At 37.9% G+C, this 72089-nt stretch overlaps 1 protein-coding gene across 2 annotated transcripts; it reads right to left on the bottom strand.

The window, feature by feature from the left end:
• Positions 1 to 34566: 34566 nt before the first annotated feature.
• LOC149256680 (putative BOI-related E3 ubiquitin-protein ligase 3) lies at positions 34567 to 40365 on the bottom strand. 2 transcript variants are annotated; one of them, XM_089460821.1, is made up of 4 exons: positions 39377 to 40365; positions 39189 to 39286; positions 36043 to 36404; positions 34567 to 35830 (listed from the first exon to the last, which is right to left on the bottom strand). In XM_089460821.1, the coding sequence occupies exons 1-4, from the start codon at positions 39430 to 39432 to the stop codon at positions 35291 to 35293; spliced, it is 1056 nt and encodes a 351-aa protein (XP_089316947.1). In that variant the 5' UTR covers positions 39433 to 40365; the 3' UTR covers positions 34567 to 35290. The 2 variants fall into 2 exon arrangements, with proteins under 2 accessions (XP_089316947.1, XP_089316948.1); XM_089460822.1 differs by lacking the exons at positions 39189 to 39286; positions 39377 to 40365 and adding an exon at positions 38460 to 39156.
• Between the last annotated feature and the right edge of the window lie 31724 nt (positions 40366 to 72089).

Genomic DNA, 72089 nt, shown 5'->3' with positions numbered 1-72089 from the left:
TGATTCCTCACAGACCACATTCATGAAGTCAATTTCGGTTGAAGATGGGTCGGTAAACGATTGCACGGCCTCATACGCAATTTCATGTGGACTCAAAGGCATGACATCACCAAATGAGTCTATCTCAGATTCAGAAGGAATGATCCAAGGATCATCATAAACAATGGTGTCTGACATAATCATATGAATGGTTGCAAATGAAGACGATACGTTGATCGGAGGAAAAGGAAAAGTTCCCCAGCGGAGTCGCCACCAGCATCTTTAACTAGTCTTACTCCAACATCCTTATACGGGATAGTCGTTTTACCGACATGCTGAATACTTTCAGAAGAGGCTGGGTTAGATGAAAAGTAAGCCAGCTGGTCTATTGTTACGATCTTTCCATTATGAGGAAACTTTATAACACGAAAGAACGATGAAACGACCGCTGTCATAGCGTAAGACCAACTTCGACCCAAGAGAAGGTTGTAATCTAGAAGGGCATCAACCACCTCCACATCTAGATTAACGGTTTTTCCTTCAACCTCTATAGGCAAATCCTGTAGAATGCCAAAAGGATGAAACCCACGGCCATCAAAGGCCTTTAGAATCATCGGGGATTGATTTAGCGAAGGAGAACCAAGCGATATCCAACACTGTATCGACATAATACACGTTGAGGCTCCCTCATCAATCCCAGTCCGATGAATAGGCCTATTTTTTACTATCATTGGAATCTGGAAAGCCATTTGATGAGGTAAGTGCGGTGTACTATTTTCTAGATCGAAAATTATTAGGTTCGAGTCCTGAACGTCAACAACTCCTATAGCCGACAAAAGTAATTTACGTTGTGCTGGACATGATTGCAGCACTTCCAAAGCCAACATTGCTGAGGGTGAAACAGCTAAATCCTCAACAATGTTATAGTTATGAGCCGCTCTCACATGTGGATTAAAAGCTGACTTTCGAAGTATACCCTTAGCGGGCGGTTTGATTACCAATTCTGGATTAGGTTTCTCAATCTGTGGTGGATCGGAACTGGGAGCTGAGGTTGATGGATTAGAATGAGAAGATTCTGCTTCTTTACCATCAACAAGACTTTTACTACCATAATCATGCGATCGAGTCGCAATCCTAACATGGGACATCATCAATATGGGTTCTTCATTGGCACTCGAGGAAGAACCTATCATCTTACTGTCTTGAGCTGGAAAAGGATCCTTCAAAACAGCAGGCGCTTGGGAACCTTTGACAATCTTCGCAACCTCTACACGATGAGGGCAGTCTCTTGTAAAATGTTCATCGTCACAAATGAGACAAGGATAACGAGGTTTGCGTTTTTCATCATTGGATTCCGATTTTTCAGTTTCTCCTTTGAATTTTTGTCCGTTTTATTCTTCTTCTTCCCTTTCTTCTTCCCACCGGATTTTGACTTAGCTGTAGATGACTCTACAACGTGAATATTGGTAGAAATCTCCGCGGAAGAATCTCCTGTCGGGGAATCAGGCAAGGTTATGATAGGAGAAGAATTATTGGAAGACTTCTTCTTACTTTTAGTGTTAACCATACCAATCATACCATCGGCGGCATGAGATCCCGAAGGAGCTGCAGCGATTTGATTTTGCTTGGGAAGATCGGGGATTTTCTCGTGTAACGTACCTGACTGAGTATAGACCAAGTCAAGGTACTGTGCTTGAGCAATTACTTGCTCCTTAGTAACAACTCCAGCTTTAGCTACATCTTCAGTGATCTTTGGCAACAAAGACTTTACAAACCACTCAGCCAAAATCTGATCCGGAATAAAAACCTTCACTAAACGTCATCGACGTCTCCACTCATGAATATGATCTGAAATGTAAGTGGACGTCGATTGCTTTAACGAAGTTAATAATTCTGTGCCATTGTCATATCTGACTGGCAACTGAAAATGAGTTAAAAACGAGGTAGCTAACTGACTAAAATTATAAAAAGTGCCTTGCGGTAACTCAATGTACCACTTGGCCGTGATACCAATTAGAGTGCGCTGGAAAAGTCTTAGACGGATTGAATCATCTGAAATGGAGTTAGACGCACACCAGAGGTGATAAGTCATCACATGGTTCGATGGGTCCTCTCCTAATTTACCTTCAAACTTAGGAATATCACTAGGCAACTTATTCGGCATTGGCGGCCAAAACGGAAGATAATTAATGGGATCGTTCGTTAGGCACGACAAGTCAGGCAAGTCCAAAGTTGCGATAAACGGTAACTGACGATTAGGGTCCCTAAAACTCTGGGTCATGAGACCAGCCCCAGGAGGAGGATATCCAGGATAACTAGGAATAGGAATTGCATTTGGGATATTGTATCCTCTCGGAAAACCAGGATTAACCGGACCGTACTGGGGTTGCTGAGGTTGTTGATATGTGTAGCCAGGGTACGGTTGATACTGATAGACTAGTTGCTGCATAGCAGGACCGAATTGGTATTGTCCCTGGTACGGTTGATAAGTAAATTGTGGCTGACTTGTGACAACCGTACTTGAACCAGGTTGTCCTACAGGCATCTGAACCGAAGTTTGAATCATAGATCCAAACGGTGGTAAAGATGTCTGAGGAGTAGATACAGGAACAGTAGAAACCGGAGCTGTCGATACTCCAGAAGTAGGTGGGGTAGATTGAACAGATGTTGCAACAGTCGTTTGAGGCAGAGTACGAGGCGTACTAGGCCCAAGCTGAGAAACTACCGAAGGTACAGAAGTTTGAATATTAGACTGGACTGTTTGCTGGGGTGAACCAGAAACTAAGGGTTGTCCAGTTTGAGATGACAACTGTACATTTGGCTGCAACACCTGTTGAGTTTGTGATGGATCCCACACTAAATTCATTCCAGGGTATGGACCCATAACAGGTTGAGAATATTGAGAACCATAACCGGTTTGAGGGTAGGATTGATAATTCAAAGGTACATTTCCCGTTCCTTGAACATATGATTGACCGGAGGGTGGTTGGAAACCTTGGTTCGAGTACTGACCTTGGGGTTGATACCCTTGAGGCACGTACTGATACTGGGGTTGACCTTGAGGTATAAATTGATACTGGGGTTGACCTTGAGGTACATATTGAGTCTGGGGTTGACCTTGAGGAACATACTGCCCCGTAGGTATGTACTGTCCTTGAGGTTTCCCCCCAGGTGCAAATTGGGTACCTTGAGGTTGCCCCCCAGGCGATAATTGAGGCTGCCCCCCAGGCGGTAACTGGCCACCTTGAGGTTGAGGATTGGGAATAGAACCTGACATCATGAGAATATATTCTACGCTCAACGGCTCAGTACCATTGCTTCCAATTAATAACCCTTGCTCAATGGGTTGAGGAGATGCTCCCGAAAAAGTACCAGAAAGTGACTGATACCTAGAGGAAACAGAAGGACCATCGTACAAAAAGGATTCGGGCGATTGAGTAAACATGGACGACTATCTTGACATATTTAACGGATGATAATAACCTCTAGGTGTTGGGTGATAAGAAACACGAGGTGGTGAAAAACTTAACTCTGGGTTTTCTAAGAAATTAGTCAAAGAAAGATACCAAGTACTGCTCCTAGGTGGACTGTAAAAAATTGATTCACGCTCCCTTAGCTCAATAACAGGTTGATTTTCAGGGATAGGGATGCCTACTTCTTCTTCCGGAGTAGCAAGTTCTTTAATAGCTATGAGTCCAGAAGGAAGATCTTGGGTGATTACTCTTTCTACCCTAGGTGAACCAGGACCACTAGAAGCTGGAGAAGCAAACCCCGATGTCGGAGTAGCAGCAAATTCACTTTCAGGTTCAGAGATTTCAGGTTCCTCACCTATATCACTAGTAGATGAAAAGCTACCAGTAACTTCGGAAACAAGCACTGATTGCGGATTATAATCTGCTACTAAAACTTGAAAATCAGGATGCACCACCAAAGAAGACTCTCCTTCTTCAGGTGACCCAACTCTACTGTCTCTAGGAGTTACGAGGACTTTCAAACCTTCAAGCTGGCTCGGTGAAAACTCAGGAGGTTGGCCCCGAAGTCTACGGGACTTCCTTGGTAATTCAGCCACGGTTAAAAACTTTTAACTACTTCACACGCAAACAAAGTAAAATCTCAATGAAAACCACCTAAAGCCTCTAAAGAACCAAAAAAATTCGAATCACACGCCTAAAGAATCTAGGAGATCAAACACATACAAACAGTAACTTTCCGTACTGAAAACACTAGTTGGTGATGAAATCCAACGTCGCAGAGTTCAATACAGAAATGGCGGTTGGAATAGTTACCCCGGAAACCTGCTTAATGAATAAACTTGCACAAGTTCCTCCACTTAACCGTCTCGAGTGAAGAGAACCCCCCAGAAAATCCAAGTGATTCTAGCCGACGTCTGCTCCAGGTACAGTGGGATCTTCCCACCACTGTCACCTCAGGAAGAATCCTAAAGAATATGGCCACTAAGGTTACCAACTGAAACAAATATACCTGGGGGAACAGTCTACGATCCGATACGCACGCAAGGGCATAGTAGCAAGCTCAATCCCCTTGAAGGCTCCTTGACATAATCCAAGGTTTACCAACAAGTGACCCTAGGCTCCTCGACAATGGTTAATCTGAGGTTTATCGTTTTTAATACGTGAATATCTGGCGTCGTTCCCAATGAGGAAGGATTGATTCCCACACTGGTTCGGACACGATCTCGTGCTTCTCCTTTAAGAGGAGCTTTCCAAGAGCATAAATGCAACAATTGGATTTCTTCCCTACCACAATATACAGCTACTTGTTTGTTTTTACTGTCTTGGAGAGTTAATTACTCTCCTACTCCAAGACACTAGGCTAAGCTATGTTGGTGTATCAGAGCCCTAGAAATAAAAATGTTACTAGTTGAATTTTACTTTAAGCGTTATTTTTATTGGTTTTTGTTTAAGTCAAAAGGTGCGGAGTTGAAAGTCATGGTATGAAGACTCGACTCAAAATCACTAAAAATGCACCTAAGATGATTTAAACAATCTTTTCTCTTCGATGAACTTCTAGCTAAGAAAGAGTTCGAAAATGCAAATACTTTGTAAACAAAAATCTTTCTTAACAAACAAATTAAAAGAAGAGCTCTTGTCTTTTCCAATGCACTCAAAACGAGACAACTAGTTATTTCACAAAAATTTCCCTTTTCTTTTCAAAGCACTCAACCACTACAAAAACAAACTTTTTTCCAAAAGAGATTTTTTTTTATTTTTTTATAAAACACTCAAAACTATGGAAATGACTAACTTTGAGATCTATAAATTATAAAAAAACCTATTTGAATTCAAAGCCTACAAGATGTCTTTTTTAAGGATGTTTTACTTAGCGAGATGCAAACTAAGGACCAATTCATGCAGAATCACAAATCAGTCAAAAACAACCAAATTTGTTTTCTTTTTAAAAATGAAAATCCAAACTTTTAAACACAAGTTTTTCGAAGTTTTGTAAAGAGAAAACACAAAGCGGATTCCTCAACAAGGGTAGATTTCATAAATGGTCAGACTCATAAGAAGGCTGGTAGACACCAAGGTGATCTGAGGTCCCTACAGCTTCTAAGCTCAGAGCTACTACAAGACAAAAATGAAAAACAAGCCCAACAAGCAAAACTCCTAGGAATTTCACCTAAAACCCTAACACTAATGAAATCAACCTAAGGAAAGCTTCTGACAGGTTATATGCAGGTCTGGGCAGTGGATAATAACTTCTAAAGAAAGACTAAGCTGACTAACAGAGGAAATCTTAGGTTTTTCAAAATTTTGATAGGGTCCGCAGGCCCACAGTTAACACAGGTGCGGTACCGCTCTGTGCTAAAAGCAAAAGTGCGGATAAGTACGCACTGTGTCAAAAGGCTAGGGTGCGGTCCTCTCCCAAAGCTATGAAGAACGAAAAATAACCCTGGATCTACAATTTCCACCCAATTCCACACACAACAGGCCAAAAACAGAAACAAAAACACAGTTTCTCAGGTCAAAGTAAAAACAAGGAAAAAATCAAGTCCCCAGCGGAGTTGCCATTTTGTCACACAGAAATGAGACGATCTTGCGGACAAGATAGACCTTCCTAGAATCTAAAGAAAACCTAATGACAAGCAAACCAATCACACACTATCTTTCTCTAAATATGCTTTTATAAGCAAAGGCAAACAAGTGTTTTAGGCCTACCTTAGGTCCAACGCAAGTTTGTGGAAGCCTTCGCTCCTTCGATTCCAAATGAGCTCCTTTGTCTCGAATCTGCAAACACAAACAAGCAAACAAATTAAATAGCACCTGAAAAGCCAATATCATAAAACATATTTAACATGAAAGTCAAGGAATTCATGAAACAAATGACATGAGACAATTTGTTGAGAAAAATGAGTTTGATTGTATTAATTCAAATCAAGAAGAACTTTACAACCTGTGCCTTGACGTTGTACAAGCTCCTCCCAGGGTCTAGCAAGAAGTCTCCTCTACTTTAACAAGTTTCACTCTCTTCCCAATGAAGCCAAAAAGGTATGTGATCTCTCCTCTTAAGCTCAACTAGGAAGTCTTAATTTCACCAGCATTTACCCTAAAAAATGTTCAGCTTCTAACCTCCTTAGCAACCAGCCCAATGCCTGAATTTATAGTGCAATGGAGGGAAGTTTCTAGGTCCTCCTTCAAAGGGATAAAGCCCTCCTTCAAAGGGATAGCTCCTCTCATCAAGGGATTAGCTCCTTCTCTTTTGGGATGCATGAACCACCTAAGAGCGGCCAATCCACGTCAAAATTCCTTCTAGAATCATCTAGAATTAACCCAAAGTGAGTTTTTTAGAATAAACTTGCGCCTTTTTAACTTTCACAGGGGTCTGCACCCACACCTTTAGGGACAGAGCGGGCAGGTCCGCAGTTTTTGTAAACAGAAGGTGCGGGACCGCAGGCAATAGTGAGAGAAAGTGCGGAACCAGAGTTTTATTGATTTTCAATGTCTTTCTCTCATTTTCAAAGCTTGACTTGAAGAGCTGAGGTCTGAGACTTGCTTAGGAGGACAGTACAAGTGATGATAGACCCATACTGACTGCAAATAATCATGGTGACGATATTTTTTTGTAACACTTTTCAACAAAATATCTTTAGTAGATTGCACTAAGCCTCATCATCTGCACATAAACAATTCTCTGTTTCAACCCTTTGTTCTATCTGTCACGGTAAGTGCTTCAGGAGTGACTACTTCTCATTGTTCTTGGTGTCGCAATATCTTAATTCCAAGGAACATACTCACAAATACTTCAATACTGGTGTAGTCTGTTTCTCCCTTCAAACGATGGCAAATCAAACCTTATTTCTCTTTAGTGAAATTTTCTTCGAGTTACGATCTATACTTCTTCCATTAATTCATCACAAGTTCAAGCCTTTCAAATATTAACCCAATCAGCAAAGTCGCTCAACCTTCGGCTTCCTTCTTTCCCGTTGTTCAACCTGCGTCTTTCTTCTTTCCATTCTTCAGCCTTCGGCTTTGTTCTTTTCTCTATCTCACTCAACCTTCATCTTACTTTCACGTTCACGAGTTGTGAACTCTCCGTGTTCCCTTTTTTTTATGCACGAGCTCAATTCATAAGGTGAGGTGTTTTAACTCGTATTTATACAAGTCTCACCAATAACCAAGAGACACGTTCATTGGAGGGAGGCCGATTTATATATTAAAAATACATCAGAGAGCCCTTTATGTTAATTTTCTCATAAACTTGTTTATTCTCGAAAATTGCATATCAATATAGTTAAAGCCATATAATGGGTGGCCCCACCTGCCACATCATCTTAATCGCAATCGCAACTTCTAGAGGTCCCTCAATTGCAACCTTCAATATCATTGATGTAACATTGTTGATACTCATACTACCGATGAAGCGGGCGGATATTATATCAAACGGTTTTTGATAAGCCTGTCGGGTCCACCACTTTATCGCAATCGGCGGTCCGATGGTGACAACCCTTTATGATTTGTGTAACTTCCGATAGTCAAATGCGATGTTATAATAGGGTTGTTACTATAACTTGTTCGGGTCATCATATTATATCGCAATCATTGTTTTTAGTGTGACATACCTTTAAGACTTTGCGATACCTTCCGATGTGGCAAACGCGATGTTTCATTAAGGAGTATTGTAATGGTCCAGGGGATCCGCAATACACATATCACAATCAGGGAATTCAAGTGGTAGCACATAATAAAGCCCGCTGATATAATATTGTCGATATGTTAAATTGCGATGTGCTGTGGATTTTTAAAGCGTTTCCATGATTTATTCCTTTCTTAAATATGGCTCTTCTTCACTTTAGCTCTTTCTCCGCAGCATGTTCCTCTTTGCTTCTTAGTTATTCCCTTTAGTTCTCTCTCTGTTGTGTGTTCCTCTTTGCTCCTTCCGATGAACTTCTTCCTCTTACTCTTTGGCTTTCGATATCTTTCCTCCTAGACTTTCATTCTTGGGTCTACTACTCCTATTGTTTCACGAATCTACTCTGCTTGGCTTCACATCATCATTTAGTATCCCATAATATTTTCATATTGACATCAATAACAATCTAAATCAAAAATCTCCCCCTTTTTCATTGATGGAAATATTATTTCCCTTTCAACATTATCTCCCCCTTTGAAATCAATGGAAAATGGGGTGCCCAAGTACTCCCTATCGAACTACTCTTATTTTTACTCAAGATAGAAGGATTGTTGCTTCATAATGGCTTCAACAATGCTGCTCCAAGAATGTCCCAAACAAATCTTTAAATTTTTCTTTTAACAATGCTCAAGTGTGGGCAACGATGCCTGCTCCAACATGGTTTTGAATGTTACTCCAAAAGTAAGAATTCTCTCAAGATGTTTCAAGTATCAACCTTAAAGATGCTCCACTTTAATGCTTCCAAACATACTCCAAATAGCCACACATCAAGTGCCCAAGTCCAAGTTTTTATGCTTCTGCAATTCGTATCTGTTGTCTCCATAGTCAAAATTAAGAGGTCTTCATAGTTCGAATCAAGAGAAAATGCCACTCAAATTGTCTTTCTCGCTATCTTTCTTCATATTTGAGTTCCTCTGTATCTCTTTGCTTCTCCTTAAGTCACAGAGATATATTTGACTGCACAACATTCTCCTTTCTATAGTCCTTTTGATGAGCCATAGTTTCCTTGTGTTCTTGCAAAAAAAAATCTCTACAAGTTATTTCCACTAGAAGAGTTTGATATCCAATCTGTGATTGTCTTTTGAATTCTTTTTACTGATTGGCAGCTTTTTGCAATGCTTAAATTTTGTTAGATGCTGCCAACTGCTCTTACTTCAAGCTCCATTCTCAGATGTATCTGTTTGTTTGAAGGTTTCCTCTATTTGTGTCCATAATCTACCTGTTCTCACATCAAATCCCTGAGTCTAGACATTCAACTTCTAAAATGACAGCAACATAGTTATTATTAGCATTAGATGGCCTTCTCTGTTGCTCCGATTTCTTCTTAGTGGTCAAGTGGAAAACATCTTTAACAACAGTCCATTGGATAGATAAGAGATCATGTTCTTCATTGGAGTGTTTCTGAGAAATGATCTATCAAAGAATTATTGTCAATATATCTCATCAAGGATTTCATAAGGCCTATTCATAGATAGCTTCTGCAATAAAGATCAAGAATCACATGCTCCCCCTAATTATATGCATGGTCTATTTTTGGCAAAATCACTAGGAATATCAAGGATATCTTCATCAAGTCAACAACATGTATTGTTTGTTGGAGAGTTCAGGAGATTTTCGGATTGTATTTTCTTTCTTCTCCATACTTGTGTAACTTTCTTCTCTGGCATAGTTCTAGCTTGAGTAGGTGCCCAAGTCAAGTTACAATCACGTGCCATATGACCAATGCTATGACACTTGAAGCACTTTATGTTGTTCATGAATAAGAATTCATGACTTCTTCTTGCAACACTGCTTCTCGGAGATTGTTGAGGAACATAATATTTATCTTTGTGATATGCCCTACAATCTTTTGCCATGTGTCCAAAGTTTGTACAAGCATAACAATAACCAAGAAATAAACTTTGGTACCTGGGAGATGGAGATTTCCTTGATGTACTTCTGAAGTCTTTCTACCTTGAGGTCCTTTGATGATATTCATTGCTTCTTGCATCCTTGACACCATCTGCATTTTTTCTCGGAATGGGATTTCCTTTATTGTTTCCTTGACTCTTATCCTTGCCTTTGCTGAAACTGGGAGCATCAAAATTTCTTTATGGCTTCCTCACATCCTTTTTGTTTGAAGCATTATCATTCTTGCTTGAGGATTCTCCTTCATAGCCAAGGCCTGATTTATCAAATGGGGATATTTGATGGATGAGCATGTCATCCAAGGCTTTAGATCTCTTCAAAAATGTGTCCATCCCTTCAACCTTTTTTCCTAAGGGAGACAATCTCTTCTTCCAATCTTTCACAATCATTATTATTCTTAGCAAGTTGTTTCTCAAACTCTTCCTTGATATGTATTGCTTCATTTGCTTCTATTTTAAGGGAGATGATATCTGACTTCATTTTGAAGATTTCTTCATTTTCTTTTGCTAGATTGCTCTCCATTTCTTCCTTGATCCTTGTAGCTTTACAGGTTTGGGCTTTGAGAAGGTTGATGTTAGATTTTAGTTTGAAGATTTATTCATCCTTTGCTTTCAGTTGACATATCATGGCATTTCTCTCCTTTTATGCTTCATCAACTTGTCCTTCTATGATTACCAATGCTTCCATTGTCTTCTCAAATCCTTGTGCTTGTTTCCTTGCTTCTTCTAGTTGAGATATAAGAGAGAAGACCTCTTCCTTGTATTGACCAATCTCTACTTCAAGTTTGTTCAAGTTTTTGTGCCTTTGTTCAAGATGGCTTGACAAGGTATCTTCATGTTTCTTTGCCTTATCCAATTGATTTGTCATGGATATGACTTCTTCATGATGCTTTCTTTTACTTTGATGAAATTCCTCCTTAAGCTTGGAAATCTCTTCATCCCTTCCTTGTACTTGAAGTTTGATAAGTTCAACTTCCTTCCTTGTTTGATCTTGGTCACCAGCTAGTGCTTTCTTCTTAAATTCCTCGTTTTCCTTTTACAAATTGATAATCTCTCCCATGCCAACCATAATTGTAGTGAGGAGATATTCTTCAAAATCTTTTTCATTCTCTTCATCTTCTAGGTCTTTTTTAGCCTTGATGTCATCTGTTAGGACCTCATATTGTCCCTTTTTGACCATATATTTTGCTATGATACCATCCCTTTCAAACTTATATTTAAAAGCCTTTGTTAAGTATTTTGACCCAATTATCTCTAAGGTATGTAATGATTCTTCTCATCACTATACGTTTAATTATTTAGCATATAATCACGACATCTTCATAGTTAATATTTGAATTATTAAGTGCTAAACAGTTAAAGGATGATGTGCAGTCTGTGATGCTGAAACAGCCGGAAGACTATTTTTGTAGTTGCTAAAACAGCAGGAACGGCATGCGGATCACGATGCTGAAATAATTGAGATCCGCATTCTAAATATGATAGCAACAAAGGAATCGGCACTGATCACCAAAGAAGCTATTACATGGGATGTAACGCTTATATCTAAAGACAGCATTACTGTAACAGCATTTCATTGACAGGGAATTGACTTCCCTATTTTTGTATAATGGGTTAGAACAATGTAAATCTTTTGTAATAGATGTCTCCTCTATATAAAGAGGAGACATCTACATTAGAGGGGGGGAACAGACTGTGGAAAAAGGCTTAGCTGAAGGAACAGGACTGGAACTCTTTTATGTAATATGACATATTGATGGATGAATAAAGTTTTGTTCTGAGCATCTTTTTCTAGTTCTTGTTTCCTGGGGAATCTTGTGAGAAGGACAGGGCCCACCTTCATCACAAGATTCACCCATTACATTTCTGCAGTGTGTTAAGTGTGCCTTTTATTCATGCCTTGTTAACAGTACTGTTTGTTGAACATTGTTTATAATACCTTTGCTGAAACTCTGTTTCTGTTAATTGTTATATGAGTGTTTCACCGGTGATTAAGTTACAGAGTGAATTGGCAAGCTAAATTAATCAGAGGCAGGTGCTGGAGATTCCCGCTCTGGGGGATAGGGTCCTGACTCTCTGTTACAGCACAGCCATTGTTTTCTTTTGCAGATTGATTCTTTCCATTTCTTTATTAGAATTAAGCATTTTTCTGATAGCCATCTGCAACAGAGTGTAATTGTTGTAATGCATAGTGGAGCTTCAGTTTGTTAATTTAAGGCGTGATTTGTTTATGCTATAACTTCTGTTACTTTTAAAATTGAGTACATACAGTACGCAGTTGCCTTTGAAATAACAAGACTTCCCTGGGTTGACAATTAATGTCGTACTTTGTTGTTTAATTCAATAAGTAATTAAAGTGACCAACATCATCATTCTTATTTTCATCTTCCATGATGGGTTCTGGATTTCCTTCTTGGTTTCCATCATCTTCTTGACTAGTGGTCATGGTCAATGCTCCTTTTGAGTGAAGGTCATGAAGTTTGTCCCATATACCCTTTGTTGACGAACATTTTACTAAATTGTTCTTTATAGAATCCGGTACCCCATTCAAGATTGTCTTAATTGATTTTTCATTGTACTCCTTGGATTCTCCATCCATCATGCTATCAGCGATCAATTATTTCCAAACTTCAATGCCTTGAGTCTTTAAGAAATTCATCATTCTTGCTTCCCATATATAAAAGTTTCCATTGAACCATGGAGCCTTTACAAATTGACAACTTCGGTGGTTGAGGGAGACACATCTTTAGGAGGATAGGAGACTTTTTTCCTTGGCTTTTACATTTGTATTCTAATTGATCAGCGTTCAAGCTATTAGGATTTGGGTGAAGGTATTGGCTCTGATACCAATTATTGGAAATACTGAGAGGGGGGTGAATCAGTGTTTCTTTTCAATTGTTACTTTTACCAGTTAAATCAATTATATTTAGAACAAAATGAGCAATAGGAATAAATTCTTTTATTAATATAATCTTTATAATGAATCAAGTACAATAAAATAGGGCTCCAACCCTTGACAAAGACACCGATCTTGAATCTCCCAGGCTCCAACCTGTTTCCAAGCACCAACTTGGTCTTTTGTGAGGCTCCAACCTCTAAGGCACCAACCATGTCTTCTCAAGGCACCAACCTTGTGTTTAGAGGCTCCAACCCCTAGGGCTCCAACCCTTCTCTGGTACAGGATTCAACCTAGTTTTTTTAGGACATCGATCCTCTAGGGCTCCAACCCTATCCTTCAAGGCACCTACCTTGTATGTTAGAGGCTCCAACCTTCAGGGCACCAACCCTCTGGACTCCAACCCACTACTATACTTTGTCTAGATATGTTTGATAGTAATTCTCAGCTGCAAAAATATTATCCACTGAGTTCTTTCAATATACAGCCTCACTGTAGTCTCCACGCTACATCATCAATGACAACATGTCTTCATATGAAGGAGTATTCACAACTCTTCATATTGTCCAATAGAGTCTGCAAAGTTTACCTCATGATGATTTTAACAATGCATCGTGATCTTCAATAAAGTCTCTAAGATCTGGAAGATTTTCAACAAAATATCTTTAGTAGATTGCACTAAGCCTCATCATCTGCACATAAACAATTCTCTGTTTCAACCCTCTGTTCTATCTGTCGTGGTAAGTGCTTCAAGAGTGACTGCTTCTCATTGTTCTTAGTGTTGTGATATCTTACTTCCAAGGAACATACTCACAAATACTTCAATACTGGTGTAGTCTATTTCTCCCTTCAAACGATGGCAAATCAAACCTTATTTCGCTTCACTGAACTATTCTTCGAGTTACGATATGTACTTCTTCCATTAATTCATCACAGGTTCAAGCCTTTCAAATATTAAACCAATCAGCAGAGTCGCTTGACCTTTGGCTTCCTTCTTTCTCGTTGTTCGACTTGCAATTTTCTTCTTTCCATTGTTCGGCCTTCGGCTTTGTTCTTTTCTCTGTCTCACTCAACCTTCATCTTACTTTCACATTCACAAGTTGTGAACTCTCCTTGTTCCTTGTTTTTTTATGCACGATCTCAATTCATAGGGTGAGGTGTTTTAACTCGTATTTATATGAGTCTCACCAATAACCAAGAGACACGTTCAATGGAGGGAGGCCGACTTATATATTAAAAATACATCGGAGAACCCTTTATGTTAATTTTATCATAAACTTGTTTATTCTCAAAAATCACATATCAATATAGCTAAAGCCATATAATGGGTGGTCCCACCTGCCACATCATCTTAATCGCAATCACAACTTTTGGAGGTCCTGCAATCACAACCTTCAATATCACCGATGTAACATTGTCGATACTCATACTACCGATGAAGCGGATGCAATATTATATCAAACAGTTTTTGATAAGCCCGTCGAGTCCACCACTTTATCGCAATCGGCGGTCCGCGAAACTATCGCAATCGGCGATTCGTTGGGTCTATCGCAATCGGCAATGTGACGGTGACAGCCCTTTATGATTTGCGTAACTTCCGATAGTCGGACGCGATGTTATATTTGGGTTGTTACTATAACATGTTCGGGCCCGCATATTATATCGCAATCGTTGTTTTTAGTGTGACATACCTTTAAGACTTTGCGATACCTTCCGATGTGGCAGATGCGATGTTTCATTAAGGAGTATTGTAATGGTCAAGCGGGTCCGCAATACACATATCGCAATCGGGGAATTCGAGTGGTAGCACATAATAAAGCCCACCGATATAATAATGTCGATATGTTAAACTCCGATGCGCTATGGATTTTTAAAGGGTTTCCACGGTTTATTCCTTTCTTCAATATGGCTCTTCTTCACTTTAGCTCTTTCTCCGCAACATGTTCCTTTTTGCTTCTTAGTTCTTCCCTTTAGCTCTTTCTCCGCTACGTGTTCCTCTTTGCTCCTTCCGATGAACTTCTTCCTCTTACTCTTTGGCTTTCTCTTTTGATGGCTTCCGATATCTTTCCTTCTTAGATCTATTACTCCTATTGCTCCACATATCTGCTCTGTTTGCTTTCACATCATCATTTAGAATCCCAGAATATTGCCATATTGTCATCAATGACAATCTAGATCAACAACTCAAAATCTAAATAAAAAAAACTAAATTAATTTAATATAAATACGTTTACTATTTTGCATTACGTATTTCAAATATGTGCCCACACACGTATTTTGTAATGAATGACATTCAAATCGAACCTAAACTTTTTGTTTCGATGATGAGCGTGCTTAATTCCCTAAAGGGTACGTCACTGTGCCATGCGTGTGTTCCTTTTACTACTAACTTCGCTTTAAATTGATGCTTCTATTATTTAAGGGGAGGGGTGTTGTGTGGGGCACGACATGTAGGTATCATTAATTTCTCTTTTTAAATATAAGTTGCGTGGACATTTCATTTCGTTTGTTTTGTTTTGTTGTGCATACTCCAGTGGGGTTTCATGTTCACAATGACATGCATTTTTAATATTATTTAGTTTTTTAATATAATGTGATATATTGTAGAATTAAATAATTATATTTTTAAAAGTATCTAGTTTAATATATTTTCAAAATTTATATTATTTTTGTAAAAGCAAAATTAAATATTTAATTATGATGATGATTAACATTTATTAAGATTAATATTGTCTATTAAATTTTAAGAAAGTAAAAGATTAATTGAGAGTCTTTAATACTTATTTTTATTATTAGAAAAATGTGTTTTTAGATCATTATAGTTTTGTTGATTTAAGAAGTTAAGAAGGTTGGTAATGTGGCAAATGTTTTGGAAATGAGAACGAATGCGAGTAAGAGTCAAGCAATCTAAGAAAAAGTGTTTTTTATCTTCAACCTTCTTAGTATCGCAAAGGTCGCAGATTCTTTTGTCCCAAAGTGTTTTGGGAATGGACCAATGCTCGATTTCACTTTGAAGCTCATGAAAATTAGTTCTTATCTTTGTAATGCCCATCTTCTTCTCAACACTAGTCAAGACAAAAAGACAATTCTGGTTAGCAAGAGTGGGGTTGATCACCTCCTTCTAATACCTTAGCTTTTTCCCCCTAGCTCCTTATAATCCCACAACTTATCCTTAAATTTGGAAAAATAATATTTTTAATGTTATCCTTCTTCTCCAAGATGGTCTCCTACATTATCCCCCAATGGTCGAGCCAAGACTAGGCATCCTTGTGCCACCCCCACTTGAGCCGAAGGTGGGGGTTTTGACTAGAGTTAGAAACAATTTTAGGGAGTCTCTTGGCTTCCATGTTGTAAGGCTTCTTCTTATACATCAGATACCTAAACATAATCATGTTTTCAATGGGGGAAGGCTAGCTTCAATCAAGAGGATAGGGTAGGGAGTATTTCCTTTAATCTTGAGGTTGTAGGTTATAAATTTCTTTTGGATCAACTCAATCTTTTTCCAAAAATCTCTAGATATACTACAACATCAAACCTCACAGCCATATAAAATAACAACGGTGATGAGAATCTCAAAGAGGAACTTCTTTTTACTCCAAACCCAAAAATCGATCGACATACAACTGTTTCCAAACCAATAATACGTTTTTTGTCCTCCAATAATCATTTTCACGAAGTTATAATTCCAATTGAGCTGATGGTGAATGTCAATACCTAAATATTTGTATGAAGAAACCTTCTCCAAGTAATTGTTATCATAGATAAAATTATCATGATTGATATTTTTGGAATTAACTATCATGATTTTAGTCTTGTCAGTATTAATAGCCATACCCATTTTGGAGCAATAATCATGGAGGATTTTAAGCTTCTTGTCGAGATCATCATGTCTTCTGGCTAGCGAGCTTGGGGCCATTGCATCCTGCAGCTTCCAAACACTCTTCTAGCTTATCGAAGTAAATGCAAAAAAGGGTAGGGGAAGGGGGACACCCTTGCTAAACGTCGGTATTGCATTTAATATCTTTAGACCAACCCTCGGTGGTCTTAAGCTTGGCGACAACGTTCTTGTATAATCAAATTGCAGTAACCCTCAACTCGAGAGGAACCATCATCTCTACAAGTCTTTGCCATATCTTATCTCAAGGAAGGGTGTCAAAAGCTTTTCTAAATTCAACAAAACAACATAAGGGATTAGTTTTACTATTGCTACATTCCTCAGCAATGATTCTAAGAGTGATAAGATGGTCAGTAGTTGGGTGATGTCTCCCAAATCCATCTTTCCCTTTAGCTCTTTTACCACAACTCTCAAGCCAAAAGCTAATCTTCTTTTCCAAAATGAGCCTATACAAATTGGTTAAAATGTTGCTAATCATAATGGTCCTATAGTTAGAGGGAACGTTTTTATCCCCACTTTTAAAGATAAGCACAATAATGTTGAAGAATCTAGGACATGCATAGTTTATTCTTCGATACATGATAACAATTTGTGAAGTGTTAATGCAATTTTTATCTTAGCTTGATTGTTTACTTCATTATTAGCATGTGTGAGTTAACTTCATCAAATTGCTACCAAACAAAAGAGACAAGAACACAAATGGTTGGCTATCTATCAGGGCCAAAACCTCTCCCTCTTGGAGAGGAAAACCAATGCGTAAATTCTTCTTATAGAGATTGCCAGGGCCAAAACCTCTCCCTCTTGGAGAGGAAAACCCATGCATAAATTCTTCTTATAGAGATTCCATTTACGAATACCAAGACCATGACCCTTGACACAATCTACCTCTCCAAGACCAAGATATCAATCCTCTTCTTCCTCGCTTCTGGAATCATCGTCCTAGCTGCACCTCTGATATCATCACTGCGTCATTTCCAAGAACTTCATTAACAAGATTCCTTTCAACAGAGTCTATGTATGCCAAGTTCATAAATAGAATGGTATATACATAAGCCGAGGTTGATCCATCCATAGATGTCTGCACTTCTAGAATAGACTTTGAGTTGGTAAGTTGTTGAAGGGTTACTGAGATACACAAGTCTATACACCAAGGTTGCTCCTTGTAATGTGAGGTCCTTTTTGAGCACTTTCATTCATCCGAGTTCTTCCTCACACCCATCCGAGATCCTTATAGAAGTTTGTGTGCACCTTATACCCATCTGAGGTGCAGTCAGACTCTTTACCCTAATGCCATGCGGATCTGTTTCTCTTTTTCTCCATGCAAAATCTCAGAGAAAAGCGAGTTCTGTTCATTCACCTTTTTGGATCCTCTGCACCCATGAAATTTCAGAGAAAATGTGGATTTCTTGTTGTATATTTGTGCTGACCCTTCATGGGTATTTATAGTAGTTTTCCCACATATGTAAGCCGACATGAATGGATGAAATGACATGTCTATTTTTCCAAGCCGACATGACTTCCATTTATTCATTAAATTCATTTTTGGAGCCGACATTAATATTCCTTTGATATTTTTGCTTGCAGACTTTGGTAGGCTTGCTTTTGAGGTATTGATCTTGGTCTTGGAGGGTTGTTACACAACTTTGAGGACTTGTATACATTTACATAGGCTCATGAAGAACTTTCATTGCATGACATGACTCTTTGACCTAATTACATTTCTTGCTCATGAAACCCATGTAGCAAGATACATGTCATTATGAAGGCCGAACCTAGTTACACTTTCTTCAACAAATAAGGCTTTGCGTCCAAGGCTTAGGGAAGTAGTGTTTTAATACCAAATTGAGCATTTTATGAATATGAGGGATGAAAATAGATCTTCCCATCTCGAAAATTTCATTTTAGTAGCCTTCAATATCGCTAGCTTTCCCATTAGCGAGCTTCTTAATCCCGAACTCCGCATCTTCCAATGAGAAGATATCCTCTTCTATAGGAGTATTTAAGATATTGTCCATGGTGTTTGGGGAGTCATACAAGTTCTTAAGATAAATATCCTAGTTTTTTAAGGGGATCGAATTATTATCTTTAGTTTTGCGAACAAGTATATTCCTCCAAAACTTTCGAAGGTCAACTTTAGAGAGGTGAAGAAGATGTTCTTGACTCTTATTAATATAGGCCATTTTCTTCCTTTTCATAAGAGTTGTGTATACACTTATTTTTTCAAGCTTTACAGTTTCGTTAAGAGCATCTCTAATCGTTTTCCTGGCAAAATATACGAAAATGTACATGGTTTACCCCTCTCCGAATTTGAACATGTAACCTCTTAGAAGGAAACACATGTTTTATTGGACTATTGGACTTTTTTATATTTTTTACATATTAACAATTAAATTAATTATTTTAAAGTGAGAATCTTTTTTTTTTATTGAATTTTTGCAAATTGATATCTTTTTCTCTTCATTTAATAAATTGATTAGAAGTTACTAAAATCTCTAACAATACTATTTTTTTAAATGAATCTCGAACAATATTAATTGCATTGCTTTGTTGAACTTGATGAAGGGCACTTGTTCCTTTTCATATTCTTAATTATCTTAATCATGCCTTATCTTCATCTCCCCTAAGGGGATAGAGAAATGGAAAAAAGAACATTGAATGGATGAGGTGGATCTTTGGTCATGATGCCTTCAAAGAGCATGATGAACTCATCTATCAAATTTATAGCCTTAAGTACATTTTCATTCTTCTTTTGTGCCTCCAAGAGAGTTTCCTTATCTAGTCCTTCCACTTGAATTGGTTATTCTTACAATTTTTTGTTTTAGTAAAACTTTTCATTCGGTCAAACTTGTTGGACACCTAATCCTAATGGGTTAGCGTGGAAGTTGAATGGACAAAGCAGTCCAAGAGACCTTGGGATCTGAATCCCAAGAGTCACAATATGTACTATAAATGTAAATGAGTTGTTAATAAAAATCGTACTGAATGATTTATCTTTCATATCTTTTGTGCTGTCCATGTGTGTTTAACATGGTATCAGAGCCATGATGTGTGGCCTGTATAGTTTTTTCATGGTTTATTTTAGCTGAGCGCCTCTGTCCTGCGTGCCTCTGTCCTGACACTGAGCACTGTCCTGAGACTGCTTGCCTCTGTCCTGAGCACCTCTGTGAGACTGCGCATTGTCCATAGTTATGCGCTACTGAATGGGCGTTTTTGATATTGAATGCACCTGAGAAGCATAAGCGTTCATGCAGAAAATATACCCTTGATAATCTGCCTCTGACATACCTGTCTCTGCGCCTCTAAGCCTGAGCGTTTATCTGACACACCAGCGCTGCATATGCTCTCTGCGCCCTCTGCCATTACGTACGTTGCTGCCAGTACGTTGAATTGAGGTATCGTTTTGTTAATGGAGGTATGAGTATACTAAATGCTGTGGACTGTGTTGTTTATTTGATGGACTGCGTTTTTCTGTAAAACGTTTGGGCTACCCTGCGTTGAATGGAACGTTGGACTACTACTCTACGCTTGACTGTGTTATTGGTGTGCGTTGGCTTTAAACTCCATTGTATGTAAGATATAAAGAGAGGAGGCATTTTATGGTATGAACGCGTATTATTGGTGTGATGCATTTCTTTATGTTCATGTGTGAAATTCGATAGTCTGGGTGAAACATTTGAAAGCGTTCTGTGCATTCAAATCTGGGCTGGTTGTTCATTGAAAATGGTATCGCTGCGTTTTTTAATGCTGGCTGCGTGCGTCCTTATGACCACTGCGTTAATGGTGCCTTCTTCATGACTGCGTTTCAATGATATATATTGAGACCTGCGTTAATGGTGTGTTATTGAGACCTGCGTTTAATGCTATTGAAAACGTATGGAAGACCTGGCTATGTTATATTGAGACTGCGTATATTGAAACCTGTTATGTTATTGAAGCCTGAGTTTATGGTGGATCAGTGACTGCGTTTTGTAATGGTCATGTTGATAAGACTGCGTTGTATTAATTAAAGATTGCTTATTGTAATGGTCACTGCCTTTTGTAATGGTCATCGAAGACTGGGTTAATGGTATTGTTGCGTCCTTATAGCTGGTTGCTGCGTTTTCTCATTGATAAGATTGGTATTGCTGCGTTTTCTCCTTTACCGTCTGTCGAGCTTCCACATATGCTTGTTCATTTATATGCTGCTCAAGAAGCCACTGTAGTTATTTTGGTAAACCGTCATAGAACTTAATATATGTATGAAGTTCAGACCACAGTATGAGCATCAGAGTGACTGCGTTTTTTAAAAGGACTATTCTCGGCAAAGAAATCGTGTTGGTATCGTTTTTATTATAAAGAACAGTGGTATAACAGTGGTATCGTTTTTATAAAGAACTGTGGTATAACAGTGGTATCGTTTTTATTATAAAGAACTGTGGCTGACATTGATGTAATTGATATACATTAGCACCGAGCGAAGGGCGCACAGTGGTATAGCCGTTAAAGTGCAGCGATATCCCGTCCCGGCGATATGCCATTGTGGTACTAACACGCTCTGGGCATTTAGAATCCAAATTCAGTTTCTGATTCACTAATTCCAAAATTATATGTTTATGTTGGATTTTTCAAGTTTTCATTCATCACTCAGCAAGAGAGCAGAGCGCCTCACCAAACTCAGAGAACAACGCACAGTAATCTGACTTGTTCCAGAAACAGATACCAAAAATTCTTGATCGTTGTGTGATTTTTCTCAAAAAAAAAAAAAAAATCTCATTAATGGCAAGTACGTGAAGGGATTTCTTTTTGTAACAATGCTTATTCTTCAAACGTGCACAAGGGTGGGAAAATCCTCATTCATCGCATGGAAGGTAACTATGAGCGGCAACATGTAATAAAGAGTGCAGTGCATAAATAAATTCAAAAGTCATGAGAAGAATTCAAAGGAAAGTTAATGTAATCCAAAGAGACTATGTTTCTAGTGTTTCATTGAATTTCTCGTTCGAGTAGGTTTTCCATAATTTAGTAACCACTCTTTCACTAATTACCTTCACAGTATTCATCTGAATTTGTTTGGATATATGCACTAGAGTGAAATGGCTATCAATGGAGACTGAGAATATTAGTGAGAATGTTGTGAAGCAAATACATAACTTAGCAAGGGGTGTATTGAGGAATTTTGTGAATCGGTCCAAGGTTGGCCAAAAGTTTTTCAGAATGCTACTGGGGAAACGCTTCTGGTTTCATTCGACTCTTTTGTTTGACACCCACATGCAGATAGGATTCTCAAGTTTGTTTCGAATCTGTTTTCTGGATGCCCGTCTGCTCATTTGGCTATAAGGTTATATAAGGCCTGCAAACATCAAGTGTGATGCAAACAACTTGTTGGCTCACTTAGATGAGATGAGGGATGTTAGCTGGATTGATGAAGCTGGTTACATTGTTTCATTAAATTTTGGTCATATATGAATGATATTTATTTGGTTGATGAGCATCTGAATGATTTGAGTCATTGGGTTTAAGAAGTTATGAATTTTCCTATTGATGAGTAGATATTGGAATTGAGATAATTCCATATATGATGGCTTTTAATGAAAGTAAGAAATCAATGGTGAATGATTTTGAATCACATGAAAGATAAGCTTCCGCATGCAATGGTACAGTTGTGAAATTGCCAGCTATTGAGTTTTTTGATTTGTTGCTGACACTGATTTGAAAGTGAAGGATCCAAACAAGTTTGCAGTTGCTGCTGCCCCAGTTGTTGTATTTAAAACTCATTATAGTGCATTGATTTCTTGATTCCACTGCTGCATAAAGTTTTTGGTGAGCTGATTGTAATCCTTTATATTTCACACTGATCATTTGCTGACATTTATAAAGAATATTGCTGTGTACTGTGAGTGGGTACTACTTTTCTGCATTAAGTAGTAGTTTTGATCAGTTTTTAACGCATAAATGGCCAGAATCAGTGAAGTATTAGAGTTCATGAAAACTCTTATACAATCTACTGTTGATGACACATTACAAATCAGCAAAAGATCTCTCTCAGAAATTCAGAGATGCTTATATAGTGCACAGGAAAAGATTGATTTTTTACAGATTGAATCACAGCTACAGCAAGAAGAGCTACATCAAAATAGACACCATTCTGAACCTGTTTTTGTTCAGAACATTGATACAACCACCCATCAGCAGCAAGTCATTAATGTTACTGTTCATTCCAATAAAGCAGCAGTCGTACATGCAGATGCAGAAACTCATTCTGCACTTCCCAAGCCCATCATCAGACCTTGGGAACAGCTTGTCCACAACAAGCACAGAACTGGTCTTGGATATGACAAGGACTTGTCCTTTCATATTCCAGACTATGCCAAGCCCATTCAGTTTCAGAGTGCTGGATTCATTTATGACAGTTCAACTGCTCCTCATGACAGTTCAGCTTCAGCTGTTCCAGACTCTGCCTCTCTTCCACAGCAGCAACAACAGCAACAACAACAGATCGTGAAATGCCAACACTGTGATCGAGTTGGCCATTTGAAAGATCATTGTTTTGATCTTCATCCATGTAAGCACTGTCATAAAACCAGTCATTCTTCACACAGATGCTTCAAAAACAAACGTCCTGCAAGAACAAAGATTCATCTTGGATGGATCGCTTCTTGGCAATGGGCATCAACAGCCAAGAAGATATTCCAAACACATGTCAGAACTTGTTCCAGAATATTGAACAGTCTTGCAGTTGAGTTTTCTCCATCTTCTCACCTTGTACCTGACAGGGGGGGAAATGATGGTCATCTACAAGCTTCAAAGTCACATCAAGCGAGCCTGAGCCACAACCTGCCACACCAGTTTCAGAGTTGCAGCCAGAGACAAAGATGCCTGAACATGCCTTCAGTTGGCAATCTGGGACACTTCCTCTAGCAGAAGACTCCAGCTTCTTGCCAGTTTTGGAAGAGTTCCAGGAATTACAGAGTTGTTGGTCATCCTTAAACCATCACAGATTGAGAACACTTCCTCTAGCAGAAGACGCCAGCTTCTTGCCAGTATTGGAAGAGTTCCAGGAATTGCATTAAGCATTCCAGAGTTGTTGGTCATCCTTAAACCATCACAGATTGAGAACACTTCCTCTAGCAGAAAACTTCAGTTTCTTGCCAGTATTGGAAGAGTTCCGGGAACTGCACTAAGCGTTCCAGTGTTGGTGGTCATCCTTAAACCACCGCCCTTTATACCAACATTTCATAGAGCACATTCAGCCTAGTGCTGCCATGTATTTTTTGCACATGTTGTATTACAGCTCTCTTCTTGGACTCATACATAACCCTTCGGATTAAGGGGGGGAATGTTGGACACCTAATCCTAATGGGTTAGCGTGGAAGTTGAATGGACAAAGCAGTCCAAGAGACCTTGGGATCTGAATCCCAAGAGTCACAATATGTACTATAAATGTAAATGAGTTGTTAATAAAAATCGTACTGAATGATTTATCTTTCATATCTTTTGTGCTGTCCATGTGTGTTTAACAAAACTTCCTTCAAATAGTCAGGCTCCAAAGAAACTTTGCCTTTAATCTAGGTCTATTTAAAATATTCACAATTTCATATTAAAGAGTAGTCTAGTTTTATGCTTGTCTTAGTGTAAGTGAAAATAGTCTTAATAAATATAAAAGAGATTTAATTTTTTCGAAAATTGTCCTTTTCCATAAATAGAGAGTAATTTGACAATATCACTAGGGTTTGGGTTGAAGAAATAGGTTAAATTTGGAGAAACATTAGTGTTGACACCTAATCATCAGGATTGGGTGAATAAATATAATTGATGTAAATAAATAATAAGAGATATGAACAGTCATCGGAAGATGAAGTGAACAGTCTCCCTCATGTATATAATAAAGACCAACCTGAAGGAATAAAATGAATTGAATTTTGTGGAGTTACTACCTGGCCTGACATGGTATCAGAGCTAGCTCTTGAAATTAGTCTTTATGTAACCCCTAGTGTCTGAGTGTCAGTTTTTTGCCTATATTTTGCCTGGTTGCCTGAAGTCTGCTCGAGGCAGTGTCATATATGTTTTTCTAATATTGTATGCGTTTTTTAAAAGTCTGCGCCCTCTATCAAGCCTGTGCCCTCAAGTCTGCGCCCTCTGTCATATGTGTTTTTAAGTGAACGCTAAGCGCTGATGTGTATGGTATCATTTTCAAATGAACGTTGGGTCTGGTGTGTGAAACGTTGTCTTATACGCTGATGCTCTTGGTATTATTTTCATTTTCCGCGTTGGTTATGGGTATGCGTTACCTACAAATTTTTTGGAGAATATGGTTATGTGTATTGCATTGTTCTCAATTGCATTCTTCAAGGTCGAACTGATCTCGTCCCCTTTCTCCAATTTCTTGTTGTCCAGAAACGCGTTAACACTGGGATTCTCGAGCGAATTGTAGAGGTGATCTACAAATGTTTTCCTGGCCTCCCCTCGAAAAACTGAGAAACAAATCATACTTCCTCATTTCGGAGGACACGGTCCTTTCCAAAGGATTGTCTCTCGCGAAAGACAGGATGACAATCTGATCGTAGCGTGTCAATTGTCTGAATTCTGGTCGGCTTCAAGCTTTATAATTGACAATATTGTCAGATGTTTGCAAGGGAACATAGCTGTTATACAAGTAAATCGAATTAATTAAAAATTACTGCTTTGTTGCTTTGTTTCATTGCCTTATGAATGGCTTAATGTGGTTTAAATGTAATATTACTTTATTTAAATTGTGGGAGACTCTGACACTAGCAGGGTGTCTACCGATAGATCCCATATCTCGTGGGTTACAGAAGTGAAAACCCCTGAAATATCTTCTGTACCAAAAGCCGAAACCGACTCTGATCAATATACTTTTGCTGATATATCATGTTGTTGGTTAACGTTGTTGTAGAAGAAGAAATGATGGGTTTCTGCAGTTAATCACAATAGGAGAGATTCTATACATTTATGTTGGTTCTTAAGCATGGAATTCCGTGTAAGACTTTCTTGAACGCTATCTTGCACAGGAGCAATTTCGGAGAAGTTAAGGTTATGCTGAAGATTTCCAATTGACTTTTGTAGACTAACTCATTTGTGGAATTGCTTATACAAGTCTCAATAGCTTTCTGTAGATTCCTTTGATAGCAAAGACAATAATTGCGAAGATGCCATGAAGATGAAAATAATTTGTTCACATATATCTTTGATATTTTTTGGTGAATTTGGATTGAGATAGCTTTGAAGATAAATTATTCTGCATACCTCTATCTCCATATATCATTTATCATAATCAATTTTTTAGTAGCAGAAGTATTTTTACAGCGCTTAGATTTTACAATGCATTCAATCATATCCATTGTGGGAATAGTTCTCACTGGCAAGAAGAACTATCTTGAGTGGTCCAGGATGATAAAACACACCCTCATTTTCAATGAGTTGTGGAAAGGAGTGTGTATTGGAGACGGAGACAAAGAACCAGAATAGCCTACCTCAAACAAAGAGTTCGCCATCTGGGAAAATAAGAACAGCAAAGCCTATGCATTAATTGCAACATCTGTAAGTGAAGAGGTGAGTCACCATATTTCTCCATTTTCAACTGCTTTTGAAGCCTTACAAACGCTGAAAGAACTCTATGACTCACATTCTGCACTTGAAGTTGTTCAACTCATGATTAAACTCTTCACTCTTGAATTGCAAAATAATGATCCTCTTTCTCTTGCATCCGAAGTAAAATCTATAATGCATGATATCAAAGCCACTAAGGTTGAATTGGATATTCCTCTTATCGCTTTTCTCAAGGCACTTTATCCTACTTACTCCAATTATCTTGAGTCATTGCAAGCAAATGGAAATCTCAAAGATATTACCTTTGACTCTCTTGTGAAAAAATTTGTTGAAAGAGAGAAAGCTTTTGGAAAGAAGACAGCCCCTGAATCTTCTGAAGAGGTTGTGTGCCTTGCTCATAAAGAAAATAATCCTGCTCAAGATTCTTCCAGAGGAAGAGGTAGTCGAAGAGGAAGAGGAAGATATTTCAGAGGCAGGGGGCCAGACGCTCTCAAGGAGAAAAGTAAGACTTGCACTGCATACTCTGCAAAAGAAATGGATCACATGACGCCTCTACATGCAAGTTACCATGGGACAAAATTGAGCAGCAAAGAAACCAACAGAAAGGTAAAACTAATGACACAGAAAAAGGTAAAGCACCTGAATTTGCTCATTATGTTGTGGCACAATGTAATATCGGAGTAAATGAAGACTTATTTAATGCTTCACTTGCTTCTTGGAAAAATGATCGGTTGCTTGATTCAGGAGCAACTTGCCACATGACTCGTAGAAAAGATTTTTTTGAAGAATTTACTAACAATGTTGATGGAGCAGCATACTTTGCAGACCAATCATAAATCAAGCCATCAGGGCTTGGCACAATCGGGCTTAAATTGTCTGGTCTTCCAGACTTTCTTCTGCATCATGTTCTATATCTCCCACAGCTGAAGAGAAACTTGTTGTCCTTGGTCCACATCCGCCAGCAAGGTCACTCCATTCATATGTTTGATGGCAAGCTTGAGGTGAGAAAAGCATCTGACCACTCACTTGTCATGAGGGGAATAGAAAAAGAAAGGCTTCTCAAGCTGCAAGGTACCTCTGCTCGTGCACAACATTTCTCATACAATTCTCATTATGAAGAAGGTACACTTCCATCAAGTTTATTATGGCATGCTAGATTTGGACATTTTAACTATGACAACGTCCGCTTGCTGAAGAAAAATGGTGTTGCTGGTTTGCCTACAATTCCTAGGAAACTTAAGCAATGTGATGTTTGCATTCTAGAAAAGCATAGCAAACAGTGTTTTCATGATTCACATTCAAGAGAACATAGAAAACTTGAACTCATTCATTCAGATTTATGTGGTCCAATGCCTGTTCCCTGCAAATGGAAATAAATATATGATGACATTTATTGATGACTACACCAGAATGTGTTGGGTTTATTTATTAAAGAACAAATCTGATGATTTTCAAACATTCAAGAGCTTACATACATGGATTGAAAATGATGCACAATCTCATATTGGCTCTATTCGCACTGATAATGGAAAATAATACACTTCAAATGACTTTGAAAACTATCTTCGCCAACATGGGATCAAACATCAAACCACTGTGCCTTATAATCCCCAACAGAACGGTGTAGCTGAAAGAATGAATAGGACAATCTTAAATATGGTGTGCTCCATGACGTTTTTCAAAAATGTAAAGTTGATGTTTTGGGCTGATGCAGTTCTATGTGTTGCATATATAAAGAATAGATGTCCATCTAATGCTATTAGAAACAAGACTCCATATGAAATGTGGTATGGGCACGTTCCTTCGGTAAAGCATCTCAGGGTCTTTGGTTCCACCTATTATGCCTTAATACCAAAAGTACATAGAAACAAACTTGGTGCAAGAAGTCGTAAGTGTATCTTCCTGGAGTATTCAAACCCCTCCAAAGCATACCGTCTCTATGATGAAGTCAACAAAAAGTTTGTTGTATCTAGAGATGTAATTTTTCTTAAATCATCCAAAACTGACAATGTTGTTGAGTGGCAACTTGATTGCTTGGATAGATTCGCAAATGCAAAATCATTTCAAGAATTTGATAATCAGATTCCACATCTTGAAGGGAGGATTCCTATACTAGATCAACATGTGGAATCTTCTTCTAAAGAACTCTCTCCCCCACATGAAACTCCAACAACGTATGATGCTTTAAGTGATGTGATTGATAGAATTGGGAAACTCAATCTTGGTTCAGTCCCAACTCAATCAACAGAGCAGCGTGGATCATCTGAGAAAGGTCCCCCAAAGTGGCTGACAAAGACACTTGAAAGTGTTCATCCTGATAAGGTTGGAAGACAGGAACTAGAAATTCAAACCGGCAAAATGGAGGTGATATAGATGACTCTAATTCCCCTGTTGATATGGATGTTTCTTATGATTGTGATTTGAACTTGTATACAGATTTTGAACCAACTTCCTTCAAAGAAGCTACTTCTAATGATGAATGGAAAGAAGCGATGCAAAAAGAGTATGATGCCCTCATAAATAATGGCACTTGGACGCTGATTGATCCTCCATTAGGAACGAAACCAATTGGCTGCAAGTGGGTCTACAAGAACAAGTATAAAGCTAATGGCTCACTTGACAAACACAAAGCCAGGCTTGTGGCAAAAGGTTTTGCACAGAAAGAAGGGGTCGATTATGAAAAGACTTTTGCCCCCACAGCAAAATGGACTACCATCCGGACACTCTTTGCCTTAGCAGCTCAGAACGGTTGGAAAGTCCATCAAATGGATGTAAAAACTGCTTTCTTGAATGGAGATCTAAAAGATAATGTTTTTATGTCCCAGCCTAAAGGATTTGTTGTGAAAGGACATGAACATAAAGTATGCAAACTTGTGAAATCCTTGTATGGCTTCAAACAATCACCGCGAGCCTGGTATGAAAAACTAACTGAGCATCTTCTGAAACTCAATTTCAAACATTATGATCTTGATGATGCAACTTTATTTGTCAAGAAAGTTGGCAAAACAATTGTATATCTTGTGGTATATGTAGATGATCTTTTGATGACACGGAACAATGAAAGCTACATTGCATCCATAAAGAAGGAATTAGAGAAAAGTTTTGAAATGACTGATTTGGGCTATGTTCATTACTATCTTGGTATTGAAGTAACTCAACATCCGAAGTCCATATTTCTTTCTCAAAAGAAATACATTGGAGATCTGTTGAATAGGTTTGGCATCACAGAATGCAATCCTCTTACTACTCCAATGGAACAAAACTTAAAGCTCACATCTATTGAAGGAAAATAATTTGAGGATGCAACAAAGTATAGACAGCTTGTAGGAAATCTCAACTACCTAACTACTACCAGACCAGACATTTCGTTTGTTGTTGGAATCCTCTCCAAGTTTATGCAAAAGCCTTGTGAAGGACATTCGTCTGCTGCAAAAAGAGTTCTAGGGTACTTGAAGGGAACTCAAGACTTTGGAATCAAGTATACACAGGTGGATGACTTCAGTTTGATTGGATACTCTGATTCAGACTTCGATGGAGACAAAGAAGCTGGGGTATCTACTTCAAGATATGCTATGAGTCTTGGATCAGGAGCTGTCTCTTGGAGATCACACAAACAATCAATTCCAACAAATTCCACAACAGAAGCAAAATACGTGGCCGCCAAAGTTGGCCAACAACCCAAAGTTCCATGATCGAACGAAGCACATCAATACTAAATATCATCTGATTCGACATCATGTTGAGGCCAAAACAATCCATCTCCATCATTATTCCACTAATGAGCAAATTGCAGACATCTTCACCAAAGCGCTTGGAAGAGAAAAGCTTGAACGATTCAAAATGACGCTTGGACTCACCAACATCCCTTCAGATTTATCATAGATATATTGTGTTATTATATTTTTGTTGTTTGTTATTATAGTTATAAACTTTCAAAGTTGAAACTTTTGGTTTTGAGGTTTAAATAGATGTTCAGAAATCCAAACACTGAGTAAAAAGCAATTTTTCTCCTCTCTTTGAACAATGAACAATTTCCATTTTTAGCTCATACTAATATGAAGAATTGTCAATAAATCCATTGTGACTTGTAGGATGGATACACTAATGTCAAGATCTATCAATGAAATCATTGTGAACAATGGACAATTTCCCTTTTTAGCTCATACTAATATGAAGAATTGTCAATAAATCCATTGTGACTTGTAGGATGGATACACTAATCTCAAGATCTGTCAATGAAATCATTGTGACTTATAAGGTAGAAAAATAAGAGGCTTGAAACTAAGCAACATATAATAAAGTTCAACAGTTCTAAGCGCCATAGGGATCAATAAAGTAGAGATCAATAAAGAAGAATCACCGAGGGTGAAAATATCAAAGACTGACAATACTAATACTCTTAGACCACTCACTTGGTGCTGCTGAAATTTATCAACATGAGAAAACCAAGGATGAAAGCACTCTCAAGGCACCAAAACCAAGAAGGAAAGCTGTACCTGCTGAGCCTAACTTGAAATCGAAACAGTTCTCCCTATGCAAACTGATGAGGATCCTACTTCAGCTTGGGAAGCATTCAAAATCACTTGGAGGCAACAGGAGTTGCACATCGCCTCCCTACATAGCACTCTGGAAAGATAGATAGTAGAATGTGAGTAGAAAGCATAACTGATCGAGTAGGAAAAACATAAACATGCATTGCTGAAAATGGTGAAAGAACAAACTCAAGCTACTCAAAAACATGGAGCTTGTGGGGGCACAAGAACTTGTCAGTAAGACGCTGAAATTGAAGATAATTGAACGAGTAAATCACCTCTTAGACTTGGAAATGGCAAAAGCATGGGAAAGAGCAAAGTTGACCGTAATGAAGCTATTAATATCTTGGTGGGCTATCTGAATATAATATAAGGTAAGTACCAAGAGCTCCTAAAAAAACACTCTTCATCAGAGAAACTTCTAAAGAAGGATGAGCCAAGTATCCTCTAACCATCATTTGAACCAAAGGAAGGAATATCTCCAATTTTAAGCAGTTTTCAATACCATTGCAGCATGAAGGTATCAAATACACTTTCATTGTTCATTTTCCTTCATTTCCATGAAACATTCTCAAGGTGGGAACCTTAAAGTAAGGTAGATGATGGGACCCAGAAAGGCCCATTATTGAACATCATTCCAATGATGGTTTTGCATCTTCACGCGGGTTGTAGATCCCATTTTGATACAGAAGGAAGACTATTTCTATTTTGACTTGCATTGGTCAGCATGTAAATCACTTGAACACTGCTCAGTGATCTTTTGATGATTTTGAAGGTGTTGGCCCCTTAACTTTTATGTTCGTTAAAGCCGATCTTACTATTCACTTTCAGTTTCTCGACTTTCACTTTTTTCTAAAAGGTCACGGTGGAGGGGAATAGTAATTATTATGACTTGTACTTGATAATCGTATAATAATAGCAGTTAAATATGTTTAGCAAGTGGGTATCACAACAAGAGAGAATTTGAATCTTCAAACCTCAGTAGTAATTTTTCCTTTAAGAGCCTCTTCCCTTCCACGTTGGAAGGGAAAGATGGCAAGATTTTCTGCACATCATATTCTCTGTTAATTGTTGTATAGATGTGAAAATGCATTCGTTGTGATTGACAATTGGAAAGGGCTCTTATTCTGACACTGGACAAGCCACCAGCTTTCTTTCATGTTGTTTTGGGTTTGTTTTATTTTTATTTCAACATTTCCGTTCCTTGAGTAGTTGCAACAATATGAAATTTTGATTTCTTTATTACAGCAAACAAATGTTAGATAAGAGGGTAAAATGTTAATTTAAACAACAATTTTCGCTGTAGTGGATGGATAGTTTTCCTTTTTAACACATGTACAGGAAAAAAAAAAACATAACATTAACAATTATAAGTGATTGGAGACTTCACAGTTATCCATATTGTTGATGGATATTTCCAGAGTAGAACTGTGTAATTTGGAGTTCTTTGGTCTTTGATGATGGATGGAGTCACAATCCAAAACATTGGACGATTCTCATAGATTACACAGCTCTACTCCAGAAATCTCCATCCATAAGTAACAATTATTTTACAATGGGCAAATTGGAATTGTACATCCTTACATTGGCGAGATTACTGAAAGTGGTTTAAGTACAGTGTTTTAAATCCCTTGATTTTACCCAACATAAATGATTGGGCATGGGAATTGTACTTAACAAATTGAATAATGTTCTTGGTCTAAGTCACAAGCTCACTTGATTGAGAATACGTTATGGCTATATTAGCATTATTAACTAGGTTTTTTTCTCCAGCTAGGTTGAGCCTAGGGCAGGGTCAGTCCCAATGTTGGATGGAAGAACAATCTGTCTGCCTACAAGATGCTTTATTAACTAGGTTAATAAAATAAACATTTCTTCAAAACCTTCCAAATCAAAGTACTTTTGTGGTTGATAAATCTATATCTGCACTATTTGTACAGTAACTTGGTAATTCAAGCTCCAAAAAATTCTTCCTCGGTATCAGAGTTTTAAGTCTTCAAATCAACTTTCCAATGCTCTTGAATCAATGTTGTCATCCTAAAAATTGATCCGCACTCTCAATGCCACTCAAAATCAAAAATTCTTTTGGTGGTTGGTTCTAATTCAAGCCTGTTTATGGACTTAACAGGAATTACATATGAACATTTTGAGTTGTAACGCTTGGAAGGAAAAATAAAACTAACTAAAACAACATTTTAAGCTATCACAAGGTAGTCATGGAATGAGTAATAGATTTGTTTACTGAAACCTCAAAGGATTTCGCATCTACTTCCTAGGTTCACTTATAGCTACATTCTTAAGGGTGTACATCTCAATCTTTAGCGAAGTCTCATTTCCATTCTCCAAGTCTCCAAAATGTCCTTTTCAACGAGGCCGAGATTGGCAAGCATATCTGCCACCACCATAATGATTGAAATATTTTGTTACAGTCCATTACTATCGACTTTCTTAAGTCGTATGGATATAATCAACATCTACACCCCCCACACAAGCTTGGACAGAATCACAAGAGCTATGAGTGTCCAAGGTTTTGTTGCGTCTCTAACCAAGTTTTTCTAGGATTTAATCTAACATATAATGCAGCCTCGATAATAAGGATTTGTTTGTTTTGCACTTTTTTCTATAATATGAATGTTGATAGGACCTTGGTTCACTGATGAGGTTGACATAGTACTAATCTGCCCACAAAGGCTCCATTCTTGCTGTGATTTGCCCCACTTGAATAATATGTCAAAAAGGGTTGATGTTGAGTGCAAGCTCTGGACAAATTGAAAAAAAAAAAAAAAAAAAATTGTTATAGCCTCATTTATTGTCTTGGATAACCACTCTATCATATCTTGTTACAGTCCATTACCATCAACTTCCTTAAGTCATATAAATTTAATCAACATCTACACCCCTAACACAAGCTTGGACAGAATCACAAGTTCTACGATTTTCCAAGGCTTTGCTGCATCTCTTACAAAGTGCTTCTAGGATTTAATCTAAAATATAATTGAGCCTCGAGAATCGAAGTAGAGGCAAAGGCTAGACAAGAGGAGAGGAATCTAGAATTTAGATGGTTTATGCTCGAATAATTAATCATTAATGTACTATGGATGCCATTTTTATCTTGATTTGTGTACAATGCATGCTTTGATATATTCTGCAACTAAGTTGGCACTCTGGATGTTTTTTTCAATATAAATGCAATGATATATATATATATATATATATAATGGATGCTTCCGGGACACTTCACTTCCAAAAACATGTCCCTGTTTCGTGCAACATTGGTTTGAACAGGTATGCAGCTGCCATTAATAATGAAACTTTATACCCTGATTAAAGGATTATCCAGATACCTTTTATACATCTACTAAAAAGAACACACTCAAATATCAACATTAAAGCTGACAAAAGTGTTGTATCCCAATTATCAGCCCTCTCATACAATATACAGGGCAAGCATTCACCAAGTATAGATAAGGTTGCTTAGGAAAATAGAATGACAGAATCACAAGAGCCAAAAAACTATAAACACCATAGATTTGATAGTGATCTCCAATTTGACTCATGGATGGAACCTTGCATATCTTCTATCTCAACTATTCTAACTATCAACACTTTCACAGAATCCAACCAATTAGCTCATATCAGAAAAGCCAATCAATCAAGAACTGTCTGCAACCCAAATAAACATTCATCTCAGAAATGTAATACATACAAATGAACATGATTAGAGAAAATTTTTACAGACTAGACAAAAGAATCAAGTCATTTTCTAGCATGATTAGAGCTTGTTACTACGAATGACTGGGCCATGTTTCTAGATGCAGAAACCTGTCCACGCACTCATATACCCTATTCATACTTCACCATCTAGGGATGCCTTCAATTGGTCTCTAGGAACCACAAAAGCAGCAGAGAGATGAGCGAACTGATTTTTTCATCCAAAGAATCAAAAAATAAAGAAAGAATTAGCAGGGTGGGAAATGCAGCTCTTTCTCCTTTACTATTTTCCCTAGTTTATATGGATCTGGTTTTTGACTTTCAGCAGCCAAATATGATCATCTATCGATGTGGATACAGTATTCCCTGATAAAAAGCCATATATGTCTCTTCAAGAGGTGTTGCAGAAAGACAATGCTCTCTTCCCTTGCAGCATCCTGGCATCCTACTGGAACACCTTACCATCTTCTTCACTTTCTTAACTGAATATTACAACCAGTATAAACTTGCTGCTAATTCAGGTTCTGAAGCTATGTTAGTAAGCAATGGGATGATTAATAATCTGCATTCTTCCAAAGGCATTAGTAGAACGTTTTGCACACCAGGGATAGCAGAGCTATGTAATGCAGATATCCATAGCTTCCACAAATAAATGCCACATTTGCAACATAGTTTATGACATGTAGACTTCCACACTTGCGTTCTTCATAGAATAGCACAGAGGGCAAGAATCCACTGCATTGTCACATTCTCTGCAGAGGCAGAGATGTCGACAAGGGAGGAGGAGAATGGAAACACTGTTCTTCTGACAGACCTTGCAAGTTCTCTGATCCCTTGTGTTCTTACTACCTCTCAAGGATCTTGCACGATGGGCCTCTGCATTTGGATCTATGTGTGATGATTCTGCATCATCTGCTTCACTATCACCACATCCTTCTTTGCTTTGTTCCCTGCCCTGTACCACAGCCTGTTGGAGGCTTTTTCTCAAGGATTTCACCATGGCTTCCTGATGCTTAGCTTTGCTCTGCCATATGCAAGCTTCCAGTTTCAGCTGTTTCACCTGTTCCTCTAGTTCCCTGTTTCTAAGATTGATCTTCTCCATCTCCAAGTCTTTTTCCCTTATTTTCCTCAAGACGCTTTCCTCAATCATAGAAAGCATAGATTGTGAATGCCTCTGCCTCTTCTCTTCAATGGATTGCCTCAACTGATCCGCCTATAAATCAATACATGCAAAAGAATTTAGAAAAACTCTCAGGGATTCAACAAACAAGTCATACAGTTTTGTAGTATGTTTATGAAGCCTATTTTACAAGAAAAAACAGTTTTGCAGTTTTATAGGCATATCGTAGAGTTGAAAGCAATGAACCCTTCTATTACTTCAAATCATTAAAAGCAAAATGCGTAGAAAATGAATAAAATATCCACCTGTGCCCTCACAAATTGATCAAGCTCTTCTTTCTGTTTTTGCAACTGTGATGCTATATCCTCTGTTAAAAAATGAAGGGTAGAAGCCGCATCGCCTCTCGTTGCAGATGGTCTTGAAGCATTGACTTGTTCATCCTCAAATGCCAGACGCAGACCAGTTGACACAGTCCCCACTGAGTGTGGTACATTCCCTGGTCCTGCAGCTGGGGCTTGCTGATGAAGGTCGCACAAATTTATTAACAAGGGCCTCTGATGTTGCAAAGCAATAAGATCCACAGCCTCCCTTGGTCTCTTTCGCGATGGAGGGTCTTCTGGCAAATGGAACATTGCTCCATTCTGCTGACCATGCACAGAATTGGGCACTGCAAAATGAAGAGGATATATTGACATGTCAGCTGGATTCATAATGGCTGCAGAAACTTAATATGTGAATATAATACTGAGGTCAGATAAGTTAATCTTATCATAGCAAAAAGCCATCAAGCCATCCTTTTCAAAGTGATATCTTATTTCCTGAGAAGATTGCAAATTTTTCAGATATATTAGAGATGACAACACTTTTCCACCAGAAGAGGAGAGGAGATATAAATGAATTCTAACGATAGCTTCCTCTGGAGTTGGAAGTGGCAAAAATTCAAAGAACTTGAAAAAAAATCTAGAATTTCTAGTTAGACCAAAAGAAGATTTTCAGGCAGACCCTTGTACATAATAACCTGTCTTAAATCATGAATTTCATAATTCTATGGCACGCGATATATTATCTTGCACATGCTCAAGATCAATCTCATGGGGATGGTAGATATCGTTGAAAAGCGTTTTGCCCTTTAATTTTAAACACTTGAAGATAACTATAGCCATAGATAAACTTTAGACATAGATTTTAAAACTTGAGATACCTATACCGATACCCACCTGACCTTAATAAACTACAAAACGACATGAAGCCTAGATAAATTTTAGCCATAGCCTATAAGGATAACACATTATCGCACTTTGCACGAGTGAAGATAGGGAAACACACAGGTTCTATCTGGTTTTAAGTTCTTGGTAAAAAAGCTTGTGGACCCACAGCGTAAGTCTCAATGGAAGGAACTGGGCATGGTAGGCATGAATACCAGAGAGAGATAGCCACAGCTGATCTGTTTCAGGACATGTGGATGTGGTACACTGCCCACAGTGTATAAATTATTCATTTCTTCTATTGAAGGAATTTGCTGGTGTGGGCTGCTGCTATATTGGAATAACACTTGTATTATGTAATTTGCAAGTGTTGTAATCTGTGAGTGTATATACTTGTGTTTTCCAAGTACAAATTTGCTGCAATAGGTTGTTGGGAGTGTGTGATAAAATCTATATGTTTGAGAAAGTTGTTTTACAGCCATGTGTGGTTGTATGTTTATCCTTTTCCGCAAGGAATACCCCATGACCAACTGGTAAAGTCCCTGCTCTTGAATAGGAGAAAACTCTTTCCGGTCTTTCAACGTCTCTAGCTATTTTATGACCCAGAGTTACCAATGGATTATCTCTTATTCATATAGGTCATATGGCATTATATAAATAATATCACATGTATAGATATAGGTGAATTCACTGAAGACCAAATGGTATTTTTCTCTAGTTACCGAAATGATACCAGTCATTTCATTATCCTCTCACTCTCTAGATAAGGATTGGGTTGCTGTATAATACCAATCGTAATTAATTTGATTTGAAAACGGCCTGAACAGGTTTAGGCCCAGCACATGACCTAACTTCCAAAGATAAGTACTGTAATTAATAGAGAGAGAGAGATGTAAGGTCCAACTCTTTCTGTCCACATTAAAATGTATTGTTGTACCACATTAATGCAGAGTTTGGGTCCATAGCTCCCCACTGATCAATGAAAACATTATCATATGCTGATTAATGGTAAAAACAGAGACCGTTGCTTGTTTCATGACCCTTGCAATATTTTACAAAATGGCTGTGCTGTTGGGCCATTATTTCAACAACCAAACCATTACCTGATTAATGAAAACAGAGACCATTGCTTTCTGAATTTTCATGGTACTTGAGCTGTTGGCAACTGTTTTGACAACCCCTAACCGTACCATAATTAATAGTAGGATACAGAACTAACAATAATAGAATCAACGTGGCAAAGTAATAAATGCAAGACTAGATGGAAGAGAAAGGGTTCAAATGTGTGGGCTGATGGTATATTGGAATACGCCATGTATTATTTATTTATTTTTGTGTAAATGCCAGAGTGTGTGATTTGCTGAATATGTGTTTGCTGTAATAGGGGTCTGCTGTGTGAGAAAATCTGGAGTTCTGAAAAAGCTTTTTTACTTCCATTATCCATATAGGGTTATCCTATGAAAAATTGATGAAGCCTTTGTTCTTGCATGGGAGAGATGTAAAGTTGAATATTTCACCTTCCATGTCAAAGAGGGTATTTGAACCGCATTAAAGCACAGTTTGGGGTTCATAGCCCATTGTTTTGGCACCGCCACCATTCGTTGATTAACGATAAAAAACAGAGACCATTACTTCCTGATATTTCATGGTACTTAAGCTGTTGGCAATTGTTTCTACAACCCCCAACCGTGCCATCAAAATCTGCAGACTGAATAGTAGGACAGGAAACGAACGATGATATAATGTATTGGCAAATCAATGAATGCAAGTCTAGATGGCAGAGAACATGAACTACACAATCAAATCCATCCAATTTGGACAAGACCAAAAGCCCCAAGTTGGGCAAGCTTAACCGTATCCCATCTAATGCCAGGTCTCTAATACGCACCTGGAGGTTACAAAGCCTTAGGGATGCATATCTCGAATTCCAATATTTGATACATTGTCTATTTGTGTAAAGTCGGCGATATGCAACGTCTAGGTGCGCACCAAACCTGCGCATGGAATTGGTCCATGATAGACTCCATATTTAGTGCACCTTCATTGAAAAAGATGCACTGTCACATACAGTAAGTGGCGATGGGGATCCATCACCACCCATCGAGCTAGCTTCTTTGGTCATTCAAGCTATGATTGAACCCATCTGTGGCTATCTAAACTACTGTGTTTGTAAATAGGTCAATAGCCATTGGATTGAATAGATTATGATAGAAAATATGTTCCCAGATTGGCAGATAACAAGATACCTGCATTGAATATGTGAGAAGGCTGATTGGGCTCAGAGTGCATTTGACTATCCGATCCAAAACCAACTAGCAGCACATTCCGAAGATCCTGCCCTCTCCTGTCAATGATCAATACCATGAATCAGCAAACGCAGAGCCACATATATGTTCATAAGGTGAAGATAGAGAAACAAAGACAAAAACCAAACCTGTTTCGAAAATCAGGCAGCAGGATGTTTGAAGGATACTGCGCTTGAACGGCCATGGTCTTCTTGTTCAAAGAAACTGTCAGGTAAGGCAGGCAATAGATTGCAATCCGAAGTGGATGTTGTGTGGGAAAAGAAGAAGAGGAGGAGAGATTTCTTAAAGAGATGGATGGGCAGAATGGCACAGGATAGGAGCACCTGTAAAAAGACTGGCGGATTCTTTACCCATTAACGCGGGGTCATCCCCAATCTCAATAAAATGAATGAGAGAAGGATTGGAGTGAATCTCCAACGCAAAAAATACAAAGAAGAAGGCTGATTCTGAGGCTGAGTCTGGCTGTAATGCTAACCGCCCAGCTGACGCCCGGCGGAAGCTGACAGCGATGGTAAAACCCAAACCCAGCGCGTCAGAAGCCGTGAAACGGGCAGGCAGGCAGGCCGGCCATCCCCATACCCACCCACCATCAATCCTCATCATCATCACCTGATTCACTGCACGAGGGCGGCGCTGCGCAGCGCACCCCGGGAAGAATCCTACCCAATGCCCATCTCGTCTCCCGCCATCCCTATTCCTATTCCTATTCCTATGCCTGCCTCCCACGTTACTCTCCCATCGCAATCCCCGTCACAGGACGGAAATCGTCCCCCTCACCCTAATCAACAAATGGAGCCCTTTAATCGCGTATCATCCGAGTTGTCTGAGTCTGATGCTACAAGAAGTCAAAGTTCCGATTTAATATATTTTTGACGATACGTATCCATTCAAAAATTTTGGTAAAGAATCCGATAAGCCCAGAAGCATTCAGAGCAAACAAACCATTTCTATTGTTCGGGTTGTAATTTGAATCATTTAGATTGATGCACATTTCTCAAAACCCTTACAGTCTTTGTTTGAAAAAATTGCAAATTTGAACTATTGACAGGTCAGGAAAACCCTCGGTACCGTTAATCCTCAGAATAAAATTACTTTAAACCTAATTCCACCATGTACACAGTAAAACTCTGATAACACCTAAAATTTGGTGTCACCCCTCGGAACCTTTAATCCTCAGAATAAAATTACTTTAAACCTAATTCCACCGTGTACACAGTAAAACTCTGATAACACCTAAAATTTGGTGTCAAATTTGCCCCAAAAAAAGGGTTTTCTTACGAGATTAGCTGACTCCATCTGTAGGTTTCCTCCGCCGCCTTCTGAGTTTGACGGCGAAGAACGGCAACGCCAGGCATACGGCAGACAACGTATTTATGTTTTACTGCAATTGCCGGACGTACTCACCGGTCGCCACTGACGCGAAAAAACGTAAAAACCAGGCCTGCCAGGCCACCAAATTCTGAATCCACCCGTCCGTTAATTCGATCGGACGGCTCACCGTGCGGCACGTATATCCAGAGATTCTGTTCTGATGGGGCGATACTCGAACCTGCAATGCCAGATCCGGTTCCAGCTTCCACGTCAGCTCTGGTTCGCTTCAAATAAATCAAAGGTTTATTAATTATGATTACGTGGAATTAAGGGAATCGACTGGTGGGCTCCACTGTCACGGGCTATTATGTATTATTACGATATGCATATTTTTGTATTGTTCTGTTAATGCAGGCGGTTTGGATGGTACCGCTTAGTCGGCGTGTGCAGTTTGACCGGTCCCCGCCGGTAGTCGCTTTCTGCGGCTCACGCTGGTTTGGAAGGTTTGACCGGCTCCCATCAGTTTTGGTTTTTGAAGCGTAGCTTTCTATCACAACCACCTTGGTATCGGTAAGAGTGTTGGATTTGAGTGGTTTTGCAAGTTTAATAAAAAATTAGAGAAAAATAAAAAAAAAAAAAATTACGTGGAAAATTAAAAATACCAAAAATATTGTATAGAATAAGTGGTAGGTTGATTTTGGATGGATTTCAAGATTACTGTCAAAGGAAGAGTTTGTTGAAATGGAGCATGGGAAAGATGTGTATCTAGATGTTGAAAAAATTATGATAGAAAAGTATATATTGAATTTAAAGAGTTATGATAGAAAAGTATATATTGAATTTAAAGAGTTTTTCCTGGAAGATTAATGAATTAAAAAATTATTATTATTAAAGGATACATTGTCATAGGATCATAATAGAGATGGTGGTTTGTTTATTAAAATAATGGTTGATGGATTATATAGTTGTTATATTAGTTTGTGGGTTTTCTTCTTTCTCTTTTATGGTATTTGTGTGGTTAACAATAATAACAATTATAATTAAATATCTTTATTTTGAAAAACCTTAATGTTACTTTTCTACAACTATAAGATCTCATTTTCTTTCCTTCATACCGTGATTCCAAAAAAAGATCCATTTAAACCTTGTCACATCTACAATGATCCTAATCTCACTATCAAGTGACTCAAATATGAACTTTGTCATGAACAAAGAGTCAACCCCATAAGCAAGTTATTAGCACGCTTAGGAGAATGGAAATACAGCGCAAACCAAACAATCTAGACTTAAATATAGAAACATTGCATTTAATGGAATGAGAGGAAATTAAACAACTAAGTTGATTGGAACTTTTACTAGGGACAAACCAATAAGTCAAAAAGCATTAGAGAGAAAATGAGGGGAGATTAGTAAACATTTAACAAGTAACATTGAACCGTGGGATATCATTGATCCTAGCTACAATTACAATTAAGTATTCCAATTTAATAAAAAATAATTAAATATTCAATATTCAATATTGAGTATTTTTTGGACTAAATCAGTAATCACATAGGAATTTTTAAGGTATGGTTTATCATCAAGACCACAGTAAGTGGTTCAAAATGCCTTGACTTAAAAAAATTCTATGTGATTTAGTCAGGAAAATACTCTATATTAATCATGAATCAAAGAAGCCTGCATTCTGAGATTAGATATTCAACTTTAAATCTAAGTCTATGAGGAGTTAACAATTAAAAACCATATTTAAAAAAATAATACAAATAAATATTTTTCTAAGAAAAACATTTTGTGTGAAATTCTTTCCCACTCAACTAAGTCAAATGGACATCAAAATGAAAAAAATAGTAAGCATAAACAAGTAAGATCAAAGCTTTGGACATTGTTAATCATAGTTGTAATTAAATATTCCAATTTAATAAAATAAAATAAATATTCAATATTCCATTACAAATTTAAATTTGTGAAAATTAACAATTGAAAATTATTCACAAATGTAATTAGACATTTAAATTTAAACAAATAAAATAAATATTAAATACTACATTGTGAATATAAGTTTATGACAGCTAGCAATTAACAATTATAGTCAGAAGATAATATATATAAATATTTTTCCAAGGAAAACATTTCATGTAAAAAAATTGGTGCAATTTAACTATTCAATGTTTTGGTTTCTTTTGTCAAATGTGATACAATTTTGGGTGAGATTGTGATTTTTCATTCTTTAAAATTGTTGTTGAATGTGTAAATAAATTTAGTGCTGTAAAGAACTTTAAGATACTCAGATTGTGCAAATTACATAAATCAAACTTATAATTCCAACAAATCCATAATAGGTTTTAGACAAAATTGACTAGAAAATATGTCCATAAAAAGCCAAAACGTTGAATAGTTAAACTATGCTATTTTTTCTAATATTTTAAGATATAATCTAAAAATATGAAGAAAAACAAATTTATAATTTTCTCATTATTTAAAAAATAAATAAATAAATTATGACTATTTCAATTATTCCTCACTAAATAAATTATGACTATTTCAATTATTCCTCACTATATATAGATTTTAATTATAATTCAATTATATTAAAATAATATATATATAAGAGGTGGTTTTTTAATTATAATTATATTGATTTAAACTATTTTATATACTGAAATTAATTAAAAAAATATTAAAATGAATACATAAATACATTCTTGGTAACCATCAAAAATACAAAACCATTTCATATAAGTGCAAAACCATTTCATGTATTAAATATGTCATATATATATAGTTTACCTTTCTAATAGTATTTTATATCACTCGTAAAAATAGACCATTCATGATCTTTAGTGTACTTGGACATATTCATCATAATGCTTCTAGAATAAGGAATTTTTCAAAAATTCATATTTTTGGAGAAGAGATTACCTTGATTCTATGTATGTGTGTCAAATTCAGCAAGGTACAATATGACCTCGTTATGGTTGAGTGTACACCATGGGATGTCTTGTGGACAACAAGCATTCTTTTTTTTTTCTTCTGGGTTATTGTCACTTTAGTTTGGTGGTCTTAAATAACATTATAAGATGCTTAAATATGGTGTATTGGGAAGAGTGGGAATCATGTGGAGGATGAGGGGGTAGGGTTGGCTTGGCTTTGATGGTTTCTTTGCTTTGCTTTTCTTTCTTTGATGGTAAGTCAAAAGTAAGGATGGCAAGGAATGAAAGGGCTGGAAGGTGAGGTAGGTGTCATCACTCCATCATGGAATCTGTGTGATTAGCAAAAAACTTAAACAAACTAAAATTAACACATGGCATCTTTATATCTTAAAAAGTCAGACAATCAGTTATATTTATTGTGGTTGAGTGGAGAGAAGTGGTGTTCATGTGGAAATTGCCCCATGACAACCTCATTACACATTGGCCTATTCAAGATGGTTTACTTAGGTGTGGCAACATGCTTCATCACACATCTGGCCCATGATACAATATGATAAGCAAATTCATACAACTTGTGAAGAAAGTCACTTTAACAAAAAGACAAAACTAGCCATATCTTTATCCAGGGGAGGAGGTTAGCTTAACCTTTGCCTTAGCTTGAGGGTGGATGGATAGATAGATGGGGATGTGATTACCACCCTCAAACCATGTGGATTATTTAATCATGATAAGGATGGAGAAATTTATTGTGAGAGCTGGCTGGAGTACAAGAAAACTCGGGTCCGTGGTGGTGGCCAGAGTCACTTTGGCATTAGGTCAATTGATGCCTCCCTTTTCCAGTGGACTATTATTATAATCTGAGGCATTTTATTTTATTTTATCATAATGTTGCCATGAATTGTGTAGTGGGTTTGAAAGGGAGTTTAAAAAAACGCCGAGTAGGTTTGAAAAGCAATTTAAAAACGCCTAGTCAATGCAATTATTGAGGGCAATAATACCAATAATTTCGTTCAAAAATGGTTTTGACCAAAATAAAGTTCATCTCCTAGAAACTTCACGGATGCATTTTACTATTTTCTGCTAAAGTTATCTCTTGGAAACTTCAAAGAAGCTACTTTTTACTATTTAAGTTGTGTATGTTATAGTTAACTCTTGGAAACTTCAAAGAAGCTACCTTTTACTATTTAAGTTGTGTATGTTATAGTTATTTTCAATCATAATAGTTTAGTTTTAAAAACTTTAAAATTATTATTGAAATTTAAAAAATAAATTCACTGGATAGAAGTGAAATTTTGCTTTATTATAAAAATAAAATAAAAATGGTTAGTTTACATTTCAACATATTCCAAAAATAATAAATTTTTAATTACATTCTTATATTTGTTAAAATATTAGTTTAAATCTTATCTTTTAGATTTTTTTAAGCCACTATTATCTGAATTTAATTATATAATTGTTGGTAAAAGTACATTTTCCGTTGGTGTTGTCTAAATATATCTATGTTTTGGAATGTTGATAGGTTAATTTTTTTTGTCAAATCTTAATTTTTATTGTTGAAAATGAGGTTTTTTATATTGCATATATGGATTTGGCACCCAACCCATCAGCGTTAAGATTATGAGAGTTTACAACTCAAACTTATCATTCCAAAAAAGCTTTGAAAGATTCTAGATAATTTAAACCCAAAAATATGTTGGAAAACCATCTAAAAACTAGAATAGATAAACTAAAGTCTTTACATTACTTAAATTGCATTATGCATAAATAGATTTAGCACCTTGAAAAACTTTCACATAACCTAAATCATGCAAATTCAACAAGTTAAATTTGTTATTTCAACATTTTTTTTGTGTGAGGACACACTCTCCAACCTAGTATGGAAGAGATATTATAATGTTAATGTTATGTAAACATTTTGATTCAGTCAAATTACATAAAAATAAATAAATTTCAATTAAATTATATATATATATATATATATATATATATTATAATTATTAATTAAAATATTTTGGCTTGGTCAAATTACATAAAAATAAAAGGCATAGTCTAACTTATAGACGATATAACCTTTTTCAGTGAAAACTTACAATACAATTTCATGCAAGATTGTGATTTTTTTTGTTTAAAATATGTTTTTGAATGCATAAATGGATTCAACACCCTGAAAAACCCATGGGTACTCAAATTCTACAAAATAAATAACTTAGACTTGAGTTTCTAAAAATATCTACATGATTTTGGTTAAAATTTACATGAAAAAATGCCATGAAAAAAGGTTATTTCATCTATAAGTTAGACTACACCAAAAAAAGTATACAAATAAAAAAAGATTAATTAATTATTAATTATTTATGATTAAACCAGTTTAGATCCTTCTTAACTCTGGATTTATCAAGCATCAAGATGGATCAAATATCTCAAGGTGCAAGCCTCTTTTTTCAGTGCAAAACTTGAGGAAGGGTTTGCACCTCGAGAGATTTGATCCCTCCCAGCGCTTGATAGATTCAGAGTTAAGATGGATCTAGGCCAGATTATCATATTTTAAGCAAAAATGTTAGAAATTATGCTTGAAAAAAGTCCAAATTATAAAACATGGCATAATTTAACTATTATACGTCTTTTCATTTTTCGCCAGGTGATACAATTTTGGATGAGATCTTGATTTGTTGTTATTCAAAATATGTTTTTGAATGCATAAATCGATTCAACACTATGAAAAACGTTTCGGGTACTCAAATTTTGCATATTACCCAAATCAAGCTTATGATTTTAGGAAATCTTTGAGGAAGCACATATTCTTAACCATTAGTGCCACTCAAGATATAGAGGTAGTTTGAGTTGTTGAGACTAAAGATATTAATATCACCCATTTTTAATTTGAATCACGATTAATTTCTTCATTATAATTTGTGGGTTATTATATTAGGCAAAAAAATTATAATAGTGGTATTGTAGTGAAATCCCTCGTATCACATATAATTGTATATTATAATTATTGCTCTTATTTATTTATATATATATATAAATATGTAATTTATAGTTTAATTTTATTGAAATTTTTCTTAGCTTTACTTTTCATCCCTCACCCATGGCATTTACACTCCAACTTACTATTCTTCCATATAATCACATTTATAAGTTTCTTAGTTTTGATTTTTGTTTTTGTTGTATTTGTTTGTTTTTTTAACTATGTTGAACTGATGATTTGTTAGAATATTTTGGGCGAGGCCCAAGATGAAACCTAACAACTAATAATATAACACCAATAATATATCCAACGGTCTGCAAGCCAAATATACCAGGAATTTATGGCTTAGCAAGAGTTGAGACTCCGCGAGGGCGATGGAGCCAACTCCTTGAGCCTTATCACAATAGACCAAGGATCTCTCCCCATGGGATTTGAAACCGAGTAGATAAGATAACTTCCCATTGCGTCAATCACTCACTCATCCCCTAAGGAGACCAATCTAAAAGCTGCTTAGTTAACTTGCACAATATCATAGTTTATTTTAATCATCTTGCCTATGTCCTTTCATTGTCTTTACATGTCACTTCATTTTCCATGTGCACCTTCACTTTCAAACCTTTCTTTATATGTCCTCACTATTTAGGCTTTCATTTTGGCATATGCCCAACTTTTTCATTAACACGTATGTAGTGTGTCTTGGTTCGTTTATGCATTTTGCTTTGGTGTATGTTTTTAGTTTTTATGTATCTTTTTCATATGTGCTTACTTTAATAATAACTTTCGTGTATGAGATATTTTTGTTTTTGTGATTAAGAGGTCCCTTTTTATGTAATTGTTTGATTGCTAAAGTTTATGAAGGTGTGTCTTAGATTGGTAGCTCAAGTGGTTGGAAGCATTGTTTGTTTTCCCATTTACCTAAGTTGAATTCTAAGGGACATGTGTGGGCCCTTCATGATAAGGCTTGAAGAGTAGGCACCCCCTACCCATGTGAGGTATCGACTCTTGCTAAGTCATAAGTTATTGGAATATCTAGGTTGCAGACCGTTGGATACATCTTAGTGTTATAATGGACAAGATTTGATCACGGGTCTCCCTCGCATTATCAATTCACCGTGTTTAAAAAAAAAAATGAAGGTGTGTACATACTCTACTCCAGATTTGAACATGTAACTCTTTAAGAATAAGCACATACTCTTAACCATTAATATATGGTTAACATAGTTTAATACCTTAAGCATTAAAATATATATCATTATAATAATAGAATAAGTCAAAAAATTATTGAAAAAGCTATTAATTTTTAGAATGGAGGCTTTTGTGAATTGAATTATGATGAACTTTATCTTTTGGATCCATTAATTAAACACTTGTAGTGTTGATGTTTTAAACCATCAAATATGATTCATCTTTAAGACAAAAGAATAAACCACACTTATAGTTCGAAACATTAACACTAAAATTATTTATGTAAAAAAATCAAGAAAAAACAAAACAAAACAACTAACTCAATTTAATAATTTTTAGTATTATGACATAATGCATTATAAATTAATAAATTTAATAATTTTGAATTATATTGTAATTAATATTAATTAGATTATATAAATGGTTATTGGATGAATTGTTATGAGATGAAGTGCTATCTTTCTATCCCATATTTTAAACAAAATTTTAAATTTATATAAAATTTAATTAAAAAAAAAACAATATATTGGAAAAAAATATGTGGTGTCATTTTATTCTTAAAATATCCCAAATTGAAGCTCGACAACCATAAAACTTTAATAATTATGGGTATGAGTAGTTGTACCGAATAATAACCTTCGTGTGAAAGTGTCCTTTTTAACATAATTATACCACGAATATCATATATAATCATCTCTAACCATACCACACGGGATTATGATTTCACGACGTGCCAAAATTGCCTTTGAATAATGATCACCAAATGTCTATACATTAACCACTCATTAATATTTAAATACCTTAGATTAAGGAGATGGGTTAGCATTATTGGAAGTTACAGCTGGACCCATATTCATAAGTTAGATTATGGAGACAATGATATTTTATGATATATTTTCCATAGGATGGCCATTTTGTCACATTTATTTAATAAAATTTTATTCTATACTTGCCATGTTGCCATATTCATTTATATAGAATTTATTTTATTAAAAAAATATACTCGCTATTTTGCAATATTCATTTATATAGTTAATTAAAAAATATATTTAAGTGGTTACCAATTTTAAGAGAAATCATAATTAAGATTAGGTTTCAATGTAGCATCAACTTTACACAAATGACCAAGAAACCCTAAAGAAAGGTGATAAATCCTCCTTAACCAACTTAAAAGATTAAAGAAGATTCTAATATATTATTTATTTTTGGGGTTAAGTATATTATTAGGTTTCTATTTCAATTTTTTTATTGTTAGGTATTTAAATTGCTAGTAGTTCATTAATTAATGTATAAGTGGTCATTATCTTTGAATAAAGCTAATTAGGTATTTTCCATGTGATTACTTAAGATAAAGTGTTATATCTATTTAATTTAATTATGTCTATTAAGTTGTTGCCCCTTATAAATGAATAATGAATATGGCCTAGTCATTAATATATGGTTACTAGTAGTTAGGGTTTGGGATAGTTAAAAAATATTTATAAAGTTGGAGAGGTGAGTACTTTCTTCTTATTGTTATTATTGTATTAGAGCATTATTCATTTGGAGATTGTTCCTATAGAAGTCATATTTCATTTACTTTATGCAATTTAAATTTCCTCAAATATGTAGAAATTTTGAATAATTAATCACTTAATCACAGAGATTATCCCGATTATACAGTATTGCGGAATACATGCATAATACATAACCTCCTCTACTTTGATCATCAATTTAGCAGCATTAAAAACAATGAAACATCAATCGCATGCGCACATTAACACAGTATGTAACCCAGGGAAAGCATACAGCTGAAAACCCCACACTATCTGTATATTATAATGATTGAGAACATGTAACAATACATAGTACAATACTCCTCACAAGTACTCAGTACTATCTCCACCTGTTACACACAAACTAGCTCAGATCTGAAGCCTCAAATCTCCTCCACTGTTTACCTGCCTCCACTGCGCAATCCTGCAAGAGAATAATGATGAATGGTTGAACCAAACTCGTATTTTCTTGGCTGAACCACGCAATCCTCATTGGCATTACTCAATCCCACTGATTGTGCAAGATCTCATGCACAATTATAGTCACAACTGATAGCAATCTCAACCTCTACCACCTGTCTCCACTGAATTGTCCATGCACTGAGTTAACTGATGTATTCTTTAGTTGCTTTATGAGTTAATAATTAGTGAATTAATTTAACAATTAATTCACATCACTCATCACTAGTGTATTTGCAATTAAACTAAATACAACTAGTTCAACCAAGTCAAACTGAACACAACTCCATCAACTCCACAATCAACTCCACCAAACTCAATCACTTGAGTTCTAACTGAAGTCCATCATGCAATAGCTCAACTGACCCATAAGAAAAGCGTATTTCCTTCTGACAGTTGCATGTGCCACATCCGTAGCTCGAACTGAAGTGCTCCAAGAGGATAAGATAATGTTTATAGTCCAAATATTATTAAGAGCTAATAATATTCAACTGTTCTATATTTAGACTGGCAGTCTAAAAATAAACTCCGCCCATATGTCTAAAAATAGAATTACATCTATTTTTACCAACATGACCAATCATCCACAAATAGCATCCTGCAACTCATAGACCATGATCCATATGTCTAAAAATAGACATAGTCTAAAAATAGACTTTGCGCCAAAAATAGCCTGCGGGCCCACTTAGTGAAGGCGACTTCTTTCCACTAAGCTCCATCATCTTGTTGCATTTTCAACACTCCCTCTCAACAAGATATGGATTATCTGCAACCCCTATCCTGCAACTCTGGAATGTTCTACATGGAACACGTTTGTCCGGTCCACTTGCTCCAACAACACTTGGAACAAAAACACTCCTAACTGACCACTCTGTTTGGCTAGGAACATACTCTGATGCTGAAGCTCTACCTGCTGCTAACAAGTGCTCCCTCTCTGACATCTGCGCTACTGCAACATCTCCATGCATCTCGCACCATTGCACACTTCTCTGTGCCACCTAGCACTGTGCAAAACACTTGTGCCTCTCGCATTGCTGCGGCCTGCTAGCTATGCGCTGTCCTGGGATTCCCTACACTGTCGCTCTCTCTGCCGCTCCATCCACATCTGTCTCTACCCAATCAGTCAGTTCCTACTACTCCACATCGGGGCTCTCGTAGCAAGGTCTCATCCAAGAGGTTGGGTACCTCAAGGATCCTACCCCTCCTCCTTGGGATGATCACTCTATATCGCCCCACCTCCTTCCTGGAGGTATGGCTGCATGTGATCCCTCAGCCCACCTCGCTCGAATTTTCCCCCTACTGGAGGTCTCTACATGAGTAGATGTCTCTACTCGATCTCCTATCAGCTTCCCTTGTTGTGGCTGCTCCACAACCTCCTGAAGCTGCTGCACCAATTATGGCTCCTCCACAATCGTCTGAGACTTCTTCTAGCTCTGCATGTTGAGAGGTAATATACGCTCCCTCTCAACCACCAAGTCTCCATCAGTTGCCTCGCTGCTCAAGGCTTTGCATGCATCTTGAACCTCAAGAGCATACAGGTTCTTGACCCATGAACCAATCTGCTTCACCTGTCTAGTGATGATGTGTCTAAGGAAAACCTTTCCCTTACTGAAGACTACATCATAGCCTCCGTCTTCCAGCATCGCGATCGACACCAAGTTTCTCTTCAGTCCTGGTACATACTTGACATCGGTCAAGGTAAGGCGAGCTCCATGCTCCCTCTGAAAAATAACCGTGCCTACACCTAAGACACTATACTTCTCATCATTACCCATCGCTATGTATCTGGAAATCTTTCTCCTCCAAAGTACTGAACAAACTCTTGTCATCGGTCATGTGGAAAGAGGCTCCACTGTCAAGAAACCAACCACTTCCCACCATGGATGAAACCATGCATGCGAAGAGTGTGAAATCCAACTCAAACTGTGAAGCAAGCGCCTCACCTTCAGATCCTTCCCCGGATCCCTTCTTGGATTTCCTCCGTGGACAATTTACAGCATAATGACCCACCTCATGACAACGAAAGCATCGCACTTTCGATTTGTCAACCTTCTTCCCATCATTGGAAGAAATGGATTCGGAAAGAGAACCCTTTTCCTTCCCCTTCCTCACCTTACTTGCTAAGGCACAGTTCTCCTCATCATGCATGGATGAAGCACTGTCTCTGGTGCTCCGTCTGATCTCCTCTTGCACAAGATCCGATCAAAGTCTCTCCCATCTTGGCAATTTCTCCCGACCATTAATAGAGTCCTGATAGGAATGCCAACTCTTCGGAAGACTAAGGAGAGCCAAGCTCACCAAGTCCTCATCATCAACAGTCACCCCCACACTTCCCAGCCCATCCCGGCATTGGGTGAACTTCGTGAAACACCTGGGCATACTGTCTCCATTCTCACACTTAATGTTTCTGAGTTTATCCTTGAGCGCCAGCTTCCTCTGATCGCTCTTGCTTTGGAATAGATCTGTCAACACTTTCCACATCAAGTATGGAGAAGCCTTTCCATGCAGGCTGGACACAATGTGATCCTTCACGCCCTCCAACAGAATCCTTCGACACTTTGCTGTCTTCTTTTGCCAAGCATCAACTTGCGCAGTATCAGTAGGCTTTGGGACCTCAGCCTCTATGAAATCCTTCAGCCCATTATCATCTAACACCGCCTCCATCCTGTCCTTCCATGCAATATAGTTCGAGCTGCCCTCAAGAGCATACTCCAATCGCAATCTGTTGAAAGACATTGCAACATTGACACCAAGAAAACACTGCTGCAAATTCGAATTCCACCTGCTCAAAACTTAACCGCTTTTGATCTAAAATTCGTGAGAACAAAGTATTTCTCATATAGAGATTGAGTGTATGGGCTTTTACTAGATATCTCACCTTCCAAAAGAAGGATGAATCCAAAGGCTACCTGGCCCGATTACAGACTCTGCCTGAAGAAATAAAATGTAAACACTTTCTGAATAATAGATATGATGATCAACTGCTCTGATACCATGTAGAAATTTTGAATAATTAATCACTTATTCACAGATATTATCCCGATTATACACTATTGCGGAATACATGCATAATACATAACCTCCTCTACTTTGATCATCAATTTAGCAGCATTAAAAACAATGAAACATCAATCGCATGCGCACATTAACATAGTATGTAACCCGGGGAAAGCATACAGCTGAAAACCCCACACTATCTATATTTTATAATGATTGAGAACATGTAACAATACATAGTACAATACTCCTCACAAGTACTCAGTACTATCTCCACCTGTTACACACAAACTAGCTCGGATTTGAAGCCTCAAATCTCCTTCACTATTTGCCTGCCTCCACTGCGTAATCCTGCAAGAGAATAATGATGAATGGCTGAACCAAACTCATATTTTCTTCGCTGAACCACGCAATCCTCATTGGCATTACTCAATCCCACTGATTGTGCAAGATCTCATGCACAACTACAGTCACAACTGATAGCAATCTCAACCTCTACCACCTGTCTCCACTGAACTGTCCATGCACTGAGTTAACTGATGTATTCTTTAGTTGCTTTATGAGTTAATAATTAGTGAATTAATTTAACAATTAATTCACACCACTCATCACTAGTGTATTTGCAATTAAACTAAATACAACTAGTTCAACCAAGTCAAACTGAACACAACTCCATCAACTCCACAATCAACTCCACCAAACTCAATCACTTGAGTTCTAATTGAAGTCCATCATGCAATCGCTCAACTAACCCATAAGCAAAGCGTATTTCCTTCTGACAGTTGCATGTGTCACATCCATAGCTCGAACTAAAGTGCTCCAAGAGGATAAGATAATTTTTATAAGTCCAAATATTATTAAGAGCTAATAATATTCAACTGTTCTATATTTAGACTAGCAGTCTAAAAATAGACTCCGCCCATATGTCTAAAAATAGAAGTCCATCTATTTTTACCAACATGACCAATCATCCACAAATAGCATCCTGCAACTCATAGACCATGATCCATATGTCTAAAAATAGACTTTGCGCCAAAAATAGCCTGCGGGCCCACTTAGTGAAGGCGACTTCTTTCCACTAAGCTCCATCATCTTGTTGCATTTTCAACACTCCCTCTCAACAAGATATGGATTATCTACAACCCCTATCTTGCAACTCTGGAATGTTCTACATGCAACACATTTTCCCGGTCCACTTGCTCCAACAACACTTGGAACAAAAACACTCCCAACTGACCACTCTGTTGGGCTAGGAACATACTCTGATGCTGAAGCTCTACCTGCTGCTGACAAGTGCTCCCTCTCTGACATCTGCGCTACTGCAACATCTCCATGCATCTCACACCATTGCACACTTCTCTGTGCCACCTAGCACTATGCAAAACACTTGTGCCTCTCGCATTGCTGCAGCCTGCTAGCTATGCATTGTCCTGGGATTCACTACACTGTCGCTCTCTCTACCGCTCCATCCGCATCAGTCTCTACCCAATCAGTCAGTTCCTGCTACTCCACATCGGGGCTCCCGTAGCAAGGTCTCATCCAAGAGGTTGGGTACCTCAAGGATCCTGCCCCTCCTCCTTGGGACGATCACTCTCTATCGCCCCACCTCCTTCCTGGAGGTATGGATGTATGTGATCCCTCAGCCCACCTGGCTCGAAGTTTCCCCCTACTGGAGGTCTCTGCATGAGTAGATGTCTCTACTCGATCTCCTCTCAGCGTCCCTTGTTGTGGCTGCTCCACAACCTCCTGAAGCTACTGCACCAATCGTGGCTCCTCCACAATCGTCTCAGACTTCTTCTGGCTCCGCATGTTGAGAGGTAATATAGTGTTTATTTGCAGTTTTTAGTTATTTTCTCTCTGTTTATTTCGGTTTATTTAGCTCTTTGTCTTTTTATTACCGGATCTATACCTTTCATTTCTGCGTATGCTCTTTACCCTGCGACTCTGTGCAATCTGGGCAAATCAAAAATAGAAAAGGAGGATTTTTCTCATGCGTATGCTCTTTTCTGCCGCGCCTTAGTGTGATCTCGAAAAATAAGAAACATTGAGGAAAATATTTAGTTTCCGGCTAAAGCTAACTTCAAGCCGTAAGGTTTTTTTTTTTGTATGTCCGTGTTGGGTTTTGTGTTTTTTGTTTTGTAGGCAAAAAAAGAGCTTTCTCAAGTAAGCACGCACCCCAAAGCTTCAGTGACTTAAAAAAAAAACCCTTCCTCTTTTCCAAAAATTACTAACCTTTTAATCTAGCTCACTTGGTCCAAAGCTACTTTATGAGAGTAGAGGTCTTGAGTTCAAGTCTTTCTTTTTGTTGAGCTAATTAGATTAAGTTTGGAAAGGGGGCGGATTTTTTTTTAAATATAACATTATCATTCATTTCCACACATTCCCGCACTTCGTCGGCATCTTCAACAACTTTTCTTCAAAAAGCCATAACTTCTTCATCCAGAAGCCGTTTTCAGAGCCGTTTTTTTTAATTAGCCTAATTTTTCGAGATATTTCCATTGGAACAATTAGTTTCAGCATCTATAGCTTCAGTTTATGTTAAAATGGAAAGTCCATGCTCAGTTATTCTTGACAGCACCAACTACTTCCAATGGTGGTCCTACATTGTGGATTTACTTAGAAGTAAAGGTCTTTACAGAATAACCTCAGGCCAAGAAACCAAACCAAAAGATGAATATAAGGTATCCAAATGGGAAAATAGGAAATATCAAGCACGTGGGTTGATAGGGATGTCTATTTCTCCAGACCTTAGATTCCATATCGTATAACTTGATACTCAAATGAAACATATCACTAAAGTTTTTGGAATTAAAAATGAATTAGAACCCATCAACTCGAAAATGAGTTGCTTACATTGGACCCCAATAATTTTTCTTCCATTGAAGATTTTTTGTCCAAGTTCAAGACCCTTAGACGTCTCTTGGAAGGTGTTAAGGTTATGAAAGAAGATGGTAACCTTATGTTAAAATTGGCAACTAGGGCCAAAATCCATGTGGGTCATCTTATTCATGGTTGATAATATTTTTATTAGATTCCTCTCGTCGAGAGGTGTAGTATTGATCTAAAGATCATCCAATTCTGATAAGTATTTATGGAGATATGAATTTATTTTTATTATGGAATAATTATCAAGTCGACCAGCAACTCATGTAGGCTCAGAAGCCCAACAGCATCTATTCAATCATCAACAGTTTTGTATAAATACAAGAGGTCTTTTCCTCATTTGGACTCACTCAACTCGTCACATCTCTCTCTCTCTCTCTCCTGTGCAGAAAAGAGGCTCTTCTCCTACTACGTAGAAACAGACTCTTCTCTCACACATGTGGAAGGAAGGTGTAGAATTTAGGGCTGCAACTGCAGAACCAAAGTTTGACCAATGTTGACCATCAATTTGCCTCTCAGAACTGCGTTGTAGGTGAATCTGGATCTCCTCTGAAGGCCGCATTTTTTGGTGAAGGAATCAAGCCGATCCGACGGTCGGTTTGCAAGATATTGTTTGCCCTAGTTTGGCTGATCTAGGGTTTGCTGCTACTGATGTAAATCAGATTTATGTACTATTTCTCTCTGCTGAATTATTGAAGATAAAGGAAGATTTGATCAAAGGGTTTCCCCACATTGGGGTTTGTCCCTGGCTAGCCACCACATCTTGTGTCTCTTGTCTTGGCTTGTTTTCTGTCGATCATTTAATGTTCTATCTGCACTTTACTTTATGTACATGTGATTGCTAATCTGTGGATAATAATAAGAAAGATAAGTAAACTACTATAAGCATAGAACATACCATAAATTAACATGGTATCAGAGCTGAGGTGAAGACAAAGCCCGAGGAAGAGCAAGAGCAATCACCGAAGAGAAGATTGGAAAGGCTATCCTAAAAAAAATATGGGGTCCTCAACGCTCTGCCCTACCGAAGACAAGCTCTGTGAGAAAGCTGACTATCACGGATGGAAGATGTCTATCGATCTAACCTTAGAAGAGCAAGGAGTGTTGGACCATGTGAGAGGCAATATTGTGAGCCTCCATCAAATGCACCCGTTGCTACCAGGAACAAATGGAAAACCGGTAAAGTCAAAACAAAGAAGATCATCCATGATTCTATCGACAAGCGCTTGGTGGCCTACATCTCCAACCTGAACATCTCCAAGGAAATCTATGATAGACTGGTGAGTTTATTTAAAGTTAATGATGCAAATCAAGTTTTGTTTCTTAGAAATAAGCTTAAGGAAATTAAGAAGGGCAAATATGAGAGTATGCAAGCATACTTCTTAAGAATCACCGAGATCAGGAACGATCTCCTATCTATTGGGGAGACTATTACTGATAGGGAAATGGCACTCACGACTCTTGGAGGATTACCATCCGAATGGTACGTGTTCAGGACTACTCTTTTGAACAATAATGTAATTCCTGGTTTCGAGGAATTAATGGCTAGATGCATTCAAGAAGAAACAAGGGTAGAAGAGCAAGAAATGCCCATGCCTAAAGGTCCTCCTGCTACCATTTCTTATCATGCTAAGAAAAGAAATAATTCTGGGACTAAATAAAAAAGAAAGGTTGGACCTAAGGGTGGAAGAAAAGGACGATGTTACATTTGCGATAAAGTAGGTCACTATGCAAGGGAGTGCCCTGATAGAAAGGACTCACACCGGGACAATGATCAAAATCCCTCTCATGGCAATCAAAGGAATGACAAATTCAATAACAAAGGTAAAAGGAGTGCTAGAAATCAAGGAAGAGGACAACCATTCAAGAAGGCTAGAAATTCCATATATGAATCCAACATTGTTGAAAATAAGCAGGATGAATATTATCTGCCAGCTGCTCTATCTACCTCTGCTCCTTCGGACTCAATGGGAATTTGGCTCATTGATAGTGGTGCCTCAAGGCACTTCACTGGTTACAAAGAAGTTCTCCATAATCTAATAGAGAAAGAAACTAACCTGGAAATTGTCCTTGGAGATAATATGAAATATCCCGTGAAAGGTGTAGGCAATGTCACTCTCAAATTGAATCAAGGTAATACGATCCACTTACAGGATTTATTATATGTACCTGACCTCAAAAATAACCTGGTGTCCATCTCGGGAATGGAAGACAAAGGCTACAAGGTAACCTTCAGTGATGGCAAGGTACATATATGGAAAAATAATGTTAAATATGCCTTCACTCTTGGATTTCGAGTTGATGCATTATATCAGGTCGGTGGAAGTACGCTAGGTGTCACGTCTTGTGACACATCTCTTCAGTCCGAACTTTCGCATCGGAGGTTTGCCCACCTTCATTACAAAGCTCTACCCGATGTAAGACAAATGGTAACAGGGATGCTCGAATTCCGAGTAGAGAAAGAAGGTGTATGTCTGGGATGTGCCGAAGGAAAGCTCAAAAGAGGACCATTCCCCTCAAGCCAAAGCAAGACCTCCGATATATTACAACTGGTTCAATCATATATATCTGGTATGATGCCTGTGAACTCCTTGGGAGGATATTCATATTACCTTACTTTTACATATGACTATTCTTGAAAGACTTGGATATACTTCTTGAAAAAGAAGGATGAAGTGTTCTCTTGGTTTCGACACTTCGAAGCCTTGATTGAGAATCAAACCGAAAAGAAGATCAAGATCTTGAGGACTAATAATGGGACTGAATATGAATCTAACGAGTTTCATGACTTCTGTAAAGAGGCTGGCATCAAGAGGGAGACTACTACACCATATACTCCTGAACAGAATGGTGTGGTGGAAAGGAAGAACCATACGATTGTGGAAGTTGTACGTGCCATGCTCCATGATCAAAGACTTTCGAAGTTTCTATGGGCCGAAGCTGCAAACACCGCCGTATATGTACAAAACTGATGCCCTCATCAAGCATTGGGTTCCAAGACTCCTGAAGAAATTTTCACCGATAAGAAACTTGATGTATCTCATTTTAGAATTTTTGGAAGCCCTGTATATTTTCATGTGCTGAAAGAGAAAAGGAATAAATTGGGTGCATCTGGAAAGAAAGGAATTTTCGTGGGCTATGGTGAAAATACTAAGGGCTATAGAATCCATGTAGCCAGTCAAAGGGAAGTCGTGATTAGTCATGATGTCACCTTTGACGAAGATATGGCCCTCAACAACGTGGACAATCTTCCGACTTTAAGGAGCTCTCAAGAAGTTGACACCAGGGAACCGAAAGAAAAGGATGATGAAACAATGCCTGATGTGGAAGAACCGATGGATCCTATTGATCCACCTGAGCCTTCCTCTTCTAGGAAGAGGCCCTCTTGGCTTAAGGGGCTAATCGATGATGCTGAAGGACACACTGCACCCCGAGGAACCTTCCGTGAAAGTAAGAAACCCAATAAGTATCAGGGATACCTGACCATCATGAGCACGATCATACAAAATGAGCCTTCATCATTCTCAGATGCCATCAAGCATCAAGTATGGAAGGATGCTATGACTGAAGAATATGAGTCTATTATGAAGAATGATGTCTGGGAAGTAGTTCCCAGACCCCCAAGACAAGATAATTGTCACTTCTAAATGGCATTACAAGATAAAACATGCAGCAAATGGAAGTACGGAAAAATATAATGCTCGTTTTGTCGCTTGTGGCTTCTCCCAGAAGGAAGGTATAGACTATGATGAGATATTTGCACCTGTTGCCATATACCACCATCCGCTCGATCATAGCCCTTGTGGCTTCACAAGGATGGAACCTAAATCAGATGGATGTTAAGACCGCATTCTTGCATGGTTCAATCAAAGAAGAGGTCTATGTGGAGCAACCCAAAGGATTTGAGATTTATGATAAAAAATCTCATGTATACAAGTTGAAGAAGGCCCTCTATGGGCTGAAGCAAGCACCCCGAGCATGGTATGAGAGGATTGATAGCTACTTGATGACGCTAGGATTCACTAGGAGTGAAGTCGATCCTAACCTTTAATTTAATGTTAAATATAACAAACCTCTCATACTGGTGCTCTATGTTGACGACATCTTCCTAACAGGTTCAGACCCTCTCATTCACAAATGTAAGAGGGAGTTGGCTTCTGAATTTGAAATGAAGGACCTAGGACTGATGCACTATTTCCTAAGACTTGAAGTCTGGCAGAAGCCAAGGGAAATTTTCCTATCTCAAGGAAAATATGTGGTGAAAATATTGGAAAGATTCGGTATGGCGGACTGCAAGCCTGTAACTACCCCGATGGAGCTTGACTTTAAGAAGTTAAGTGTTAGCACTGCTGGACCTGTTCTACGAAATGCCATCAAGTATATTCAACTCGTCGGAGCATTAATGTTCTTAGTGAACTCCTGTCCAAACATATGCTTTGCAGTCAACACGTTGAGTCAACATATGATTGAACCCCACCACATACATTGGATTGGTGCCAAGAATCTGTTAAGATATCTTCATGGCACAATCACATATGGGCTAAGATACACTGCCGGAGATGTGAGACTACTTGGATACACTGATCCAGATTGGGCAGGCAATGTGGAGGACCGTAAGAGTACTTCCGGGTGCTGCTTCTCCTTGGGATCTACTTCGATATTCTGGATGAGCAGGAAGCAGAAGTCGGTGGCTTTGAGCACCACCGAAGGAGAATATGTTTCTGCTAGCATGGCCTCCTGTGAGGCAGTCTAGTTGCGAAAGCTCTTCAGTGAGTTGTTTGGATTTACATTGGATACCACCGTCATCCTATGTGAAAACTAGAGTGGGATTCATTTGTCAGAGAATCCCGTATTTCATGATCGCTCCAAGCATATCGATATCAGGTACCACTATATTCGAGATATGGTGCAGCAGGGAGCTATAAGGCTCCAACATATCGGTACAGATGAACAGGTCGCCGACATCCTGACAAAGCCCCTAGGGAAGGTCAAATTCCTGACTTTCCGAGAATGACTTGGTGTCGTTCAAAGACCCTCTGATAAGAGTCCTGTATGATGTATTGAGCTCTGGGAGCTCCGGGGGGTGCGGGGTACTTCTTAGAGCAACATATGACCACAGGGTAAAAGAATAAAAACATTCCCTGTAACACCCCATGGCAACTATGTAGCAGGATGATTAGTTCTCCTGTGAGATTTGGATGATGTGTTCTCCATGATGATTATGTAGCAGGATGATTAATTCTCCTGTGAGGTCTGGATGATGTGTTCTCCATGACAATTGTGTAGCAGGATGATTAGTTCTCCTGTGAGGATAGGATTGATTAGTTCTCCTGTTAAGGCATCATATCCATGCAGTTTGGGACTCATGGGAAGTACCTCTCATCTGATCAATGAGCAGGGAAATGAGGATAGGGACCATAGTAGTACCGATGGACGCATCGTTGTATCTACTGTACTCCCTATGCTAGGATGACCTTCATTGATCTGGGATCAATGATACTGGTCTAGGATCAGTGGTAGGAGTTGTACCCACTATGACGCTGACTTCGGGTTGGTTGAGACTGATCTGGGACCAGTGGTACACACTCTGAGACTAACTTTGAGTCAGTGGAGGATGATACTGGTCTGGGACCAGTGGTAGGAGTTGTACCCACTATGACGCTAACTTCGGGTCGGTTGAGACTGTCTGGGACCAGTGGTAGGAGTGGTAGGAGTTGTACCCACTATGACGTTGACTTCGAGTCGGTTAAGAGTAGTCTGGGACCAGTGGTACACACTCTGAGACTGACTTTGAGTCAGTATGATACATCCTCGATCATTTCTTCCTCTTCATAATTCAGACAAAGCAGAGAAAATCAGAACAGGGTAGAACAGAACAAAGCAGAGCAGGTAGGATAGAGCAGAGCAAAGCAGGGGTCAAGTTGTATAGGGCAGTGCATTTGATGGATGCATAGTAGCGACCGACATACATATTGCAGATGGAGTTCTCCCTAGTTGAGAGGGAGTGTTAAAATTGGCAACTAGGGCCAAACTCCATGTGGGTCATCTTATTCATGGTTGATAATATTTTTATTAGATTCCTCTCGTCGAGAGGTGTAGGATTGATCTAAAGATCATCCGATTCCGATAAGTATTTATGGAGATATGAATTTATTTTGATTATGAAATAATTATCAAGCCGACCAACAACTCATGTAGGCTCAGAAGCCCAACAGTCACATCTATTCAATCATCAACAATTGTTTATAAATACAGGAGGTATTTTCCTCATTTGGACTCACTCAACTCATCACATCTTTCTCTCTCTCCTGCGTAGAAAAGAGGCTCTTCTCCTACTACGCAGAAAGAGACTCTTCTCTCACACATGTGGAAGGAAGGTGCAGAATTTAGGGCTGCAACTACAGAACCAAAGTTTGACCAGTGTTGAACATCAGTTTGCCTCTCAGTACTGCATTGTAGGTGAATCTGGATCTCCTCTAAAGGCCACATTTTTTGGTGAAGGAATCAAGCCGATCCGATAATCGGTTTGCAAGATATTGTTTGCCCTAGTTTCGCTGATCTAGGGTTTGCTGCTGCTGATGTAAATCAGATTTATGTATTATTTCTCTCTGCTGAATTATTGAAGATAAAGGAAGATTTGATCAAAGGGTTTCCCCACATTGGGGTTTGTCCTTGGCTAGCCGCCACATCTTGTGTCTCTTGTCTTGGCTTGTTTTTTGTCTATCGTTTAATGTTCTATCTGCACTTTACTTTATGTAGATGTGATTGTTAATCTGTGGATAATAATAAGAAATATAAGTAAACTTCTATAAGCATAGAACATACCATAAATTAACACCTTATCTATTCCATTCTTACTAAGTTGGGACCAGCCTACTCTGTGTTTGTTTCCACCTTCCATTCTACAAGACAAGCCTTCATTTCTCAAGGACAAGACTACAAGTCCCCTTCCTTTGATGCCTTTTGTGATTCTTTAATAAGAGAACAATAAAAAATGTTACATATTGGTCTTCTTAATCTTGGAAACTCTTCTAAGAAAGCCTTAGTCGCCCAACAACAACCAAATTCAAAGAATCCTAAGTAGCCATATCCTAAAAAGAATGGTCCTAAACCAAACAAGGGTCCTACGCAATTTCAGTCTCAAAATGAAAAATCATTTCAATAAAATGATAAGGCAAATAAAAACAAAGGGAAGAAGACTGATAGACATTGCCACTTTTGTAATCGATATGGCCACTTAGAATCCAAATGATTTAAGAAGATGGAAGCCTTGGAAGCAGTGATGAAGAAGCATAACATCCATTTGGAGCACTCTTCAACTTCAACTTCATCTTCAGGAATAACACTTTCTACATGTGGTTGTCAAGCATCTCGGTCTGGCTATGCACTAAATGTATCTTCTTCTTCTCATTCTCATGAGTGGCTCATTGATTCTGGAGCTTCTTATCACATGGCCAAAAACAAAGCCATGTTTTCTTCTTTAAATGATTGTAACACCAAAAATATATATGTTGGTGATGATAGATCTATTAGTGTTGTAGGGACTGGAACTGTTCATATAGACAATGGTCAATTTAATGATGTATTATGTGTTCCAACCTTATCCTGCAACCTTCTATCTGTATATCAGATAACTCATTCAGGTGAAGGTAAAATCGTTGATTTTCACCTCACGATGTTGTAATTAAGGACCTAAGAGATCCTAGACATATTTTAGCTACTGGAATTGTTGATGATTCTACAAGGTTGTATAAGTTTAACAACTTTGGGTCATCAAATCTTCCCTCGGTATTTGTTGCTCATAACGATGAAGTGAGCAAACTTTGGCATGAGCGATTTGGTCACTTAAACTATCGCTCCCTTCAGAATCTATGTAAAGAAAATATGGTGACAAGTCTTCCAATGGTATCTTGCAGAAATGGTGTTTGTTTTAGATGTGTACTCAGAAAACATCATCGGGATAGTTTTGAAAAACGTGCCTCTTGGCACGCCTCAACCCCTTTACAACTTGTGTATAGTGATTTATGTGATCCACTTCCAGTTGTTTCATTCTCTGGCTACAAGTATTTCTTAACTTTCATTGATGATTTCTGCAGACGCACTTGGGTATACTTCTTAAAACTCAAGAGTGAAGTATTTAACATGTTCTTGGCCTTTAAGGCCTTTGTTGAAATACAATCTGGACATCAAATTCTTAAGCTAAGATATGATAATGGCAGAGAATATGTTAACAACAAATTCATCAAATTTTGCACTGAGAATGGAAGTCAAATGCAACACATTGTTCCATATACTCCACAACAAAATGGTGTAGCTGAAAGGAAGAATCGCACCTTAAAGGAAATGGCTAATTGTATGTTTCAATCTAAAGGACTTAGTCTTAGTTTTTGGGCAGAATCAATTAATTGTGCAAATTACATAATAAATCGCACTCCTACTAAGGTTTTAAAGAATATCACTCCAGAAAAAGCATGGAGCTCAATTAAACTAGATGTAAGTCACTTTCATGTTTTTGGAAGTGAAGCATGGGCCCATATTCCAGATGAGAAACATAAAGCTTTAGAACCTAGGAGTGGAAAATGTATTTTTGTTGGATATTTTGAAGATGTCAAAGGATATAGACTTATTCCACTTAAGTCCAAAAATATTATCATTAGAAGAGATGTAAAGTTTGCTGAAAATATATCAGCCTATGAGCCTAGTGCGGCGGATGTGCCACCTCTCTCTATCCCTTCTACTTTTGAAAATATTTCTTCTTCAGATGATGTCAGCGAGGATGACAATCCTCCCCCACCTTCTCAGGATCCTCCTTCAGCTCCTCAGCTTCCAAAATGGGTCCGTGCTACTCGGGGTGCAGCAGGTGCTCTAGCCAGTGATCCTACAGATCAACGTCGCACACGTTCTCAGTTCGATAGAGCCTCTTCTTTACTAGCTCAAGCTTCAATGAACTATGATCTTGACACCTTTGCAGAAGCTTTAGGTGATCCAAAATGGAACCTAGAAAACCCTCCAAGTCTTCAAAGTCTTCTAAAGATCAAAACTATCGCAAAAGAAGAACTCTTAGAAATGGCGGATTACACCATCGAGAGTGAAAAAACATGAAGAAATAGTGGAAAAATAGAGTATCGGCGTTTTAAACAACTTTGCACAGGAGTTGTCAGATCTAGCCAATCAATGGTCCAGTTCCGATCGGCATATCGCAATCGGCAATGGCTATCGGAGGCTACCATATGGGAGTTGCGATCACAATTGGCGCGAGTCAACAAAGACCGTCGATCAAGCGCGCAAATCGATGGCCCAGGTTAACCCGCAATATATAGTGGAGCACTTATACAAAGGCTCGGGGACTAAGTGATGTGCAATTGCGATATCGCAATATTGCATAGGAGTAACACAAAGGAGCGGGGCCGATACATGCGACTGCGACTATGATAGCTGGACCCGACGGGATTATAGAGGAAATTTAATATATTTTGAGATCCGTAAAAAGGGCTTTTTCTATGTAAAATTGTGTTTTCGTTAAATAAACAAAAACCAAAGGAAACACGAATTGGGCAATTTAACGGACCCGAAAGGGTTTTTAGATGCAACGATATATGTTTTGAGTTCCAAAACGAGCGGGATTTTGGGTCAGCCATAGGCGGTAAGTGGTTTTGACCCGGCTCCGCCCAAGCCCATACACTGGCTGCCACGTGGCTAGGCACCAGAGAGAGAAAACCACCCTTTTCGAGCGGATAATCTCCTTGCATGTTAGCCACTTGAAATCAATAATACCGTTGATCAACGATTACTTGCGATGGCGCTCGAAGACGGATCCAAAAGCATATAAGGCAGAATTAATGATTTTTGAAGTTCGATAAACTGCGTTTAGGCGGATTTTTATAGGTTTTCTGTGTATTCTCTGTATAAACAGAGAACGACCAGTTTTGGGATTTCAAAGGCACCGATGGTCCATTCTGTTACAGAACAGGTGGCCACCATCCTTGAAGGCGTTTAACAATGATTGCTAACGCTCAAAGGGGGATTTGAGCGGACAGAGGTTGGAAGCCAGAGAACCTAGAAGAGGAAATGATCAGACATCACATATTAGCTTTAAAGCCACAGAATGACAGAGACAGAGGCAAGCAGTGCTTAGACAGAGAGAAAACAGAGACAAAGAGCGAGTATGTGTACTCAGAGAGACTTGAGGGATTCAAGTAAACTCTTGTTGTTTTGTATCTGTGTGTTGAGACTTAAATTAAGCTCAATTTTGTAAAACTCTGCTCTTAAAGACATAATAGAGAGGTCACCATTGAAGGCTAGACCAGGAGACGTAACCAAGGAGTTTTGGGTGAACTCCATATTAAACTTGCTGTGTTTATGTGTGTTTGTCTATTATGTTTCTTTAACTGCTTCCTTGTCTATGTTATTCGCAATCTTATCGATCCATTGCACTAAGTAATATAGGAAAATCCATGCACATGAGTCTATAATATCTTAAAAGTAATCTAAGATCTTCATTTTCAGATCAAGTGTTATCAGAGCTTTAGGTTTGCTAAGGCTAGACAAGCTTGTGATGGATTGTTGAATGCTAACTAGGTCAAATATCAAACTAGGAGAAGGATAGCTTGTTGAGACTAATCCAGAGATTGGAAGAGTCTATGCTCAGAGGAGAATGGCCAGAGAAGTCCCATTGGAATCAAAATCTCAGTTCATGGACAGTTTCATGACCATGAGAGCCATGGTGGAAGAAATGTATCGGGAATTTAAGAAGGATCGAGGTGAAAGCACCTCAACACCCGAACAAGGCAAAGGAGTAGAGGAACCTCTTCTAGTTGCCCATTTAGAAGGCAAAGGGAAAGGGGAAGAGCCTCCTCCATCAACTCCTCCTTCTAGCCCTGAAAAGAAAAAGAAGAAAACATCTTTGATTAAATTAGATGTAAAATTTGATTTGCCAATCTATGATGGAGAATTAAATGCAGAAAAGCTAGATAATTGGATTAGACAGATTGATGTGTATTGCAGGGTGCAGAACATTGATTTAGAAAGGAGTAAAATTCAGCTGGCTAGCCTTCGCCTTGGAGGAACTACCCTAGTGTGGTGGGAAGGCAGGACGCAAGCTAATTTGAAGAAGCATGGTAAAATTCTTTCTACGTGGAATGAATTTGTTTCTACCATTAAAAAGTAGTTCTATCCTCTAGCTTATATGCAACAAGCGATGATGAGTTGGCAAACTCTTCACCAATTAAAGGGCCAAAGTGTACAAAGCTATACTCAGGAATTTAGAAAAAGAGCTTTAACTCTAGGCATTTCTCTAGACTCACCTGAAACTTTGTTGAAGTATATAGGTGGTATACATAGCTATTTGAGGCACACCATTCTCATGTTTAACCCCACTAGCCTAGATGATGTATCAGTTCAGGCTACACATCTGGAGGCTAGAGGCAAGAACGTGAACCCAAAGATTGGGGGAACATTAAAACCCGTTGCAAGAAAAAAGAAAGAGAGGAAGGCAAACGATGTATAGAAAGACAAACCTTCATGCACTCACTACAAGAAGGATGGACACGATGATGAACATTGTTGGTCTTTGCATCCGGAGCTGAAACCCAAGAAGTTCGATGGCAAGAAGAAGAAGACTGCTACTGCTATTCAGAAAGATTTGGGGTCAGACTCGGGTGATGAAACAACAATCACAACCACAAGTATAAAAGGTAAAAATTCTGAAGCATCTACAAGTAATTCTGCACAATCTATTGATAATGACGATAATGAGAGGAAAAGACATGAGCTTTTTCATATTAGAGTTATTTCCAAGCATCAAAAGATTGATACTTTATTTGATAGTGGATCAGAAGTAAACTTGATTTTTGAAGCAATTGTAAAGAAGTTGGGATTACTAACCACACCTCACAAGAAGCCATATCCATTAGGTTGGGTATGTGATAAAGCAAAGCTACAAGTGACTAGACAATGTAAACTTAGGTTTGAATTTGGGTCAACATTTGTAGATGAGGTTGAGTTAAATATAGTTCCCTTGGATATATGTGGTATTGTTTTAGGAAGTCCTTACTTTTATGATAGAAAAGACATTTTCTATAGAGCTAAAAATAAGTATCAACTCACCAAAGATGAAATAGAATATATTGTAAGAGCTCATAAACTCAAAAATAATTACACTCTCATAAACTCAGGGCAGATGAAAAGAATTAAAAATTCATGCAAGAAAATTTTACTGATGGTTGTAAAGGAAAAGAACCCTGATAAAACCAATGTATTTGAAGGTTGTGATGCTAAATAGAAAGATGATTTAGTTGAAGTTGTTTCAGAATATGATATCCTATTTCAAGAACCTAAAGGTCTGCCACCCAAAAGGGAAATAATACATGATATTCATTTGCAACAAGATGCTCCATTACCTAACATCGGAATGTACAGGTTATCCGCTTTAGAGAATGCAGAGATCAAGAAGCAGGTACCGGAGCTTCTCGATAAAGGGTTCATAAGGCCAAGCACATCACCATGTGGATCTCCAATCGTGCTGGTGAGAAATAAAGATGGTTCGTGGAGGATGTGCATTGATTACAGAGCACTAAATAGAATAACGATCAAGAATCGTTATCCTCTTCCTCGCATTGATGATATATTAGATCAACTGAAAGAAGCAGTTTACTTTTCCAAGTTGGACTTACGTAGTGCCTATCATCAGGTCAGAGTAGCAGAACAAGATGCATGGAAGACTGCTTTCAAAACAAAGCAAGGGCTGTATGAGTGGATGGTTATGCCTTTTGGCTTAACTAATGCTCCTGCCACTTTCATGAGAGTTATGAATTATGTACTCCGACCTTTTATTGATGATTTTATAATTGTATATTTAGATGACATTCTTGTTTTCATTAAAACATGGGAAGAACATTTGAAGCATGTAAAGCAGACTCTAGATGTTTTGAAAAGATAAAATATCTATGTTAAGTTATCAAAATGTGAATTTGGCAAAACATCTTTAAATTATTTGGGTCATATCGTAGGGGGTGGTGAATTGAAGATAGATCCCTCTAAGGTTGAAGTCATTGTGAACTGGCCTAAACCCAAATCTGCTACAGAAGATAGGAGCTTCCTAGGAGCAGCACAATATTGGAGAAAGTTTATTGCTAACTTTTCCTTGATTGCAGCTCCCTTACATGCTTTAACAGGATTGAATAAGGTGTTTCATTGGGGAGGCAAACAACAGAAAACCTTTGACACCTTAAAAGAAAAAATTAGTACAGCACCAGTACTAGCACTGCTAGATCTTCAACGACCATTTGAGATTGAAACAGATGCCAGTGACTATGCCATGGGAGCAGTGTTGATGCAACACGGTAAACCCATATGTTATCATTCTAAGACATTTAACTTTGCAGTAGTTAATTATCCCACATATGATAAATAATTGTATGCATTAGTACAAAGTGTGAAAAAGTGGAAACATTACGTAATGGACAAAGAAACAATCATCCATACAGACCATCAACCACTTCAATATTTGCATTCACAAACTAAATTGCAACAATCAAGACACTATAGGTGGATGGGTTTTCTACAGCAGTTTCATCTAGTCATCAGATATAAGAAGGGCATACACAATAAAGTTGTAGATATGTTGTCCAGACCGATCATAAATGCATCTACTATACTTAAGCATAACTCAGTAATGCATGAAAGCTACATTGAACAATATGCTCAAGATGTAGATTTTATGCACCTTTAAGTCATGGCAAACATGTAGAAGAATTGGATTATTATGTTAAGGACCAACTTTTGTATCATTTGGGAAAGTTATGTATTCCACAAACTGAAAGAGTTAACATAATCAGAGAAGCACATACTTCTCTTATATCAGGTCATTTTGGTGTAAGTAAAGCAGTTGCATAGCTACAAAGGTTCTGTTATTGGCCAAGAATGCATGAAATAATTTCTAGATATATTAAAGGGTGTACCATGTGTGCTAAAAGCAAGCCCAACAATGGAAAATTAGGCTTGTACACTCCACTTCTAGTTCCTTCTCATCCTTGGGAAAGTGTTTACATGGACTTTGTTGGGGGATTGCCAAAATCTAGAAAAGGTCATGATTATTTATATGTTATTGTGGATAGGTTCAGCAAAATTTGTATTTTAATACCTTGTAACAAGAAGATTACAGCTGAACAAGCAACAAAGTTGTTCTTTCAGCATGTATTGGTTCATTTTGGGTTACCCACTTCTGTTGTATCTGATCAAGATTCCCGATTTGTTGGGAAGTTTTGGTCAAGTCTATGGGAGTTGATGGACACCAGATTGAAGAAGAGCACAACATTTCATCCACAAACAGATGGCCAAACAGAGGTGGTCAATAGGACAGTGATCCAGTTGCTCAGGGGCTATTGCAGCAAGCATCCCAAGCTTTGGGATGAACATTTGTGTTATGTTCAACATGCTTATAATCGTGCCAAGCACTCTTCTACACAAAGATCTCCTTTTGAGACTTGTTTTGGTTTTACACCAAGGTCTCCCTTGGATTTTGTCTTTAGTAAAGACATAACAGTTGATGGACACAGTGATGTGGACAAAGCAACCAAGTTCATTGAACAGATCCAAGAAATTCACCAGGTAGTGCAGGAATAGCTGGAAAGAAGCCAGGCCAAGTACAAGGTAAGGCATGACAAGCATCAAATTGAGCATAACTTCCAAGTTGGTGATCAAGTCTGGTTGTACATCAGCAAAGACAAAATGCAAGGTGAAGGAAAGAAGCTGAAGCCAATAAGGTATGGGCCTTTCAAGATACTTGAGAAAATTGGTGAGAACGCTTTTCGCCTTGATACTCCAGCTTATATGCATATCTATTCAGTCATTAATGCAGAGAACTTGAGAATATATGAACCTTCATTGATTGAAAATCCCGAAGAGCAAGGTCAGTTGCCTTCTATTGATGATTTGTTGCCTGAATATCTCAATGAGTTGCAGGAAGACATAGTTCTGGACAGGAAGGTGAGAACTATGCGCAGAGGGGATGTTGAGTACCTGAGAATTGGACTCAAAGGTTCAAAACCAAGCAGTGCAAGATGGATAGAGATTGGACAAGTGAGGAAGCTGTATCCTCACTTGATTGACGCTTAAAAACCAACTTTTGGTGGTCCAAAAGCTTTTTCAGTGGTCCAAAAGCTTTTTCAGTGGGAAGGCGTGATCCAAAATGGATCCTAGAAAACACTCTAAGTCTTCAAAGTCTTCTAAAGATCAAAACTATCGCAAAAGAAGAACTCTTAGAAATGGCGGATTACACCATCGGGAGTGAAAAAACATGAAGAAATAGTGGAAAAACATAGTATCGGTGGTTTAAACAACTTTTCACAGGTTACGATAGCCGGACCTGGCGGGATTATAGAGGAAATTTAATATATTTCGAGATCCGTAAAAATGGCTTTTTCTATGTAAAATTGTGTTTTCGTTAAATAAACGAAAACTAAAGGAAACGCGAATTGGGCGATTTAACGGACCCGAAAGGGTTTTTAAACGCAATGATATACGTTTTGAGTTCCAAAACAAGTAGGATCTCGGGTAGATCGTAGGCGGTAAGTGGTTTTGGCCCAGTTCTGCCTAAGCCCATACACTGGTTGCCACGTGGCTAGGCACTGGAGGGAGAAAACCACCCTTTTCAGGTGGATAATCTTCATGCGTGTTAGCCACCCGAAATCAATAATAGTCGTTTATCAACGATTACTTGCGATGGCGCCCGAAGATGGATCCGAAAGGATATAACACAGAATTGATGATTTTTGAAGTCTGATAGACTGCGTTTGGGTGGATTTCTACAGGTTTTCTATGTATTCTCTGTATAAACAGAGAATGACCATTTTTGGGATTTCAAAGGCACTGATGGTCCATTCCGTTAGAGAACAGGTGGCCACCATCCCTAAAGGAATTTAGCAATGATTGTTAACGCTCAGAGGGGGATTTGAGTGGACAGAGGCTGGAAGCTAGAGAGCCCAGAAGAGGAAACGAACAGACAACACATATTGGCTTTAAAGCCACATAATGACAGAGACAGAGGCAAGTAGTGTCGAGACAGAGAGAAAACAAAGACAAAGAGTGAGTCTGTGTACTCAAAGAGACTTGAGGGATTCAAGTAAACTCCTGTTGTTTTGTATCTGTGTGTTGAGACTCAAATTGAGCTCACTTTTGTAAAAATCTGCTCTTAAAGACATAATAGAGAGGTCACCACTGAAGGCTGGGCCAAGAGACGTAGCCCAGGAGTTTTAGGTGAACTCCATATTAAACTTGCTATGTTTATGTGTGTTTTTATATTATGTTTCTTTAACTTCTTCCTTGTCTATGTTATTCACAATCTTATCGATCCATTGCACTAAGTAATATAGGCAAATCCATGCACATGAGTCTGTAATACCTTAAAAGTAATCTAAGATCTTCATTTTCAGATCATCAAGCCATCCAAATTGGGATGCAGCTATGAATGAAGAATATCATTCATTATTGGCAAATGATACATGGGATCTTGTTCCTCTTCCAAAGGGATGAAAACTTGTCAGATGCAAATGGGTTTACAAAACTAAGTATG

The sequence above is a fragment of the Pinus tabuliformis genome, chromosome 7 (assembly GCF_031772625.1).
Source record: "Pinus tabuliformis cultivar Carrire ecotype Pingquan chromosome 7, CPIR1, whole genome shotgun sequence".
Lineage (NCBI taxonomy): Eukaryota > Viridiplantae > Streptophyta > Pinopsida > Pinales > Pinaceae > Pinus > Pinus tabuliformis.
Note: the sequence above shows the minus strand (reverse complement) of the source record. Positions and strands in the feature narration are given on the sequence as shown.

Bases quoted from the DNA above. Each gene is read 5' to 3' on its own strand.
- LOC149256680 (XM_089460821.1), bottom strand. From the start codon at position 39,432: ATGGCCGTTCAAGCGCAGTATCCTTCAAACATCCTGCTGCCTGATTTT. The intron at 36,405-39,188 runs GTATCTTGTTAT...TTCATTTTGCAG, and splicing joins TTCTCACATATTCAATGCAG to TGCCCAATTCTGTGCATGGT. The intron at 35,831-36,042 runs GTGGATATTTTA...ATTGATTTATAG, and splicing joins ATCAATTTGTGAGGGCACAG to GCGGATCAGTTGAGGCAATC.